Below are 72,089 nucleotides of genomic sequence, written 5' to 3' on the forward strand. Positions count from 1 at the left end.
GGAGTGGTCTCCGGTAACGAGAGATACGACTGGGGGTCCGTCACCTATGGCTTCTTCATTGCCTTTTTGAGGCGAGCCTCCTAACGGGATTTCAGGAGTTTTGAGGGATGCTGGCAGATTTTGACATGGTGGGCGTATAAGTACATCCCAGCTTTGTGACCACGATACACAGGCTTGTCAGTGACAGCATACCCTCAAGCATATGCGTGGGCTCTTTGTAGGATCACCAGGGCTGTCATAGTGCAGCTAGTCACTATCTTTGCGGCCTTAGACTACATTACTCGGGATAAGATTATAATCTAGCCCAATGATAGCACATTGCTAGGGAGGCCAGAGCTCACTATTGCCATGGGCCAGTCGAGGATAGGACGTTGGTTTTTGGGCCCTGATGAGTTGGGAGTTCTTTTTGGTAGAAAGGACCTTCCATCAGGTCATGTTGGTCTATGGACTACCTAAAGATCCGCCTCCTCTTGGCTTGTCATTTGAGACCATTTTCCTAGACAACCCAGCTTATGCAACAGGTTCTTTTGATGCCTATGTGGATACCAGCAGAGATTATGCTACGTGGTTTGCAGAGTCTTCTATATCGCCTATTATTGAAGATGTCCCTCTGAGTGGAGGTGGAGTGTTGGGAGGCATTATCTGTGCTCAAGTGGCCACCGGGGCCAAGTGGAGAGAACGTGCAAAGGCTCTGTGGGCCAACGTGACAGAGTTTAAGGCCACCCTTTTCACTAGGGAGGCACACATGCAGGAGGAGAATGTTCGAGCATTAGCTCAGGAAAGGGGGCTCTGGCAAAGAGATATGGAGGTTTAAGCTACCATGGCAAAGAGAAAGTAAAGTCAATTTTAAAGTGAGCTAGCCACACTTCATAGCCATACCATGCTCTTGGCAAGAGAGTTACGAGCATCTCATATTCCTATTCCGGCAACTCCTCAGATTCCAGGCCGAGGGCCCATCATTCCTCCGTTCAAGTTCGAGTACTTGTTAATTCCTCCAGGCCCGCCGGGCAGTTGGGGTCCTTTTGCTCAAGCTTTAGGGCCTTCCCAAGATCTCAGGTATGCTCTCGACATTTCAGGCGGTGCAGGCACTTCCACCAGCCCTTTTGTAGGCGACGATGATAGTGATGACGATGATGATACAGACCAGTTTATCAGGGGTGATAATTCTCCGTAAGGCTAGCTATTTGTTGTAGCATGATGTAGCCCTTGTGTGGGCATGTATTTTTTCCATGTATCCTGTAGACATTGCCCTAAGATGGGTCAGTTATGAATGTATATTATTCATTGCCTCTTGACAGGCTTGGACATGTATGTATTGTACTGCCCCATAGTGGGCTTTGATGTATTATAATATCTCTTTGTAGGACTTACATGTATAATTCCAGAGAAAGTCACCTTTGAGAGGGTTGTTGATAAGTGACCTTTAGGAAAAGGGCCTTTAAGAGGGTCGCAAATGTGTATGAAAGAAAATGCATCTAATTAGGACATACATGTATAACTCTAGGAAATCGCCTTTAAGAGGGTTGCCGTATCACCATAGAGAATGAGAGGGCCATACACATATCTGAGAAGCAATGCCTTTGTGTAGGACTTATATGTATAGCTCTGGAACTTCCTTTGAGAGGGCTGCTGATGTATGTGGAAGACAATGCCTCTAATTAGGACTTACATACATAACTCTAGATAGATCGCCTTTGAGAAGGCTACTGGTGTGTGAAAAACAATACCTTTGGATAGGACTTACATGTATAGCTCTGGAAAATGCCTTTGAGAAGGCTGCTAATGTATGCACACACTATCGTATTTTCATTGTGGATGGTGGTTTTGAACCAACTTGTGTCACACTCACTTGTTTTTCATCGCAGTTTCACGAGTTTGTCAATAGCTATTGAACAATGATCGTCCCACTAGAGGGAGAGAAAGTGGAGAGATCGTGTGAGATAAACTACCCCAGTTTAGGGTTTCATGCAATCCTTATCATGAAAGACACATCCTTAGTAGGACAAACCCATTCTTGTATATTGAACAAAAGGGAAGAGAACCGCACAAAATAAACTGCCCCAGTTTAGGGTTTTGTAGGGTTCTGAGCCTACAGACTAGCTGAAAGTGGCCTCGACTTTGTAGACCATACCATGATGCTGATAATGAATACAAACACTCTGAATAAGATCTCCTTGGACACGCCATGAGGTGGTGTGCACTGGTCACTCCTGTTATTACTCGAGCGGGCTAAAAATCCAAGGATAGGCCTCTTGAGGCAACATCGTGAAAAATGACTCTCTCTATCCTCCAAATAGACTACAAAAGCTACCACATGGCTGAGATTAGGCCCTAGCATTTTTTTGTCGTAAATTTTGACTACTAGGCTGGAACCAACCCATGAACCGGGTGAACCGGGCTTTGAAAATGAGGTTCAAGACATCTGGAGGTGCTAAATGAGATGCACAAAGATAAACTGCCCTAGTGTAGGATTTGTATGGTCTTAGATGTGCAAGAGAGAGTGTTTCGCAATCCGATTCACTGTTGGGCTAACTGTGCACTACGGAGAGTACTAAAACAAGGGAATCTTTGCTCCAAGGTGATCAAAAACATGCCTGTAAAGTTGTAATTACAACTACGTGTTTTGTTAGCTTTAATTTGATGTGGGATTTATTTGTAATTCTATTCAATCTTTTATACCCTGTATTTCATGTGGAATTTATTTGTAAAGGTTGTGTAAGAGAAAGTGTGTGTATGTGTAAAGACTCAAGGCATGAAGACTAAAGTGTTTTCGTGGTTAGCTTACGAGTAAGCATCCCATGAAGTGAAGCATGTGCCCAGCATATGACTAGAATGCGAAGAGTCGACAGGATGGAGACAGCTGGTTTTCGCGAGTGTCTCATGGGTAAGACCTTCCCGCGAGATACCTGGGAAACATTCTGTTTTGCTAGATTGTCATATCTGATACACACTTTTTGTACCCACACTATATATACCCCCATTACCCACAGAGGTTGAGAAGTGTTTCTAAGAGAAAACCCTAGCCACGAACCTTAAGAGTTAGAGATTGTTATACCCACAATTCTCTACACAATTGCTTGTAGATTTTCCTCAACTTCTACCTCTCCATTTCCATACCATTGAGAGGTTGATAGCCCAAACACTTACCACACCCTTTCAGAGTTTCTAGTGAGGTTTTAGTGCTCAAAAGCTAGGTTCCAGCCCAATTTAAGCTCATTCATTTTTGCTATTTTTTAGGTTCTTCTTCTACCCTTTTCTTCACTCAAAATGCTTAGAAAACACCACTTTTCATCATTTTCTGCATAGATCTTCATCGAATTGTCAACTTTTAGCAAGATTCGTTCATGGATGCTCTTGATGCTCACTCCTACAACACCTTGGTTGAGCTTAAGAGGGAGGCCTACCATGAAAGGAAACTTAAGAGGTGGTGCATCTCTTTTTTTTATGGTGACCAAACACTCATCCAGAAACTTCTTAGAGATGCCACTGCTCTTCTTCACACCACACTAGATTGGTATTTGTTGGAGGTTGTTACCTCTTATTGGGACCCTGCTTGAGATGCATCACCATTGGAGATGTTGACTTTGTGCCTACCTTGGAGGAGTATGATTGTTTCCATCGCCTTTTCAATGGTGATGTAGTTGATCTCATAGTTTGTGACTTCTTGCTTAAGTATTAAATTGCCCTTTCTTTCTAGTTAGGTTCAACTACTTGGCCTAACATGCAGCCCATGGAGGTTTCTTATACCGCTAGGTAGAGGATCAACGGATATCCTAGCGTCGGGGGAACCAAAACAGGAGGGTTCAACAGATATTGCTTGATCTTGTCAAAGGCCTCTTGGCACTCATCTATCCATTCTATCTTTGTGTCTTTCTACAAGAGCTTGAACAACGAATCACATGTGGTAGTCAATTATGCTTTGAATTGAGATATGTAATTGACTTTGCCTAAAAAGTTGCGAATCTGTTTCTTGGTTTGTGGCGTCAGCATATCTCGAATGGCTTGGACTTTTGCTGGGTCCACTTCGATTCCCCTTTGGATGAACATGTAGCCAAGCAATTTCCCTGAACTAGCTCCGAAAATGCACTTTTAGGGTATAGTCTCAACCTATACTTGATAAGGCACTTGAACAACTTTCTTAAATCCAACAAATGATCCCTGGCAGTGTAGGATTTAGCAATCATGTCCTCTACATAGACTTTAATCTCTTTGTGCATCATATCATGGAACAAGGTTACCATGGCTGGCTGATAGGTAGATCTCAAGTTCTTTAAGCCGAAGGGCATTACATCATACACATAGGTTCCCAAATGAATGGTGAATGCTGTCTTGGCTTTCTCCTCCTCGGCCATCTTGATTTGGTTATAGCCTAAGAATCCATCCATGAAGAAGAAGAACCTGTTGGTAGTGGTGTTATCGACCAAGGTATCGATATGTGGCAATGGTCTTGCGGCTGGCCTGGTTTAAATCCTTGTAATCAATGCACATGAGTACTTTCCCATCTTTCTTAAGCATGGGAACAATGTGATGGAAATAAGTATGTGCGCAGTGGAAAATTAACGGATCTACTTCATTCTCAATCTATAACATGCACTATGTAAATTTCAGAATTAGAGTATAAGAGAGCGTACCTTAAAGCGGTGAATTTCAAAATAAAGATCGAAGCACTTAGGAGTACTTTTAATCTTCACTCCAATTCCACTAACGCCCAAGAAGTGTGGACTCTCAATTGGTAACAAAAGGAGAATTAAAATTGAGTGACTTTCACTCACATACACCCACTTACAATGACGTTTTTCCCTCTATTTAAATTCTATACGTTTTTCCTTTTGTATCTAACCAATCATCTAATTGGGCCAGCCTTTTGGGCCTTTCCAATTGGGCTTAAGTGTGTGGCTTGGAGTGGGACCAAAAGGGACCAATACGACACTAGCTCCAATAGGCCTTGGACTTTTCTGTCAACTCTTGACAAGTCCAAAGTTACCATTAGCTATATTTAATACCACTATATAAATATAGTTGTACTCTAGGCCTTATCTATAAATTATATCCCAAAACTTTATTATACATGCAAACCCCTTCATAAAATATTCTTAGTAATACAAAGTCATAAATGTGGACTGTCACTTTGTGGATTACTACATCTTAATCCTTGAGTACCCGGTTTAATCCTTTCAAGTTATTCATCATATGTTTATGAAATCCAATTTCACAAATATATACTTTAGTAATTTCTTACCAAAGTAGTTAAGCTTAACTCTTTGAATAACAAACCCATTAAACTTATCTCAAGAGAATATTTTATATCTCCGTTAAGAGACTATGAAATTCATCTTGAGAATATGTGTTCCATCAACACTAAATGTGGCTACCCAACATATTGAGGTTTTGACCATTACTTTAGATCTCACTCCTGATATAGCAAAGCAATCTACACTTCGTGATCAAGTCCATTATTCTCTCAGGATTAAGAGTTCATGCAAATATAAGTCGTGAGATTTATTATTCATTTGACAGTCCTTAGGAGAATAATAAATCTCACAGCGGTCCTATTCAATATGTCTTAACTCTTAAAACGTATCAACACATCAACTAGAAGTCTCTACTTCCATGATCAAGACAAATCATCGTAGTTGATATATTATAGTCTTCATAGATGAAATGCCCAATTTCATCACCGACTGCGAACTATAGTTTTGAGTTTACAAAGAACTTGTGACTTATATCTTCTGTGACTAAATCACATACTATACATCTCATGGACTATGTGATAATTTTCGAGTATTCATGTTACCAATATTTCAGATAATAATAATAAAACAACTTTATTTAACACAATATTAAATTATACATAATGTCATACACAATGTCACACTTAATATCATACATAGCATCATACAATAGGATTTAAGGGCACTAATCCTAACAATCTCCCACTTGCCCTAAAGACTATTGTGCACTAATCTAACTCTTATTTCCTCCAAATGTGACTCGAAAGTCCTTTGAGGCAAGGCTTTAGTAAATGGATCTGCAAGATTATTTGCACTTTCAATCTTTACTACCACCACATCTCCACGAGCAACAATATCTCAAATGAAATGGTACTTCCTCTCAATGTGCTTTTCTTTCTTATGATTCCTTAGATCTTTAGATTGTGCAACTGATCCACTGTTGTCACAAAACAATATGATTGGAACTTGCTCCATTCTCATTACACCAAGGTCAAAAAGGAGTTTCTTAAGCCATACAGCTTCTTTTGCTGCCTCACAAGCGGCAACATATTTTGCCTCCATGGTGGAGTCTGCAATACAAGACTGCTTAATACTCCGCCAACTTATGGCTCCCCCTCTTAAGGTGAAAACACATCCTAATGTGGATTTTCTGAAATCTAGATCCAATTGAAAGTTTGAATCTGTATAGCCAATAGGTATCAAATCCTCACTTCGGTAAACAAGCATATAATCTCTTGTTCTCCGTAGATACTTGAGAATATGCTTTACAGCTTGCCAATGTTTTGGTCCTGGATTTGATTGATATCAGCTGACCATGCCTACTGAATAGCAGACATCTGGTCTAGTACAAAGCATTGCATACATAAGACTTACCACTGCAGAAGCATAAGGAACTTGTCTCATCAAATCTTCTTCCACTTGAGTCTTAGGCCTTTGGTCATCAAACAGAGGAACTCCATGTCTGAAAGGAAGTAATCATTTCTTGGAGTTTTGCATGCTAAACCGTTCTAGAACCTTATCTATATATCCAGCTTGTGATAAGCCTAACATCTTATTCTTGCGATCTCGCCAAAGCTTGATCCCTAGAATAAAGCTAGCTTCACCTAAGTCCTTCATATCAAACTGGCTTGACAACCAAATCTTTACCGATGAATTACCCCTACATCATTTCCAATGAGTAGAATATCATCAACATAAAGCACTAGGAACATTACTATTTTTTTTCAATGTCTTTTGTACACACATGGTTCATCAAGATTTTGTTCAAAACCAAATGACTTGATTGCTTGATCAAATCTGATGGTCCATGATCTAGATGCTTGCTTAAGTCCATAAATGGACCTTTTCAACTTGCATAGCATATACTCTTAGTTCTTAGCTATGAAAACTTTCGGTTGCATCATATAGATTTCCTCTTCAAGATTGCCATTAAGAAATGTAGTCTTGACATCCATTTGCCAAATCTTATTATCAAAATGAGCAGCAATGGATAAGAGAATTCTGATAGATTTAAGCATTACTACTGGAGAAAAGGTTTCATCATAATCAATGCCTTCTTTTTGTGTATACCCTTTTGCCACTAGCCTTACTTTAAAGGTTTCAACCTTTCCATCTATCCCTCTCTTCCTCTTGTAAACCCATTTGCAACCAACAAGTTTAATGCCGTTAGGCACCTTTACAAGATCCCATACTTGATTGGAATACATGGAATCTAACTCAGATTTCATAGCTTGGACTCAATGATGTGCATCTACATCATTCATTGCCTCTTCATAAGTGTAGGGATCCGATTCAGCCTCTTCTGAGATAGCTTCATAAGTTTCTCCTAAACCTATGAATCTTATAGGAGGCCGAACAATTCTTGCACTATGACGAGGCACCTGTGTACTAGACATGTCATGAGTAGTATCTTGTGGTGTATCTAATACAACCACATCATCCCTAGTTCCATCCATTGGTTGTTTATTTACAGGTTCATTCATTTCAACCAACACAACTTTACTTCTAGGAGTAAAATTATTCATATAGTCATTTTCCAAGAATTTAGCATTTGTACTAATAAATAATTTGTTATCTTTACGACTATAGAATAAATAACCCCTAGTTTCTTTTGAATAACCTACAAGCAAACACACTTCTGATTTTGGTTCCAATTTATCAGGCTTCCCTTTTAACACATGTGCAGGACAACCCCAAATGTGAAGATATTTCATACTAGGCTTATGCCCACTCCACAATTCCATGGGTGTTTTGGGAACAGATTTTGATGGAACTAAATTCAAAAAATGTATTGCTGTATTTAGGGCATAACCCCAAAAAGAAATCGCTAAAGTTGAGTAACTCATCATGGACCTAACCATTTCTAAAAGAGTCCTATTCCTTTTTTCTGCTACACCATTCTATTAGGGAGTTCCAAGTGCAGCCAATTGGGATACAATTGCATTTTGAGTCAAGTAATCCTTGAAATCCCTAAGAAGGTATTCACCACCACGATCAGATCGAATGACTTTTATGCGTTTACCTAATTGATTCTCAACTTCAACCTTAAACTCTTTGAACTTTTCAAAGGCTTTGGACTTCCGTTTAATTAGGTACAAATAACCATATCTTGAGTAATCATCAGTAAAAGTGATGAAATACTCATAACCTCTTTTTGCTTGGGTTGACATAGGACCACATACATCAGAATGCACTAATTCTAGCAAATCTTGGGCTCTTCTACCTTTTGCTTTAAAAGCTCGTTTGGTCATTTTACCTTCCAAACAAGATTCACAAATTGGAAATTCATCAAAGTCCATGGGCTTTAAGAGTCCATCTTTGATCAGTCTTTGAATCCTATTTGAATTAATATGACCCAAACGCAAGTTCCAAAGATAAGCATCACTAGTAGAAGGAAACTTTCTCTTTAATGATTTCACATGAGAGTTATTATCTAATTCAAAATTATATAATTCATGCTTATCATCAGTTAAAATATAAATACCACCTACAATATTGCCAGAACAGATAAACAATTTATCTTTCTTTATTACAACATTGTCTTTTAGGATAACACAATATCCATGTTTACCTAAGTAGCAGAAATTAAATTCCTATGAACATTAGGTACATACAAACAGTCTTCTAATATTAGAACTCTAGATTTAAAACATAAATTATAAATACCAACAGCTACAACCGGAATCCTACTCCCATCAGCCAAAGTAAGAAACAATTCCCCTTCTTTAGGTTTTCTGGTCTCCTAAAACCCCTGCAAGGAATTGCAAATATGATTAGTACAACCTGAATCCACACACCAGGAATCCATGGGATTCTGTACCAAACATATTTCAAGAAGGAATGTATTAATCATACCTTTGTTCTTGGCAGCCTTAAATATTAGACAATTCCTCTTCCAATGTCCTTTTTCACCACAATAGAAACACTTTCATTTGATCTTCTTTCATTTATCAGCAACCCCTAAGGCAATTTGTTTACCCTCTTTCTTGATGAAGTCTTTCTTCTTCTTTTTCTTACCCTTGCCTTTCGACTTAGGTTGAGAAGTAGAAGCTTCACCAACATTGACTTCAACATTGGAAGTACCAAGAATACCATCTGCCGCTACCAATTCATTCATTAATTCAGACAAGGTATAAATCTTTTTGTTCATATTATAGTTAAGTTTGAATTCCTTGAATGATTCTGGTAGCGATTAGAGTATCATATCCACTTGGGATTCTCCATCAATATCGGCACCTAAAACTTCCAATGTATTCATATTAGAGATCATTGTTAGACAATGCTCCCTTACTGAACTACCTTCAGCCATTTTGGTATTATAAATTTGCCTCATGGTCTCTTGCCTTGTAAAACGACCTTGCTCACCAAACATCTCCTTCAGACTTAGCATGATGTCTAAAGCTAGTTCTACATCCTGCATTTGATGCTGTAGAACATTTGAGATAGATGCTAGGATGTAGCACTTGGCCATCTCATTAGATTTTTGCCAACGATCATATCGTTGTTTTTCCTTAGGAGGAGCATCTAATGAAGGAAAGCTGGGACATGGTTTAGTAAGCACATATTTGTGCTCTTCAGCAGTAAGAACTATATCCAAATTTCTTTTCCAGTCAACATAGTTGGATCCAGTCAGTTTGTTTTGTCATGTTCAAATATGAAAACAATAAACATGAATATAATAAGTAAACTGGACATTATCAATTTAGCATATAATCGTATAGTATGGAACCTTAATAAAACCATAATATAATATATGCAACGACAACCCATTCTCACAATTAATATTCCTCGGAAGCGAGGTCATACTAATCACTATGATCAGGGGAGAATTATTCTCATTATTAATGCTATTATGGTAACTCTTACCAAACAAAAATAATTTGTCGCTTTCCCTTCAGCCTCTAGTAATAATGACATAGCTCCGAAGAGAAGTTAATATTACACTTAGTCTAGTGTACACCATTGCCTAGAATCAATGTGAATCACCAAGTAATTCCACGGAAGCATGGTCGTTCTCAATGTAAAAACACATTTAATCTATCATTAAGAAGTTTAACCTGTAGTACCATGAATCAAACACCCTCCGAAGGGAGCAAGGCATATACGCCAAGGCGAGGTGCTTGATCACATTACTATAAACCCACAATGGAGGCCATAAGATGCAACCCTTGTATCTCTCTTCCACTAGATGTTTTAAAATAAAGGTTTTTAATTTTGAAACATGCATAATCTAATTACACATAGTCTTGCTCTTTCTATATGTGAATACACTTAGAAAAAATTCTGATTTTCTTTCTTTCGATCGTTCGAATGTGCCCCTCGATCGATCAAAAAAATTAAGAATTCGATCTTGACCTCCTAACTTGATCGATCGATACTTGATTGCCTTTCGATCGATCGATCGAAAAACAGATTCGATTGATTGACTAGCAATCGAAAATCAATCTATTTAAAAAGTCTGATCACTGTTTCACTAGATCGATCGAAAATGATTTTCAATCGATCGAAAATCGCAAAACTCGAATTTCCAAAAATTTTCTAAGGCAGTTTTCTTCATTTTTCATGAATAAACATTCAACATATGAACATTATAGACAGAGATTGACGTCAAAACTGAAAATTAAAACATAGTTTTCATCAAATCATAGTTTCAGCAACATGCAGAAAATTAAAACATAATCTTCTAACAATATGAAACTATCATCTCTAATTCTAAAACTCTCAAAACATGTTAAACATATTGGAAATTGAAGACCACTCTGATACTATTTGATGGAAATAAGTATGTGCGTAGTGGAAACTTAACAGATCTACTTCATTCTCAATCTATAACATGCACTATGTAAATTTCAGAATTAGAGTATAAGATAGCGTACCTTGAAGCGATGAATTTCAAAACAAAGATCGAAGCACTTAGGAATACTTTTAATCTTTACTCCAATTCTACTAACGCCCAAGAAGTGTGGACTCTCAATTGGTTACAAAAGGAGAATTAAAATTGAGTGACTTTCACTTACATACACCCACTTACAATGATGTTTTTCCCTCTATTTAAATTCTGTACGTTTTTCCTTTTGTATCTAACCAATCGTCTAATTGTGCTGGACTTTTGGTTCTTTCCAATTAGGCTTAAGTGTGTGGCTTGGAGTGGGACTAAAAGGGACCAATAAGACACTAGCTTCAATGGGCCTTGGGCTTTTCTGTCAACTCTTGATAAGTCCAAAGTTACCATTAGCTATATTTAATACCACTATATAAATATAGTTACACTCTAGGCCTTATCTATAAATTATATTCCAAAACTTTATTGTACATGCAAACTCCTTCATAAAATATTCTTAGTAATACAAAGTCATAAATGTAGACTGCCACTTTGTAGATTACTACATCTTAATCCTTGAGTACCCGGTTTAATCATTTTAAGTTATCATATATTTATGAAATCCAATTTCATAAATATATACTTTAGTAATTTCTTACCAAAGTGATAACAAACTCATTAAACTTATCTCAAGGAAATATTTTATATCTTCGTTAAGAGACTATGAATTCCATCTTAAGAATATATGTTCCATCAACACTAAATTTGGCTGCGCAATATATTGAGGTTTTGACTGTTACTTTAGATCTCACTCCTGATATATCAAAGCAACCTACACTTCGTGATCAAGTCCATTATTCTCTCAGGATTAAAAGTTCAAGCAAATATAAGTCATGAGATTTATTATTCATTTGACAGTCCTTAGGAGAATAATAAATCTCACAGTGGTTCTATTCAATATGTCTTAACTCTTAAAACATATCAACACATCAAGTAGAAGTCTCCACGTCCATGATCAAGACAAATCATCGTAGTTAATATGTTATAGTCTTCGCAGATGAAATGCCCAATTTCATCACCGACTATGAACTATAGTTCTGAGTTTACAAAGAATTTGTGACTTATATCTTCTGTGACTAAATCACATAAATCACATACTATGCATCTCATGGACTATGTGATAATGTCCGAATATTCATATTACCAATATTTCAGATAATAATAATAAAACAACTTTATTTAACACAATATTAAGTTATACATAATGTCATACACAATGTCACACTTAATATCATACATAGCATCATACAATAGGATTTAAGGGCACTAATCCTAACACAATGTTGGTGACCCAATCTGAGTAGGTTATTGCGGTCAAAACCGGCTCTCAACTGCTTTTCTACTTCATCTTTGATCTTCAAAATGATCTCAGATTTCATTCTTCAATGGGCTTGCTGTACTGGAGGGCATTCAGGTTTAATAGGAATTCTATGCACAACAATCTCAGTATCTAGCCCTGGCATATCTTGGTAGGACCAAGCAAAGATCTCTCTGAATTCTTTAAGTAGGGCTATAGACTCATGCTTCATGTCCTTAGGAAAGTTTACCCCAATCTTAACAGGTTTTTCATTCTTGCTTTCACCGGTGAGGTTAACCACTTCTGTCTCTTCTATGTTGGGCTTAGAACCTTCGTTCTCTCTGTTTAGAGCTTCCAAAATATCATGAGGCAGACTCAAAATTTCCTCTAATCCTTCAATATCATGTTCCAACTCTATTATCTCATTCACATCATCAATATCCTCGTTGTGGCAACAGGACGATGTACCCGCTTAGGAATTAGAATAGATCCTATAAAATAGAACATATACAAGGAAACATAAGACAATTTGCACACACATGTTCATAGGAAAGAAAATAAAGAGATAAATGCAAGGATTTCCTAAATAATACGCTGGATAATTTCATTAATGGATCATGGATAAGGAGAGAACAAAATTCATGCCTAATAATGATAAAAGGGAAACACACAATTTTTTTTTTTTGGAAAAATAAGCTAAGGCAATGCAAACAAGAAAATGCAAGAAATAGGAAATAAACATGCAAAACAAACTAGATATGCTATTCCAACTCTTTCAAGCAATTAGAGGACCCAACCACGCGATAATGGAATACTCCTTACTCAGCCAATGCAACCACAAAGTAGGGCTTGGCAGTCCAATGTCCTATCGTCTCGCCTAGCACAGAGGGCCTAATGGTAGAAGTCAAATCATCCCTAGGGGATATGATGGCATTCACTGAGAATTCTTCTAGAAAAAGACAGAAGAGACAAGCCAGATCTAATTCCTTCTTGCATGATTTCTACGCCACTTTTAATCTGATGACCTCGGTCAGAGTCGAAAAAGTGACCCTGATGTCAAGAATAGATATCCCTTGGCCAATGTACATCGTTTTCTTTCCCCTAGAAGCCTGGAAAAGTTTCTCGTCGAAAGGGTCATAGCCCAGACCGAAATGTCCTTTGTTATCCGAGAGTTCAACCAAAGAAGCCTTCCCATGTCTTCCAGCACCAAGGCCTTGGCCTAACTGATAGCCAAATTTAAGAATCTCCTTGGCAACCATTAGAGTAGTGGAGGGCCATGCTGACTCAAGTTCTGAAGCTCTAGAAATCATGGAGACTAGCTCGAAACTGTGAAAAGTTGCCTCTGGAAAGGTATTGGCACCAATGTAGGGGACTGAAGTCTCCTTGAAGAAAGTCAGGGGTTCAAAGGCCTCCCTAGGAGCATATTATAGAAGGAATCTACCTTGATGACTTGGAAGTTGACCATGAAAAACATAGGGCCAACTCCAATAGCTAACTAGATTTTGCCTTGCACCTCCCAGAGAGTGCCATAAAAAACTCTAATGATCATGGTGGTAGGGCGGATAAGAGAGGTATCCACCTTCAAATGCTCTAAAGTGGACATTGGGCAAACATTCAAGGTTGACCTGTTGTCAATCAGTACTCTAGCGACAATCATATCTTCACACCTTACTATAATGTGCATGGGCAAAGTATGCTTTCTACCTTCTGGTGTAGTTCATCATTCGAAAAGGAAATTTGGTTGGTGGCCAACACTATTGAGACCATACCTTCAAAGGCGGAGTCCGCAGCACTTGTAGGAACACATCTTTCTTTCAAGACTTTCAAAAAAGCCTTCTGGTGGACATCAGAGGATAGCAGCAATGCCAAGATGGAGATCTGAGCTGGCGACTTGTTTAGCTACTGAATCATAATGTACTTTAAGTTTCTGATAACTTTCAAGAACTCCTCGGCTTCTTCGGTTGTGACCCTGTTCCTAACGGGTTTGGCGGTTCCCTTGCCAATCTCTTTCCTTCTCTTTTCTAACTCCTCAAGAGTATAACCGTGACCACTCCTAATGAGCCCAGATATACCTGAAGAGATATTGGAACAGACCTCCTCCTTTTCGATTTAAGCTGAGATCAAGGACACATCGTATTTCCAGGGGACACGATGACTATCTTCATAAGGGAATGGCTTTGGCATGCGAATGATAACACCCTCTTGAGTTTGCAAATTGGGCGCTATAAAGAACGTCTTCAAGTTAATGACCACCAGACTTGGCAGAATGGCTTCAAGGGCCTTTAAGCCGGATACCCCAGAGATTTTTAAGGCAGGCTTTGGTAGAATAAGAGGGTTGAACCCTCAGATAGTAGGAACAATGGCAGTTCCCTCCTGAATCAGTGACGAGGCTGGCCTTGTGATCGTAGGCAATGCAAGAACTAGAGGAGTGAATCCTCCAATGGCAGGCGGGCCTTGCCTTTTCCCTGAATCTGATGACCCCAAATCCGCAGGCATTTCCACAATCTCCTCAATGACTACTGAAGAGGAAGGTGTTGAAGCAACCTGGCCAAGGTGTTTCAGTAAATATTCATCCCAATCCTTCCTTGACCCAACTGATATATCATTGTAGCTGGTTCCTAACTGGACGATTGGAGGACACAAGCTGGCGGCCATACAATCACCTCTTCGCACAATTTTCCTTTCAATCCAGATGATACCGCGTTCGGCTAGACTCTGCACTTATGCTCAGAGCACTTTACAGTCAAATAGGGTGTGACTGTCTTTACCGTCATAGAATGAGCAAATTCCCCAATCAAATCCCAAGGTTCCTATACCTTTAAGATCAAGGTGGCTCTCTTGGACTAAGACTCAAAGTATAGCTTTCCATGGGAATGACGGTGAGGAGAAATCCAGAAGCCTTTCTTCCACTATGATGATGGCATTCACATTCCCTTCCTGATAGGGAGGCAAAGGGTTGGTGATGTTGTTTGGAGCAGCTGCATTATCGAACTCTATCAACTTGTTGTCAATGAGATCTTGGACACAGTCCTTCAAATGGTAACTTTCTTCAAGGGTATGCCCCTCGGCCTAAAATGGTGTTCATACTTAGAGGGCCTTCTCTGGGCTTGTAAAACATCGGGGTCACTAGCTTCCTTTCCAGCAGGTAAGCATAGAGATTTGCCAAAGGCATGGGCAACGAAGTGTACTTCCGGTTTTCCTTCTTAAAGGTACGAGGTGGGTTTGGCCTCCCTCTCTAATTAAAGGCTCGGTTAGTTGCTTGAGTAAACTAACCCTGTTGCTGATAAGGTCTAGTAGTTAGGGTAGCATAAGTAGAAGCAACACTCCTAGGCCTTTCTAATGCATTGTCAACCATATGCACATCGGCTTCCTTAGTCTTGCGGCCGATCATTCTCTTGACTTGTTGTTCAACCATAGAACTCAAAGACTCGGCATCCATGATCTTTTTACTCCTAATACCCTCATCAATGTGCTCTCCAATAGGGATGAGGCTAGCAAAATAAGTGACTTGGGTGCTGATCATCTTCTCATGGTAGGGAGGCTTGAGGTTGTCGATGAACCACTTGATCATCTCATTTTCCATAATGGGGGGTTGCACTTGTGTGGCTAGCTCACGCTATCTTTAGGCATACTCACAGAAGGATTCCCCACTCCTCTTTTCTGTCCTTTGAAGAACTGTGCAATTGGGAGCTATCTCGGTGTTGAACCTATAGTATTCTAGGAAAGAGTTGGCCATTTCCCTCCAGCTAGAGGTCTTTTGCAATCTTGCATACCATGTGGCCATAGGGCTGATCAAGCTATCAGGGAAAATCTAGCAAAGCAGAAGGTGATTATCCCTATAGGGAGCCATCTTCCTACAAAACATGCGCAAGTGCACGCAAGGGTCTCTTGTACCATCATACTTGACGAACTCTGGTACCTTGAACTTAAGAGGCATAATGACCTGAGGGAAGTTGGTCAAACTATCTAGATCAACACTTTCATGGGTGCTAGAGCCCTCTATGATACAAAGCTTCTCAGCTAGAGTTTTCACTTGGCTCTTGACTTGGCCATACCCAGATTCGAGGCTCTTGTCCTTAGAAGGATCTGTTTCCTAGTCATTGCCCTGGGGTGGTACATTGTGACCCTGATCTTGTACTAGTGGAGGTTGATTTTCATTCTTGATTTGGGGGCCTCCTTGACTATGGCCAGAGGAGCTCAGTCCTCCTCCTACAACTAGTTGTTGCACCATGTGCATCAATTCTAACACTTTCTTTTTCAGAAGAGCAACTTCCTAAACAGTTTCCTCATGGGGAGATGTACCACTAGTAGACATTTCTCTTGCACGAAACCTAGTGACAATGGGATCACGGCGTGGTGGTAGCTTAGCCTGTTTCTTTTTAGCAATCTTTTGATCCTAAGAAAGAATGTGAAGTGGAAGAAATGGGGTGCATTTGACAATGTTGAAACACAACACCAAAATCAAGTTAGTTTGTGTCTTTTCTATTTAACATGCACCTACTATTTCAGAAAATTTTGGCTTTGCACACTTGGTCGGGTATTTATCATGGTGAGTTTCTACTATGATGCAAGATTAATGCACAATATTGGCAAATAACTGAAACTTTCATGATATGCTCAACAATGCGGGAAGGACCATGCTTGTACAAAATTTTCTTTTACAACGTTGGGTTTATCGGCTCCAATGAGGGCCTTTTACAACATAAGAAATGCAACTACGAGAAAGAACTCGGCTTCTGATAATGTGGACATCTCGGGGAAGCTCTCAGACACTTGGATCTCCTGGTAACTTGGACAGCATGGATCTCTTGGTAACTTGGACAGCATGGATCTCTTGGACCTTTGGATCTCTTAGGGGGAGCCCTTGGATTCTTGACATCTAGGACCTTTTGGCAACTTTGATATCTTGGCGATTTGGATCCTTTAGCAATTTGGACAGCATGGATCTCTAGGACCCTCTTGGCCACTTTGACATCTTGTGATATCTTTGATGATTTAAGCTTCTAGGAAATCTTTTTGGATCTTTTCTAGGAGAACTCTTGAACTCTTGATGCTTTGGAATCCTTGACAGTTTTTTTGGCGGCATTTCCTCCTGAACGAAGTTTCGGTTACTTGCCATAAGTTTTATCTTTGCATAATTAGGTGACAGAACCAATTAGTGTATGCATAAGTGCCCTTGTAGGGTTGTAAACCCTTAGGGATAGGGTATAATCTAGCACGTACAAGCAACGAGGTTGCTTTTCCTAGGGGTTTAATCATGGATGCTGTGCAAGCAAGATAGAAAGAACCTGGAGTAGTGCACAATTTCTTTGGCACAAAAAAGGCGCACTTGTTACAAGACACTTTCCCTTGACCTCTAGCCCTATAAGGGTATCCTTTCCTAGACTTGGATGTTCACTCTTTGGGTTTCACCTAGTTCTGATGGGCTCTGGGCTTGATCTAGTCCTCACGGGTTTGACATAACTAGGCTAACTGTATGCAAAGGCTTAACTGGTAGGTTGTTCCTGTCCTAGGGTACTCAATCGCCATACCCCTCCGTTCTTAAAAGTTGTGGGGCAGGAAGGATCGAGAGGGCCTTTTCAGCTACCCCTGTCCACCCATGGACCCAAAAGTGCCTACAACATTAGTCCTGAATCTAACTATGGGTAACACTACCGATGTTTGTGTCTAGGCATCTGCAGATGGGGTGATGAAATCCCCAAAGAGATGTGACAACGCCAGTAGTGTAGAGCCTAGGTTCGGCTCAAAAAGGGTGTATATGTCATGCAATCCTTAATGAAAGGGAAAGATTTTTCCAAACACAATAGTTATATATATATATATATATATGAAAGCAGATAAAGGTGTAACCGAAATTAAATTTTACTACCCTATGTTTGCATGTGAAGGAAAGTCGTAAAGCATGTGAGGAAGGATGTAAAGCATGTGAGGAAAGTGGTAAAAGCCCCGTGTGAATTATCTCGAAGCCTCCCTTTTGGAAAAGGATTCTTTTTTGGAAAAAAAACTTTTGCTCTTTTGAAAATAGTCTATTAGGATATAATAGAAGCCTTTTTCAAAAGGAAAGCCTTGGAGGCCAATGCCAATTTCTTTGTTTTTGAAAGCCACCGTCCAAAGATTATGGTTTTATCAAAAGCTCTAACAGCTAAAATCTCATCAATCACCAATTAAGTCACCAATCTATCGAAGCCTGGCCTTGATCAGAATGGGGTAGAAAAACCATCACCATCGTCGCGGGCCTTCATTCGACCACCCACCGTGGCGACAAATCCCGAGTGAGTGGGGCCCTGTTGGAGGGCTCGTCTCAAAATATGGTATGCAATGTGTGCTTCGCTCAAAGCTTAAGGTGCTCTCTCACTCAGTGGAGGAAGGTAGGTCTACCTTTGGCGTTATGGCAGGAATCCGGGCCAAATTTTAAGTGATTACCAAAGGTGAGTGGAGTCACCACCAGTCATTGGGTTTTTCTAAGGTGTGATTGGTCACCTATTTCTAGTTGATTTTATTACTGATCCTAGGTTAAGAAAAATGGCATTTTTCCTAATCTAATGTGGATGGCAAAAAATCTTGATTCTTAGGTCCGAAAGTTTGGTTACGTGTGGGGAAGGCGTTAGGCACCCCATAACGCTTGTCCAAGGACAATCCTTTGTTTTGATAAAACCTTAATTTTTGAAAATTGTCTATAAAAACATGATTTTGGCATTGGCTATCGGGGCTTTTCAAGCATGGGGGCTTTGAGGTTTGGCTTTTGAATAGGTGTGATCCTAATCTATGCTTTCCAAAGGCGTTCGAGCAAAGTGCCAGATTTCTACGGTGAAAATCTGGTGACAAGTCACCTTACTTTCACAGCAAAAATTAGGCATTGCTTACCTTAGGTGGCACGGACTGGACAATCACACCAGAAGGGGGGGGGCGGGGGGCGAGCAAGTATATATATACATACATCATGCACAATGCAAGCACATAGAGTAGGAAAATAAATGCCTACATCCCTAGAGCATGGCCCAAAATATAGGTGCACGAAAGTAAACAGGGGTCGCCATACTTTAGAGATAAGGACGAATGGTACACGGGATCATATACCTAATACAAACCATCTAGGGGAGAAAAGGAGGAGTAAGGAAGGGGTTTAAAAAGAGTACATAACAAACGGGGAGAAGCTAAACTACTAAACCTACTGACTACAATCGCTTAGCTTAACCACATGCTCATGTCCGTATCCCTTTTGCTTGTGCCTGGGAAACCGTGCCCTAGCTCCATGCATTCTTGCTCCATGTGTGTACATGCAAAGGCAAAAACAAGAAACTAGAAGACAAGCAATAAAAGGGAAAAAAGCAAAGAGTATATGAAAAGGCATAAAACAGATGAGCGTGATAGACATGGCAAGCATAGCAGGAAAGCAAGCAAACAAGCGAAAAAGCAAACAACCAAGAAAAAGAACAAAAGGTGGTGTCCACGAGGGACAAATGTAGGTTTGGATCGAATGTTCATAACTTCATTGTGTTGAAGCATGGACAACACACTAGCAAGCAAGACTCATGCATGGACATGTAAGCAAGTGTGTAAATATGCATATAAAGCCAACGAGTGGCACAAACAAGCATGACAAGCATATCATCGCACAGAGCAGAAAAGGAGAAAGGTATGCACGAAGCAACCAGCATCATGGCGATGCCTCCCAAGTGGTTACACCTAAACAAGGCCTCATGGGCATCGGGGGTAACCACACAACCACAAACTCACTACAGGTGTCAAGCATGGCAAAGCCTAGAACAAGAGAGGCTAACACAAGCATAAAGCATAGAAGCAAGCAAGCATAGACATGCAAATGGGTTGATCCAAACAATTTGATATAGGCCAAGGTGTATGGACGATGACAAAGACCATAGGGTCTAGATAGGGTCCGAACCAATAGGCCAAAAAAAAAGAAAGAAAGATAAAGTGACAAAAAGGCACAATAGCACATGGCATGACAAACATAGCCTCGATCTAGGCACGCGAACATGGCATAGAGCACACAAGCACATGGAAAATAACATGAAACAAGTAGAGAGCATAGATCCAAACACATAAGCATGTGGAAGCATAGATATAGGCATATAGGTATAGAAACATGCATGTAAACATATAGAAACTTAGCGCATAGACATGAAAGGACATGAATCCAAGCATACAAGTATGTGAAGACTCGGATATAGGCATAGGAGCATAGAACATGCATACAAACCTGTAGATCTAGGAAAGACATAACCATAGACATGATATCAAGCATGTGATCTTGTAACCCTAACATCAACATAGAGCAAAAAGAGGAACAAAACATAGAAAAACATGGCATAAAACCGTAAGCATCTAGATCTAAACATATGAACAGGTGGGAACATAGACCTAAGCACGAAACATGGCATAAGACATAACAACAAAGAGATTTAAGGTAGAAACACAAATAAAGCAAGAAACATGCTAAAGAAAGCAATAAATCATGTTATTCAAGCAAAAAGAGCAAGATAAATGTTAGGAAAAGATTTAGAAGGTTAGAGGTGTGGATGATAACTGAAAAAGCTACATCCACACCCATAAACCCAAAATCCAAAGTGTAGAACCAAGGAAAGGAAGATTGGGTTTAAGAACAATACCTTGTGTTATTGGTGAAGAGAGAAGAATCAAAAGGCTTTGATGTTTTTTTTAGTGTTTTGTGTGTGTTTTTTAGTTCTTGGAAGAGAGAAAAACATGAAGAGAAAGTAGGTAGAGAGCAGAAAATTAGAAAAAGTCTCTTCCCCTTCAATCTGAGGGGTGCTTGGGGCTATTTATAGCCCCGGCACGTGTTTCGAGGCAGTAGCGCCTGAGATGGGGCTAATCCTGACACCCCTAGAAAAATCATGACTCCTTGTTTCGAAAAAGGTACGAAACTTGAAAATCCAACAGTCAGATCAAAAGTTATGACTCTCGGAAACTAGTGGTGCATCGATTAGTGCGTCATCCTGGTTTTTATGATATCTCGGCCGTTCTAACTCTGATTTCGACTCATGAATAGTATTTGGAATGAGAATTTGATAATCTTCACAATGGAATTGGTTTCAACCCATTATGACAGTCGAATCAAAATTAGGGTTTTTTGGCCCACTTAAGATCGACTTCGAGTCAAACTTGGTCTAAGTTGTTAAAATTCTCTGAGAAGCTCGAGTTTGATGTGAAACTATGAAAAATGTCGTTTCGTGAGAGTTTCCACCATGTTTGACCTTCGGTCCAACCTAGGGTTGACCAATGGCATTTTGGTTATTTTAGCTAAAAAGGCACTTTGAGTGCTTCGGTGCCCGAACAGGTTGTGCCACGTCATTCTGGGTGTTCTCATGGCCCCATGGAGGGAAAATGATATTTTTGGATTTTTCGGGATCCAACACGCAAATCAAGGCAGACAAAATATGGTATCAACAAAGAGTATGAAGGACCAAATTATCCTGATGACATATTTGGTGCACCATGTGCTCAGAACAATGAAGTGTCCAATATGAGAGAGCTTTAAAGAGAAACTAAAAAGGTAAATAAGGGAGAGCATTTGAAGGAGTAAGTTACAGATAAGGGGAAGAAACTAGAAGCTGCTGCCAGTGATCAAGCTCTTGATGATAATGACTGGGCTGAAAAAGCTCTTGATGATGATGACACTAGAAGCATTAATAATTCTGAGGATGAGGATGAAATGGTGAGATGTCCATAGTTCAATGAAAAGACTGGCATGAGTAACCCTTAATTATGCAAGGGTATGAAGTTTCCAAATGGGAAGGTCTTTAGGGCTACCTTGAGGGAATATGTAGTAAAAAAGCCTGTGGACATTAAGTTTAAGCTTAATGAAAAGACCAAAGTTTTTGTCCACTGCAAGTATGAATGTGGTTGGAAGGTATATGCATCACAGATTTCAGGGGAGTCAACCTTCCAGATAAAGATCATGATTCCAACTTGTACATGTTTCAAGCATAGTTAGGTCACTTCTACATATGTGGCTAGGAAGTACTTGGATGATTTCAACAAAAACCCTAATTGGGCAATTTTTGGTGTGAAGCATCGAGTTATGCAGGATGTGTCTGTGGACTTGAGCATAAATCAAGTGTACAGAGCTAAGAGGAAAGCTAAATAGTTCATACTAGGTGATGAGAGGTTGCAGTATAGGAAGCTTAAGGACTATGCTGAGATGATTAGAGTAACTGATGTGGGGAGTAAGGTGATTCTGCAAACTGAGATTACTGAACCTAACACTCAACCCAAGTTCAAGAGGCTATATGTGAGATACAATGCACAGAAAATTGGATTCTTGGAGGGGGTGCAGGCCACTTGTAGGATTAGATGGTTGCCATTTGAAGGGAAAGTTTGGTGGACAAGTTTGGTGGACATATATTATCAGCAACTACAAGGGATGGGAATGACAATATTTTTCCATGTTGCATTAGGTGTAGTTGAGAAAGAAAACAAGAATTCTTAGGTGTGGTTTTTACAAACATTTGCAGATGAGCCGAATTTGGTATTCATTTCAAATAGGCAGAAGGTAATACAATTCACGTACTTTTTGAGATTTATGTTTGTTTTTATTCATTACATTTCTACTTTATGAAAGTTTTGTTTTTGTCAGATAGGTAGATAGTGTTCATATTTGTTCTTAGGATGTTTATTGATTTTATTTATGATAACCAAGGATTGATACCTGCCATGGAGTTGTTCCTAATAATTGAACATAGATTTTGTGTGAAGCATATTTACAACTTTAAGTTAAACTTCAAGGGTTTAGAATTGAAGACTGCATTATAGAGGTGGGCTATAACAACAATAGTTAGAGAGTTTGAGAAGAGAATGTAAGATTTGAAGGACCTAGACAAGAAAGCATAGGAGTACCTAGCAGACATCCAACCAACCCAATGGACCAAGTCACATTTCACTCCAAGGACCATCTCAGATTGTTAAGTGAACAATCTTAGTGAGTCATTTAATTCTATGGTACTAGAAGCTAGGGATAAGCCTATCATTGCCATGCTAGAATGGATTAGGGTTAGGTTGATGACTAGAATGTACAGTAAGAGGATTGGGATTGAAAAGTTCACTAGTGACATGTCCAATTATAGTGTAGAAGCTTAAGCAGTTGAAACTTGATTATAAGTCATTTTCTACTGTTCCATCAGGTTGCTTTATATATGAGGCTAATAATGAGTATGAGAGGCATGTGGTTAACCTTACAAGAAAGTGTTGTAGTTGTAGAGTTTGGAATTTGACAGGAATCCCATGTAAACATAATGTTACAGCAATTTATAAGAATATGGAGAGGCCTGAGGATTATGTGAATTCATGCTATAGAAAGGATGCCTATGTGGCTGCATACAAGGAGATGATTACCCCACTGCTTGGCCAAGATGAACGGATTGAAACCAACCAACCTGCTCCTGTTGCTCCAATTATGTACAAGCCTCCAAGCAGGCCACCCATAAAAAGGAAGAAAGATGCAGATGAGCCAAACAATCCATACAAAGTTTCTATAAAATGTGGGTTTTGCCATAAGGAGGGGCGTAATTCAAGGGGGGTGTAAGGCTGGAATAACTAGTGAGACACCATGGCAAAGGAGACAATGACTTGAGAGGCAAAGAAAATTTGTAAGTAAAGCAAGAAGGTGTTTACTATAACCATTTTATTACAAATCTATTTTTGATGTAAGGCAATTCTTTTTGTAGGGACAAGAGGGACAAGGAGCAAGCACTAACCAACCAGGTTAGGGTGCTACTTCAGTACCTTAGCTAGCCAGCCAGCTAGTTAGCCAGCTAGCCAGCCAACAAGATAGCCAGTAAGTTAACCACCTAGGCAACCACTAAGGAAGTTTGTAAGGCAACCACTTAGATCTGCAAATAAGGCAACCAACTAGGCAGCCAACCAGCAAGCAAGGCACCCACCTGGACCAGTAAACAAGGCAGCCAACCAAGCAACCAACCAGCAAGCAAAGCCCCACCTAGACCAGTAAATAAAGCAACCAATCAAACAACCAACCAGCAAACAAGTCACCTACATAGACCACTAAACAAGGTAGCCAAGCAAACAAACAATCAATGTGCTTAGTCAATCAGGTAACAAAATAAGTAGCCACCCATCCAGGCAATAAGTGGGGTAGCTAGCCATCCAACAAGAAAGCCAACCACCCATCAAGTAAGGCGGCCACTCAACCAGGCATAGAAGCAGCCAGCTATTCCATCAGGTCAACAGCAAGTGAGCTAACAAGCAAGTGAGCCAGTCAACCAGCCACAAAAGCAGCCACTGAGGCAGCCAACAGGCAAACACTACGCACAGCCAACTTAAACATCTGCTTCAACTTCAAGCAAACCACCACCATCTACAGCAGATTCAAGCAGACCATCACCATCAAGTAAAGCACCCACAGCTTAATGGTTCTCATGCAGCCAACCCATCTCCCATACTTCTAAGGAATCATGGGACATAAGAAAACCTCTATCTTAGGGATATACACAAACACCACCCTTTGTACTTATATAAAACACTAGATTGGGTTATCTTGACATGAAGTTGCTATATATTTTGCAGCCTCTAAGGGGTTTGGTGCCACCAAGGGTACTTGGGAGAAGTCATCTGTTCTCATTTGGAAAAGGTGGATTAAGAGCTTAGACATCTGATGTAATGTTCTCAGTAGGGGACATTATGCAAGGCAAGGATAAGGATAAGGGCAGGGGCAGGGGCAAGGGTAAGTGCAAGATCTTTGGGAAATGAAGATTGGAGAATGTATTTCTAGTTGTATTACTTTTTTGTTATTGTGCATGTCTGATAATGGCATGTCACCACTTTCTACTGTAATTTTTTTTTTTGTGATTGTCTTAGTGGGGACAGAACCACTTATTATTTTTGTACTTAGGCATTGTTTAGCCATTAATATTAGGTGGAGACCACTTGTTTTAAACAATGTTTTGTATATGTTATTATATATGTATGGAATGGTACTCTTACTTTAAAACATACTTCTTTATGCTTCAGAATTTGATGTAAACATAATCTTGTGTGGTGCATAAACAAGAACACATTACATATTAGTTATACATTACACATTACATAAACAAGAACACTTTACATACTCTATTCAAATAAACAACAACATTACATAGTGCCAAATACATGGAATACACTTCTCAACAGTGATATCAACACAACACATTGCCAAAAGTGATATCAATACAACACATTGCCAAAAGTGGTAGTACTCAAAATTACACAGTAATTACAACAACTTGCCTTCAAGGTTGACTAAATGACTTTGTTTCAAATTCTCCCATCCTACCAGAAAACACACCAAAAAAAAAAAAAAAAAAAAGCAAAATAACCCATGACACAATAAGTGTAAATTTGAAATTCTCCCATCCTACCAGAAAACACACCAAAAAAAAAAAAAAAAAAAAAGCAAAATAACCCATGACACAATAAGTGTAAATTTGTACTTCTCTTTAGCTATCCTCTCTCTCACCTTAGCTTTTTCTTCCCTTCGCTTGGCTACTTTTTCCCTTTCCCTTGATTCTTCTTCCATTGCACGAGCCAACATTTCCCCCTCAGTAGCTACTTTTTCCATATCACTAGCCTCATTTTCCTTTTCCTGTGCAGTTCTTGCCTGATTCTTGTACATACTGATTCTTGCAAGGACAATGGGTGTAATTTCAAACTCACGCTTACATGTTTTGCCATCCAACCGCCTAAAGTATTTACAAGTAGGTTCATTATCATACAAAAATAATCAAATCAGGGTTTTTTATAAAGCCAACAAAAAAGAAAACCAACAAAACTAGAAAACCAACAAAACCAGAAAATAAAAATAAAAAAAATCTGAAAACTAACAGTTACTTACCACATCATAATAGCAGCACCCATAAAACCTTCTCCCAAAATTGTTCAAAGCCAGAGCAGTCCGTAGCTAACAACAGTAAGCAAAACATGAATGGTGACTGAAACCCAAGTAATAACTTGAAAAAGACATGTTCAAATTTCACTTTGGCAATTAAATTAAAGAGAGAAAGGGATAATGAGTTTGGGAATTTTTAGGGATTTTGAGGTAGAGAGAATGAGAGAACTTGTTCTTCTTTTTGAGGGTTCTATTTAGGTTCTAATTTTAGCTTATATAGTAAAGGGGATTTTCTAACAAAAATGATAAAGGTGGATAACGAGTGTTTAACGAAGGTCACATCAGGTGGATTAAGTGATAAGTTTTAAACCACGGATAGGTTTTGTTAAAACGAGTCAAACCACAGGTGGATAAAGTGTAATTTTTCCTAATATTATTTTGCAAATTTTGTTGCTACAGATCAACTATGCCATCTTTTATAGTTTAAACACCTCATATCTATCTATAATATAAAAAACCAAAACAGGTTAACCTTGGTTGATCTCATAACATTATGTCATAAGTTTTTGAAACCGCACAATTTTACAAGTCATTATTTTAATATATATTTTTAATTGAAATTAAATTGTATTATATATTTAAACCTTTGAAATAGAATTTTGGCGAATCACATATATATTTTTTAAATAGTAGAAAGAATATATATAATATTATATATAAACATAGTCATAATAAATACTTAATACTAGAATATATATAGTTTTATATACATACACAATTATAATTAAAAGCTAGAATAAAAAAGAGAAAAAATAAAAATCATATTATGTTAAAACTTTTTATGTGCATCGCATAGGTAACCAACTACTTAAATACAATAATCCAACCGAAGTTAGGATTGTGCAGTTGTCACCCTTTCACTAAGAATTTAAGAGTGAAGCACCAAAGAAAAAGTGAAATTTATTGAAGGATTAGGATTCCATTAACGATTTTACAAAGAATCATTCACTGCAATTTTTATCTCTTCCAATGATCACCAACCCCGAGAATTTTTTTTTTAAAAACAAAAAGAAAAATGATGAAAGAAGAAGCACCATAGAGCCATGTAACAATGGTAAATATTCAAATGATGAGAGTTATAAGAAGTTAGAAATCAAGACGAGTGTTCTTGATTTTTATCTTCTGAAATGTCAATTCCCTTTGAAGAGAGATCTTGACGAAGCAAGTGTGCATTCTTGAAATGTAGACCAATGATGCCAACTTCCACAGCAGCCTCTACATTTCTCAACCTGGAATGGCGTCCATAACATAGTTTTAATAAGAGAAGCATCAAATAATTTCAGTTCATTTAATCCAACGACTCTGGTGTGGTATAAAGCATTAGCAGTACCATCCAACACCATCGCATTTGCCATTGCTCCAAATTAGGAGAGGCAATAAAACAGACTAGCAATATAAATCAGGTCCAAATTAGGAGAGGCAATAAAACAGACTAGCAATATAAATCAGGTTCATGCTTGAGAAAGAGCCAGAATTTGAACTTCAGTTCCCATTTTCTCTACAGCCTTTAATTCAGAAAAACTATAGAAAATTGGGTTTAAAGATGAAGAAATTAGAGTAATTATTTATATTTGGTTTAATTTAATATATCCAGCTGTGGCCATTTGTAATATCCTACCCTGCAACAACGGTGAAACCATTGGGTTCAGATTGGAGGTTTGGACTGGCGCTAAAATGATTTATATTTAAGTGCCCCTTAATGGTTGAGCAGCCAAAAAACACCATTGCAACCAGTATCCCAAACTATGTAATCAATAGCTTTGTAATTCCAAAAGAATTAGTGCCATTTTATTTAATGGACCATACAAATTGATAAATTACAGAACGTTCCAAAAGCTTAAATTATTGGAAAATAGTGAATTTAATCATTCAATTATAATTTTAACACTCCCCCCACATGTGGTGCCTAAACTATCCCTTAATAATTTAAGCCCAACGCATGAGATTTTCAACATTTTAAATGGGAGGTAGAGTAGAAATAGAGATCAAACTCAAGACCTCGTGTTATGATATTAGGATAAATTATCGTCTCTCCCAAAAACTTAAACCGTTGGAAATTAATGAATTTAATCCCTTAACCATAATTCTAATACAATAAAATGAGACAAGAAGCATCAATTTAGGGCTCATTTCTAGTATACAAAAGATAGCTTTTCCATAAATGAAATTATGATCGCAACTCAAAAAAGTTCAATATTAAATAATAAAAAAGAATATAACCTGTCATCAATGAAGATACAGTTTGCTGGATTAACTTCAAGAAGGTTTAAAACATCCAAATAGAAGTTAAGATCAGGCTTCCTCTTTCCTGAAAAATGTGGTAAAAGGATCATTCTTTGCAGGTTAGGGAAATTTCCATATAGCAGATGTCCTATACTCTTCGAATATTAGCATTTAAACCAGAAAACATTTTAGCAATAATAATAACACCAATAGTAATTAATTAATAAATAAATATTCAAATTAAACGATAAATTTTTTTCCCAATGGCTATGCAGGACTTCATAAGACCATTTATTTAGAGTCCATTTAAATAGTTATTTGAAAACATGAGTTTCGAAAAACCAGTGTTTGAGAAAACGCAGCTTGTGAAAATGTGAATTTGAAAATGCACTGAAATGCTTGGTACAAACTAAAAACTATGAAAAAGTATTGTTTCTGTCAATTGAAGGATTGGCTAACATTAGTATAAAAGTGCCGTTTCAATTGCAAATTACAAAAAAAAGACATTACTATTCCTTAAGCTTTTAATGTGTTTAATGTTAAAAATTGATGATGATCATAACTATTAAGTTAAATAATAATAATAACTCTCCCCACTTTTCATTTTAGATATATTTTAATAGTAAAATATAAAATAAAAAAATAAAAAATTCGATTGTCACTATGGAAGAGGGGATTTGAACCCCGACTCTCATCCTAAAGGAGAACATGCAATACCATTGAGTTGCAAGGTTTTTGGAAATAGTAAAATAAAAAAGGAAATGCCAAACATATGGCTTTCTGTGTTTTCATCTGAAAATGTGTTCCAGGAACAAAAATGCAGGTTCAAATGGGCTCCTTCTCAACAAAATGGAACCATAAGAAAGTAAGAAGTAAAATATGAAAGAAGGCTTTTATTTATTTTTAAAAAAATGAAAGAATCATAATTGAAATATGCACAGTTATTGACATCGTAAAGCATTGACCTGATCTGCAGGTTTGGATTACGAAGCAACAGAATTTTGCTTCTGTATTTTTATTTGATTAATTTTCCTTTTGTTTTACTTATTTAAAAAAAAAAAAAAAAATTGATCACTTCATCTCTAGTACATAGATAGTGGGTGGTGAAATTAGGGATAAGACTGTCTACCAATCACTCTCCCAAGCCCAAATAAGGAGCTTTATGCATTGGGTACGACCTTTAGATAGTAGTTGGTGACTTGGTGCTTATTACTTTCTATATTCTTTCTAATCCAAAACAAGTTATAAATCCTAGAAAAACAAATTTTTGTTGGTTAAAAATACAAAAAGGTAATAATATAACGACAATGAGTAGAATGCGTGTGCAACACACATGCATAAGAGAGAGAGAGAGAGAGAGAGAATCTTTTTTTGGATAGGTAATCAGAGATTTTTTTTTTTTTTAATGACATAGGAGAACTTCACTCAGATTAGTTGCATGTCGCAGAGCATACTATACAACAATCTTCACTGTTAATCAAACTCCTACGGGTAATTGACCCCACCCGCCAGAACTAGTTGCCGGGTAATCCAGGAGCTTTTCACCCCTGACGGGCTAAGCAGTTTATCCTCATGCCTAGGAGGCTACATAATCAAAGAAATATTATTGAAGAAAATAGAAAGGAAGAATACAAGTTGTTCATGATGATGAACAACAAGAAAAGGAGAGAGAGAGAGAGAGAGAGAGAGAGAGAGAGAGAGTCATAACCATGTCTAATTAATTAACATACCACTTGAACATGAGCAAAATGTCCAAGATAAATATCTTGAAATTTTTAACTTGTCCTCAATCATTTTGTACCTGCAAAACAAAATTTATTAAATTAAAGATGACCACTTCACTGGATATAAAAGCAATATTAAAAATAAATAAATAAATAAAAACTTATTGTACCAGATTGGATAGTTAGTGAAAGCATGAATTTCATAGCAGTTTTGTTTTAAAGCATGAAGCAATTCTTCAACACCTTCTATGTAGGAATATCCTCTTTTCATACAATTTTTGAGACCTGAAACAACAGATGAATGTGGTCATTTTAAGATCAAGAAGGAAGAGCAAATTAACACTATGCAACATGTTCTAGGAGCATGCATTTTATATTGTCTTTTTTTTTTTTCTTTTTAAGTAAATGCATTTTATATTATCGACATAAATTAAAAATATGATTAGAATATAATATCAGAGCTAAGAGCTAACACCTTATTCCACTTCCAATAATCTGCTCCAACAGCATGTTAATAAGGAAATATGGAGCACATTCTAGAAGTACAAATTTATAAAGGTTAAACTACATTTTTGTCCCTATTATTTGCACCATATTTCAATTTGGTCTCTAATCTCTCAATTTCATGTCAATTTAGTCTCTGCTATTATCTCTTGGATGGAAATTACTAACGTGGCTAATGGCGAAAATAAAAAAAATAAAAAAAAAATTAGTTTCTTGCCACATCAACAGAAACTAATTTTTTATTTTAGCTATTAAGTCACATCAACAATTTTCATCTAAAAGATAACAGCAGGGACTAAATTGACACGACACCAAAAGGTTAGGGACCAAATTAACACAATTAAAAAGTTATGGACCAAATTGAAATATAGTGTGGATAGGAACAAAATATGTAATTTACCCTTTATACAATTAACATCAGGAAAAAAAAAATGCAATTGTTTTTGATGTCCATCATGATAATATACCAAAAGATGACCAACTGCGATCAATAACCTACAGGGATTCTCTAAACACGAGAGAATATGATATCCTGGAAGCATCTTTAAAGTAATTTATTTTGTACAAGTCATAAAATAAAGGAAATTTGTGCTGGATATTAATATTAAAAGTGCAATTTAATGGGATAGTTTAGATTAACATATAATTGTTCCTAAACAAAGTGTAACATATTGACATTTCGCATGCACAAAATGTAAACATAAATATATCTTGGACAGTACAAAGAAAACAGAATTTTTTTTTTTTTTTTTTTGATAAGTAACAAAGATTCATTGATATCAAAAAGAGAGAAACACCCAAGTACACAGGGAGTATAGAGGGGTGAACAAATCAAAAGAAAAAGGATGGTTTCTCCACACAGAGAACCAATCAAGTAAGGTTCTAAAAAAACAGAAGCTTGAGATCAAGCATAGAACGCTCTCTGTCTTCAAAACACCTACTATTTCTCTCCTTCCAAATACACCACATTAAACAATGAGGAACAACCATCCATAAATCTCCATTACGATGGCGGCCAAAACGACCTTGCCAGCAAGCCAAAAGCCCAACATCAGAGAATGGCATAACCCAACAAACTCCAAATAACCCAAAAACCATATCCCACAACTCCAAAGCAACCGGGCAATGAAGGAAAAGATGGTCAATAGTTTCACTATTACAATTGCACATGTAACACCAATCCAAAATGCAAACCTTTCTTTTCCTTAAGTTGTCAATTGTCAGACATTTCCCTAAGGCTGCGGTCCATACAAAGAAAGTCACCCTAGAGGGGATCTTCTGCTTCCAAATGCTTTTCCAAGGAAAAAACTGCTTACTATGGCCAACTAGAAGATGGTAGTAAGCACTGACCATGAACCTCTTACTCTTACAAGGCAGCCAACATCTCTTATCCTCCCCGTTCTTCCTTACAGGAGTGCAATAAATGGAATTGATGAAGCTCCTGAAAGCTTCCAATTCATAGTTATGCACCTCTCTACAAAACTGAAAATCCCAATGGAGGACTCCATTGGTGAACCTCATTAGATCCGCCACACTTGCCTCTTTGCTACGATAAATCCTATATAAATCAAGATAGCGGTCTGCAAGAGGAGAAGATCCACACTAACGATCTAGGCAAAACTACACTTTTGATCCATCTCTAATTTCATACAAAATAAACCGAGATAAAGAGTGCCACTCTCTTCTAATATTTTTCCACAAACTAACTCCATAAGGACCAGAGAAAGAGCTAGAACACCAACCACCCCAATCACAACCATACTTCACCTCTATCACTTGACGCCAAAGAGCATCCCTTCCTTCCGGTACTATTATGAAACCTTTCCGATAGCCATGTAGGAGTTCTGACATCATAAGAAAAGAGCCATGTGCATTGGAACCCAATTGTAGAATAAAAACCGTCTCTCCATCTCTAACAGTTCGCGCAAAGTGTCCAGGGGGCTCAATGGAAATAAAGTCTTCCATCATAGATAACATTCTCTTTGCACTCTCTTTGCCCATGAACACAGATTGTAAAGAATCTCTGCCTCTCTCAAAAATACGTAATAAGAAAAAAGTACCCCCTTCTTCAACAGAAAATTCAAAAGATTTTGATTCACTGAAGAAAAAGAGAGAGCCATCCATGACAAAGTAAGAAAAGAAGTGAAAAGATTGAAGAAAGTTTATGGCTTATTCAAGGAAGCCAGGCCTTAGAAATGCATGTCCTCTGGAAATGCATGTCTTGGTAAGTTAATAAAAAGGTCTAAAATGAATTTTACAAAGAAAACAGAATTCTCTATATTCATTGTTAGCTTGTCTCTTCAGAGATTGCCCATGATGAACAGTGTTCTCTGATGTCTGACAGTATAACACAGGCTCAACAACAGGTCAAAAATTTATAGCCCCACATAAGTTAAAACTTGAACCGCATTTTGCATTGGAATCATGCAATGACATTACTGGTAAAAACTGCAAAATATGTAGTATCCTTCTGGGTAAGTTAGTACTATAATGGACATTAAAGAATGAAAAACATAGTGATTTACGCAGCAAAAAGGACAAAAGACTAAGCAAGTGGTAAGCTATGACAAGACTAGTTCTGAATATTAGACAAACACCTGGTTTTTGATGCAGGATAAAACAGATGCAACAACGCAAGTAAAACAGTAGAAAAAGGATAACCTAGGAGTCAACACAAAGGATTAGCAGGAGTTCGCCCAAGGCCATTAGAAATTTTCACGAGATTTTATTCATCAATCAAATTTGTTTTTGATACAAAATAGAATTTCTACTCTAACCTAATCCAAGTGTATATGTGTGTGAAGCTCCCTCTTGGAGACTTGAACCCCGACCCTTACTCCCCACAAGCACTTATACTTGTAGAGCGACTACCGCACCAAGGGTGTGTGGTGGTTCATCAATCAAAATTTAAAACAATAATGATCCCCAAGTTCCTTAAATAGAGTTCCAAACTAATTATCCTAATGAGAAAAGAATATAACCAATTACAATAAACAATAAAAATTGAAACCCCTAAATTAAATATGATTCTAGCCAAAATCAATGTTGGTCCCTAAACTTTAGCCCATGATCATTTTTAGTCCCTAATGTGTCTAATAGAGTGATGACATGTCAGTTTTTAGTTTGTTCATGCCATCTTAGGGACTAAAATCACTCATGAGCTATAGTATAGGGACCAATAATGTATTTTTCCCTAAGATTTATTTAATCAATTGGGCCAGCTGGTAGCGGGCCTTCCGCCTTCAACATCTAGCCATGTGATTTGGGCCTAGATCTGGGGTCCACATCAGAGAACAGAATTTCCAAAAAATCATAGGGTTAATGCACTATAATACCAACATGACGGACACAACAAGATCAAAAATAGGAATAAGAAATTCTCACCAACCTTCCAAATCAAAAGATCTTCCATCTTTAAAGAATTTTCTGGCTAGTTCCACCTAAAAGAAAGTAAGATAACATTTGTTACACAAAAACTGACATGAAGTATTTAGAAAAACAAGGTTGTGCCAAAGATTACATTGATACTATTTAACAAGGTTTTATCCTAAGAAAGGGCTTTGCAGGTTCATAAAGGTACATTATAGCCTAACTGTTTTTGTCATAAGCGGAAACAGTTTGTGTCTAAATATCTGAAGAGAATCAAATGTAAGGTGAGGTGACAAGTTACAGATATCGAAATTGAAGTGGTTAGACAATATTTGAGTGATCACACCGACTCATTTATACTATTTCCTCTACCATGACCAACCAAAGCTTAAATTTGCAATCTTAGACATAGATCTAAATTTTGTGGCTTAGATCTAGGACCTGTTGCTCTGATACCACTTGATGCACTGGGAAGAACTTAGGTCTAGTCTAGAAGAAAGGTTTAAGAAAGAAATTCCACCATCAAATAAGATTAAAGCAAAGAAAATGATAATAGGATTGAAGTTAAAACAATCAAATCTTAATTTCTAGCCAAGCAAACATTCAAATCTGAAATTTATAGTAGATAAGAAAAGCTTGCCTACAATGACTCAAAAAAGGCTATTTATAATAGCCTTTGGGAAGCCTAAAATCCTAAAATCATAATTTTTCTGAGTTTATTGAGGAGCTTAATTTGATAGTTTTACCGTTGGAGGGAGGGAGTTATACTTGGTATAGTGGTTCAAATCAGCCTTCAATGTCTAGGATAGACAAAGCTCTGGTTTCTCATGATTGGGAGGACCACTACTCGGATGTGATCTAGCGGGTTTTACCTCGCCCTATTTCAAACCACTTCCCTATTCTAGTGGAGGCAGGGGGGTTAATGTGGGGGAAGAGTCCTTTTAGGTTTGAGAATATGTAGCTAAAGACGGATGGGTGTACAGATAGGGTTCATTCTTGGTGGAATCAATATTCTTTCTCAAGTACTCCTAGTTATGTGCTTGCCAAGAAGTCGAAGGCTCTGAAAGGAGACACTGTTCAGTGGAACCGTAGCGAGTTTGGAAATGTAAGTCATCATAAGAAAGAATTATTAGAGGCCCTGAATTATTAGATGCTAAGGAAGGAGAGTTTGGCCTCAAATAGAGAACCTTCTTTCATTGGAAGAAATTTCGTGAAAACAAAAATCGAGGATGCTTTGCATTAAGGAATGAGACAACAATACTAAATTCATCCATAAGGTGGCTAATTCCCAAAGAAGGTATAATCATCTCAGTATGTTGGAGATGGATAGGGTTATTTATGAGGAAGAATCAGAGGTGGTAGACCTAGTACTTTTTTATAAAAATCTGTATAAGGAGACATAGGAGTGGAGGCCTTTTGTGGAAGGTTTGGAGTTTGATCAAACTGAGGGGCCGGAGAGGGACTAGCTTGAATGGAGGTTTGAAAAGGAGAAGATTCTTCGAGTTGTCAAAAAGCTAGAAGGAGATAAAGCTCAAGTCATGACGGTTTCTTTATAGCCTTTTACCATCATTGTTGGAGAGTTGTGAAAAGTGATGTTTTAGCTGTGTTTGAAGAGTTTTATCAACATAGTAAGTTTGAAAAATCTCTTACTGCAACTTCTATACTAGGTTGCACCAACACGGCATTTTTGGCAACGTGTTGGTGTCTGACATGAGTAAGACACCAGAACCTATCGATTCACCAGGCTCCGGTGTCCGAGCAGTCTGTTTTTTTTCTTTTCTTTTTTTCGTTTCTCCAACACGGCGCAGACGCAGCGCCGACGCGGCTCTAACGAGTCCGACACGCCAGCAATGAAAAAAAAAATTCACAGATTTTGCCAAATGGACTTACCAATACCATTGATTTTGTGATATACCCTAAAACATTAGAGTCTGAGAAGTCATTAGACTGAAACCCACATCTCATTCTCACTTCTCAACCCACCCTCCCTCTGAGTCTCTGACCTCTACCCACTACTGTTGCCCTCTGTCCCTCGCCAAAGCTAGATCGGGCCAATCGGCGAGCTCCATAGACATCAACGCTTCTCTCTGTCCCTTCCGATCTCTCTCTCTCTCGGCATCTATGAAGCACGGGTGCGTTTCGGGACTCAGGTGCGGGTGCGGGTGCGGGTGCAGGACTCGGCAATTTTTGAAAAAGTAGGGTGCGGGTGCGGCGGGACTCGGCGATTAAAAAATTATTAAAAATATTTTTATTTATATTTTCTATATATTTTTACTATTAAAATATTCATAAAAAACACATTGTTATGCCTTGATTCACAAAACAAAGAAAGAAGAAGACAAGAAACACATTACTATGCCTCTGAGGTCAGAATTTCGGCTGTTACGGCGAGTTTCAGGGCCGATATCGGCCTGTTTCGGCCGTTTCCGCCATATTTCAGCCGTATCGGCAGTATCGGTCGCTGGCCGATATTTACCAATTCTGGCCGAATCGAAGCCGATTCTGGCCGAATCGAGCCTCGTCGGCGCAAATCCGAGAAAAAAAAAAAAAAAAATCAGACAACCGCGAGTCGCCGCATCCCGCGTCAGGCCGCGTCGGACTCGGGGGACTCGGGTGCGGCACCCTTCCAGCCGCGTCCGTGCTTTCTAGCTCGACATGGACAACAAGTTAGGTACGACCTCTCTCTCTCTCTCTCTCTCTCTCTCTCTGTGATATTTGGCCATTTGGGTGAATGGGTTACTTTTAATACTCACTTATAATGTGTTTTGTTTTGTTGTTTTTTTTTTTTTTAAATCCCGTGTGACGATGAGAGTGGGATTAAAAATTATAATGTTGTTAGTTGTTACTACCATATATCATGTTGTTATTGCTATAGTTTCTGTGTCCTGCTATAGTTTTATTTATTTATAAAAGTTAAATACTGTAGGTGATTTTACTAAAATGAATACTAAAAGTGAAAAATCAACTAAGTTAGCTACTCCTCTATGGAAATATGTTACTAAGTTAGAAAAAACAACTGTTGGTGGTGGGAATGTTACTTTCATATGTAACTATTGTGAAAAAATATTTTATGTCTAGACATAAACATATTTTATGTCTAAAAATATTAAAAGATATGCCTAAATATAAAATTTAATTAATTATTTAATTGCCGTGTCCACGCCGTGTCGTGTCCTTATTTTTCAAAAATTGTCGTATTGCCGTGTCCGTGTCGATGCATCATAGCTTTCATAGCCTTAATCCCTAAGAAGAATGGTGCCTCCAATATCCATGAATTCAGACCTGTTAGCTTGGTGGGGAGTATGTATAAAATCTTGGCTAAGGTTCTAGCAAATCGCTTGAAAGAGGTTTTGGATTAGTTGATATCTGAGTCTCAGAATAATTTTGTGGGTGGTAGACAAATACTTGATTAAGTTCTTATTGCTAATGAATGTGTTGATAGTCAGTTGAAGAGCAAGATTTCGGGGGTTATTTGTAAGTTGGATATTAAGAAAGCTTATGATCATGTGAATTGGGAGGCCCTTCTAGATTTGTTGAAGAAAATGGGATTCATGGTGAAGTGGTGTAAGTGGATCCGTACTTGCATATCTACAGTTCAGTTCTCTGTTTTGATTAATGAGTCTCCAGCTGATTTTTTTGGAAGTTCAAGGGGACTGAGACAAGGGGACCCACTATTTCCTATGTTGTTTTTGGTTAAGATGGAGGTTTTCAATAGGATGATGCAAAGAGTTGAAGGTGCTAGTTTACTTTGTGGTTTTAGGGCTGATGGTAGGCAGGGTGGAGGGGAATATGTCTCGCATCTTTTGTTTGCGGTTGATACGATTATGTTTTGTGCTGCCGATGTGGAGCAGATTCTACATGTTTGGATGCTACTTCTTTGTTTCCAGGCTATGACAGGATTAAAAGTTAATGTTTTGGAAGGTGAGATGGTTCCCATTGGGGAAGTTCATAATGTGCATGCCTTGGTAGAGATTTTGGGTTGTAGGATTGGGACTTTGCCTATGACATTTCTTGATATGCCACTGGGGGCTTCCCACAAGTCTCCTACTATTTGGAACCCTACCTTAGAGAAAATTAAGTGTCAGTTGGCGGGGTGGAAGAAGATGTGTTTGTCAAAAGGTGGAAGACTAACGTTGCTTAAAAGTATGTTATCTAGGCTTCCTACTTACTTTTTATCTCTTTTTACTATCCCTACGCATGTGGCCAATAAAATTGAGAAGTTGCAAAGGGAATTCTTGTGGAGGGATTCCAAAACACATTTGGTGGGGTGGGATAAGGTGTGTGCACCTATGGAAAATGGTGGTAAGGAGTAAGGAAATTAACTACTTTTAATAAAGCCTTACTAGGGAAATGGTTATGGCGGTTTGGGGTTGAGGAGACAAGGCTTTGGAGAAGGTTTGTAGCTTTGAAGTTTGGAGAAGAGTGGAGGGGATAGACTTCTAAGCTAGGTAGAGGTGTACATGGGTGTGGTTTATGGAGAAGTATCAGAATGGGTTGGGAGGTTTTTAGCAAAGGTTTTTAGCAAAAATGTTCAGTTTGAGGTAGGGGTGGGGGATAGAGTAAAGTTTTGGCCGGATTGGTGGTGTCGAGATTCACCACTCCAATTGACCTTTCCGGTTGTGTTTGGGATTGCTTTCAATAAAGAAGCCTCTGTGGCCTCTTCTCTTGAACGATTGGGGATGAACAGAGAAGCTGGGATGTTCGTTTCATTCAGAGACCAAATGATTGGGAGGGGTGTTGTGGATGAATTTCTTTGTACTTTGGTTTCTAATTTACCTCTAACTGAGCATGGAGACCATATGAAATGGAAGTTGACGAAGAATAGAGATTTTGATATCTGCTTTTTTTACAATAAGTTACGAGGTCCCTTGCCCATTATTTTTCCTTGGAAAGGTATTTGGAGGGTTAAGGCTCTTCGGCGTGTTTCTTTGTTTGGACCGCAGTTTGGGATAAGATATTTACAGGCAACAATCTGCAGGGTAGAGGGTTTGATTTTGTTAACTGGTGCATTATGTGTCAATGTAATGGTGAGACGGTGGATTATCTGCTACTTCATTGTGGAAAGGCCTATCAGTTGTGGAGTTTAGTTTTTAGATCTTTTGGGATTTCATGGTTCTTGCCAAGATCGGTTGCAAATACTCTTTTTGGTTGGTGGAATTGGTTTGGAAAGGACTCGTTTACATTTGAAATTTAGTTCCGTTGTGCTTAATGTGGTGTATTTGGAGGGATCGAAATTGTAAGACGTTTGAGGACATGGAAAGCTCCGACGACCAGCTGCTTGCTTCTTTTAGTAGCTCCCTTTTTTACTAGTCAGGGCTTGGAGACTCACCTCTAGTGATTCTCTCCCTATGTTCCTTAGTTCTCTCCTCTATAATTAGTATTTTCTTTGTCTTTTTTTTATTTATTATTCTCTTTCTGTAATCTTTGATTTGCCTTATGCCTTTTTGCATGAGGTAGTTTTTTGAATATGCATCTTTATTACTTACCCAAAAAAAAAAAAAATAAATAATTAAATCGTAACCATCCAACTTCATTAAAAGTCACATGAACTTTTAAAATACTAAAGACATAACAATAAATAAATAAAAACATAGAAAATTAAAAGACTAGACTTATGACAACTATGAGCGAGACAAACTGACGTAGGACAAAGGGAAACAAGGTTTAATAGGCAAAATCTGATTTAGAACTGTTTGGGCAGATCTGGTAGCACTTGGGCTTTGAGGCTTTAAGGGTTTAGGGTTAGGTTTTGATGGGAAAAATGCTGGAAAATAAGAGGGATAATAGGGTTTCCAAAGGCGATGAAACGAAGGAGAAAACCAGGGTTGGGTTGTTATGAATAGTGCTGTGAACAGTATTATGAACAGTAAAATAAAAATAAAAGATTAATTCTAGGCATCACACCTAGACTTCCTAAGCATCATATCTAGGGTTCTTTGGCATCACACCTCGAAGAAGGTTGTATCACACAAACCACAAAAGAAAGCTTCATAGTTTTTAAATTTTGAAAACATTATAGAAAGCATTACAACTCTTTAAATAGAAGTCTAATTAGGTGAACTAGGATTTCTTAAAACCCTAATAATACTTGGACTTGGACTCCTTAGGCTTTTACTACTAAGCCTAACTAAATAACCAAACTTAAAATAAAACTGAAGTAAGACCCAATGGACTACAAGCACAGCCAATTCCAGAATATTAAGAAATTATAGAATTTCCCTTGATACATAAAATCAAATAAAATATAATAAATCCTTCTCACTGCCTCCTACATCACAAACTAGTGGACCTTTTTTACTGGGCTTAGATGCTACTGCATCATACGAGCTCCTGAATAATCACAAAACCAGCAAAGAGTTGCAGCCAGTTTTATTATCCAACAAGAAAACACTTAACACCAAATCGTTGGAAATACGCATTTGACAAATTCCCACCACAAGCACTTGTAGAAAAAATTTTTTTGATAGGCTAATAATTTTTTTTTTTTTTGATAAGTAAAAATTTTATTGATCTCAAAAAATGGAACACCCTAGTACACAGGGAGTGTACAAGGGATCAAACAATCAAGAACAAAAATTACAAAAATCTAAGAAATCAAGAAAGGATGAAAAGGATTGGTTCCGCAATGCAGCCAACCAATCCATTAAAGTGCTAAAGAAAAATAGCTTCAAGTCTGATGTGGATCTCTCCTTATCTTCAAAGCACCGACTATTTCTCTCCCTCCAAAGGCACCACAATAAGCAATGGGGAACCATAAGCCATATAGACCCATTTCGATGACGGCCAAAACTGTCTTGCCAACATGCTAGAAGCCCCACTACAGATTGCAGCATAACCCAGCTCACTCCAAACAACCCGAACATCATAGCCCACATATCCATTGCAACCGGACAATGAAGAAAAAGATGATCAACCGATTCCCCATTACACTTGCACATGTAGCACCAGTCTAATATCCAAACCTTCCTTCTTCGTAAATTGTCAATCGTTAAGCATTTCCCTAAAGCAGCAGTCCAAACAAAGAAAGCTACTCGAGAAGGTATCTTCTGCTTCCAAATGCTTTTCCAAGGAAAACAATAGTCATTAGAGCCCATTAAGAGATTGTAATAATCCCTAACCGTGAAGCCCTTCTCTCTAATAGATTTCCAGCACATCTTATCCTCACCAAGCAATGACTATGGTCTTGAAAATGTAATGTTTTAATTTTTTTTTTTTTTTTTTTTTTTTTGATAAGTAAAAATTTTATTGATCTCAAAAAATGGAACACCCTAGTACACAGGGAATGTACAAGGGATCAAACAATCAAGAACAAAAATTACAAGAATCTAAGAAATCAAGAAATGATGAAAAGGATTGGTTCCACAATGCAGCCAACCAATCCATTAAAGTGCTAAAGAAAAATAGCTTCAAGTCTGATGTGGATCTCTCCTTATCTTCAAAGCACCGACTATTTTTCTCCCTCCAAAGGCACCACAATAAGCAATGGGGAACCATAAGCCATATAGACCCATTTCGATGACAGCCAAAACTGCCTTGCCAACATGCTAGAAGCCCCACTACAGATTGCGGCATAACCCAGCTCACTCCAAACAACCCGAACACCATAGCCCACATATCCATTGCAACCAGACAATGAAGAAAAAGATGATCAACCGATTCCCCATTACACTTGCACATGTAGCACCAGTCTAATATCCAAACCTTCCTTCTTTGTAAATTGTCAATCGTTAAGCATTTCCCTAAAGCAACAGTCCAAACAAAGAAAGCTACTCGAGAAGGGATCTTCTGCTTCCAAATGCTTTTCCAAGGAAAACAATAGTCATTAGAGCCCATTAAGAGATTGTAATAATCCCTAACCGTGAAGCCCTTCTCTCTAATAGATTTCCAGCACATCTTATCCTCACCAAGCCCTCTAACCGACGCACCATATATGGTATCCATGAAACTATCTAGTGCCTCAAGTTCCCGAGCATGTACACTCCTAAAGAAACTTACATCCCAAAACAGGATTCCGTTATCAAACTTCATAACCTCAGCCACACTAACCACTTGATCTCAGCAAAATCTAAACAATTCAGGATAGCTGACTACAAGAGATGTTTCTCCACACCAACGGTCTTGCCAAAATTTCACCCTAGACCCATCCCCAATATCATATAGAATGTGGCGAGAGAAAGTAGGCCATCCCCGACTAATATTTTTCCACAAGCCAACACCATATGGACCATTAGTAGGCCTAGTACACCAAATACCCCATTCACAACCATATTTCACGGCTATCACTTGCCTCCAAAGGGCAGCCCTCTCCATCTCAAATCTCCATAACCACTTCCTAAGCAAAGCTTCATTAAAAAGTCTTACCTTTCTTATCCTCAAACCACCCGAAGCAATGGGAGTGCAAACAGTAGCCCATTTAACCAAATGGAATTTTGGTTCATCACCAATGCCACCTCATAAGAAATCCCTCTGAAGTTTCTCAATTCTGTTAGCCACAGAAACAGGAATAGGAAATAAAGATAGAAAATAAGTGGGTAAATTAGATAAAGTGCTTTTAATTAAAGTGACTCTACCTCCCTTGGATAAGTATAAACGTTTCCATCCTGCTAATCTCCGTTCTATCTTCTCCAGAATTGGGTTCCAAATTGCCTTATCCTTGCATTTAGCTCCCAAAGGAAGGCCTAAATATTTCATTGGAAGGTTACCTTGTTTACAACCAAGGACATTCAACAATAAGTCGAGATTGTGCACCATACCAACAGGAACCAGCTCTGACTTACCCAAATTTATCTTCAAACCAGAAACCGCCTCAAACCAAATGAGAATCATACGGAGAAACAAAACTTGATCCAAATCAGCATCACAAAAAATTAGAGTGTCGTCCGCAAAGAGCAGATGTTACACCTCCAAAGATCTTCCCTCTAAATGACCTACACCATAGCCTGACATGTGACCATCATGGACAGCTTTATCCAACATTCTCCCAAGGGCTTCCATCACCAAGACAAACAACAAGGGGGACAATGGGTCACCTTGTCTTAACCCCCTGGAGCTCTCAAAAAACCCACAAGGGGTGCCATTTATCAAGATAGAGAAATGAACTGTAGATATACAAAAGAAAATCCACTGCCTCCATTTAGCAGAGAACCCACTCCGTTCTAGTAACTGCATAAGAAAACCCCAGTTGACATGATCAAAAGCCTTCTCAACATCTAATTTGCAAAGTAACCCTGGCAAACCAATTTTCACTCTACTATCAAGACATTCGTTAGCAATAAACACAGGGTCAAGAATCTGCCTGTTCCTCACAAAAGCATTTTGAGAAGGAGAAATTATATCTTACATGACCGTTCGAAGTCTGGTGGCTAAGACCTTAGAAATGATTTTATAAACCCCCCCAACAAGACTAATGGGGCGAAAATCTTTGACTTCAATTGCTAGATATTTTTTAGGGATGAGAGTGATGAACGTTGCATTCAAGCTCTTCTCAAACTGACCTTTAGCAAAAAAATGGTGAAATACAGCCATAAGGTCAGTTTTGAGAATACCCCAACATGCTTGGAAGAAGGCCATTGGAAACCCATCAGGTCCAGGTGCTTTGTCGCCGTTAAAATTCTGTATCACATCAAAAATTTCTGCCTCCTCAAATGGTCTATCTATCCAATCAGCATTATCACCGGATATCCTAGGAAATACCAAGACTTCTGGAAAAGGTCAAACAACTTGCTGCTCCGAGTATAAATTCATAAAGAATTGAGTAACACAATCAGCAATCATACCTTGATCAGAAGACAAGGTTCCATCAACCATAAGGCTCTCAATACCGTTATTTCTTCTATTGGAATTAGCCATTCTATAAAAAAAAATTGTACTTGCATCCCCCTCCCTCAAGTGTAGCATCCTAGACTTCTGCCTCCAACTAATCTCTTCTAAGAGAGTAAGCTTTTCAATCTCGGTACGGAGATTAACTTGTTCTAACTTCTCCTCAGCTGTTAAAGGTTGAGTCTCCTCTCTAACATCCAAGTCATTCAATTTGTTCCATAACTGCTGTTTCTTTAAAGTGACATTGCCAAACTCTGTTTCGTTCCATTTTTTTAGGTCCAACTTCAAGGCTGCCAACTTCTTAGCTAGTATAAAACTCGGGTTGCCTTTGAACAAATAGGATGCCCACCAGGTTTTCACTTTATCAACAAAATTCTCCGCCTTCAACCACATATTTTCAAAACGAAAAGGAGTTCTACCTCTCCGATGATTCCCCCCCTCCAACAAAATTGGGTAGTGGTCTGAAAGTACCTTAGACAACCTTCTCTGTGCAAATAGAGTGAAATGATCCGCCAAAAGCGGAGAGAAAAGAAACCGGTCTATTCTAGAGGCAGAAGAATTGTTGGACCAAGTATAAAGGCCTCCTTCCATTGGTATATCCATCAGTCCATGAAGAGAGATAAAATCCGAAAATTCATACATAGCCCGAGTACTAGTTGTAGCCCCTAATCTTTCCGATGGGAAGCGAATTATATTAAAGTCACCTCCTAGGCACCATGGCACATCCCACTAATTAATCAGCCCTGTCAGTTCCTCCCACATCTTCCTACGCCTCTTGTTCGAATTTGGCCCATATAAACCAGTAAAAGCCCATTCAAATTGATCACCTACGTTTTTAAATTTGCATGAAACAGAAAAGCACCCTACTGCTTCTTCCACCTTTTCCACTGCCCTCCGATCCCACATCAATACAATACCTCCAGAAGCACCTTCTGAACCCAAGTACAACCAGTCGACATATGGACAGCTCCAGATACTTCTGACTATTCCTCTAGTAATCCATTCAAGTTTGGTCTCCTGCAAACAGACAATGTCAGGTCTCCATGCACGCAACAAATTACGAATCTGAAGTCTCTTCCCAACCTCATTCAATCCTCTGACATTCCAGGAAATCATCTTCAGATTCATTTAGGAATAGAAAGAGCCCGTTCCCTATTAATACCACTGCGCCTAGTTGAAGTAGAACCATAATTAATCGAGCTGAATAGACCCTTCAGCTCTCTAATACCTTTCACCCCAGAACTCTTCAAATCACGTGCTTTTTTTTCCAAAACAGCCCTACGATTTTCCAAACCTTTTAGGGACGTGCCCAGGAAGTTATCAAACCCTTTAAATCTGCTTTGGAACCACTCAGAGTAAGCTTCTCCCCTCACTGGATTCTCCACACCCAACACTTCCTGCCCTTCCATTGCCAAGGGTAGAGAAAAGGCCAGCGGTTCCACACTTAGAGGCGACAAACCCCCTACATTAGGTAGCACAGAAGACTCTGAACAAGTGTATAAGACCCAATCCTCCACAAGTACATCATTCTCATCAACTTGGGCTGATGACACCTCCACAACATCTGGACACTTCAAGGGGACCAAGGCCAATTGGGTTTGCTCTTCCAATACCTCTGTGACTTCACCTGGGGGCAGAGAAATCTGAATCGGAACTGCCACTCTTCTTCCATCTCGAAGTTCAAGCACCCACTGTTCTGAATTCCCCCACTTCTTGCTAACGTTGCCAGTATTCTCCTGAAGTATCAAACGGATGTCTTGGTGCAATTTCTCTTCACCATCGGAGGTTTTTGCTGACTCATCAGACTCATCGGGTTCATCGGAGCTGAGAAACGCTGTATCGGACTCACCGGAGCTGAGAATCTCATTATCGGGCTCATCGGCGCCGATAAGGTCACTATCGGCACTGTCGGAGACTTTCATCGACTGGGCTAGCCTCAACAAGCTTTGGGAATCAGCTGGAGGTAGTTCGGAGTTAGAATCCACATCGCCTCTGCGAGAATCGCTGACTGAGCTCTTCGAAGCAGAAATCAAGTGACCTGGCTGGGTCTTGCCATTTTGAAGTGTTCGCTTTGGTTTGGGTCGCCAGACTGTGATGGGCTTGGGATTAAGTTTGGGCTTTGCATTGAAGGGAGCTGTGGGTTTAAACTGGCTTTTATCTTCGGGCTTAAAGTTTTTGTCTTTGGGTTTTTCTTTGCGGCCCAATTCCTTGACTTTGGACCAGATTACCTCCCACTCACCATCTGGCCCACGCTCCAATCTCAGGCCAACATCCAACGTTAAAGGTGAATCATTGACACCGCTGTTGCTCTCTATAATCTCAACCGACAATTTAGCCTTAGAAATTGCTTGTTTCTTCCCAGCATTCAAATCGCGTATATCATGGCTTTTATTGCTCAAATTTGATTCGGTTGAAATTTGAAACTCTGGCATTAATTGCTTTCCTTTTCTGCTACCACTACCCTCTCTCCGATCACCCTCCGCCGCTGCCTGCAGAAAAGTTTTGTGATTCTCCACTATCGGTCTCAAGACAGAGTGAAAAGGTTGTTTGGTGGCAAGTGATCCAGGTGCAATTGCTTTCCTCAGATGAAATCCAAAACCTCGCCACCCACTTCTAGCTTTCCCTTCTGGCACCACGAGAAATCCTTTCCGACGGCCATGGATGAGTTCCGAGATCATTAAAAAACTGTCGTGTGAATTGGAACCCAATTGCAAAATAAAAACTTTCTCATCATCCCTAAAGGTTCGTGCACAGTTACCAGGAGTTTTATTAGACATTAGATCCTTCACAATAGCTAGCAAACACTTAGCGCTTTCTCTGCCCATGAAAACTGATCGGAGAGAATCCCGACTTCGCTCAAAAATGCGTAACATGAAATATGTACCTCCCTCCTCGACTGAGAATTCGAAAGTCTTAGATTCTACGAAAAAGAAAATTGAACCCCCCATAACAACAGAGGACAACCACAAGTTCTGTGACTAATTCGAGGTAGCCAGGCCTCTCATTAACAGTTACAGACACAAAATCCAATAACCTGTAACTAAAAGCTTAAGCTATTAGGCGGAGAGGCCCAGTTGTTTTGTTATTTTCATTCTTTCATGATTTGAGGTTGTTCTAAGCATGACATAAGCCATTTGGTTGAAATGAATAAATCAAAGATTGTATTTCAAAAAATTAGCCTTTGTACTTTCAAAATCTGGGTTTCTTCTAACTAACTCTAATCCCTTGGGTGAATTCCTTTGGGTGGCGATTCAGTTTTTGTATCTCTTTGGGCGGTGATATTTTGTATCCCATTGAGTGGTGCATCAATTCAGTTCTGTATCCTTAGCTAAATTATTTTGTGTGGTGATATCTTTATCTCTTTGGATTTGCTTTGGTGGTGAGTTTATCTGTCCCTTTTTAATACTTAAATGTTTTCTTATTCCATGTAACCAAAAAATATATACATCCAGCCATCCCTCATTCATCATATTGGATGAGTTTGATTTACCTCATTCTTTTCCGGTATCAACTTACCCGGGTAAGTGTGGTAGAGGGAGAAAATGTAATCCAAGTTGTGATGGGCTATTAATGCTTAAGCACATATTTAGTTTGGGTGTATTAGAGAAAGATGATCATCAGTGGTGGTAACTATGTTGAAAAAAATCTTTTCTTCCTTCTCTTCTTTCCACCACATGTACTTTTTCCTTATTATATCTTTTCTTTCCACTCTCTCACTCATTTGTTTAATTTGAATCAACAGAAATAGTAGTAGCAGACCATAAAGAAGATTTACTCTGTCCTTCATCAAAATACAATTTTGGTCCCAGAACAATTTCATCCTTGAACCATTGAGTGTTTCAATTTAGTCTTTAAAGGTTCAAAATCACCTCAATGTTACCCTTACCCTATGAAACATCAGTAAGCATAAAACAATGCCAAATGTTTTTCTCACACACATAATTTTCTTAACGCTAATATGGTATGTTAAGCCATATGCTAATCTCACAAAACCAAAGCATATGGACCCGTGACATCCATGTTAAGGACCACTATGTTTTTTAATTTTTTGATAGGTAACGTAAGAACTTTTATTAAAAAAATAGTCAACCCAAGTCAATAGAAATGTATTATAGAGGCATAAAATCAAGAGCCCAAAATACAATGATCAAAAAGAACAGGAAGGGAAAAACAAGAAAATTTTGGCAACACTAGACTCCATTCAAGGAGAGTAAGAAAGAAAAAAGAATTAATCCTGAGAATAAACTGTTCACAGCCCTTAGAACTTCTAGCATTCCGTTCCAACCAAATACACCACATCAAACAGTAAGGCACAAACCTCCAGATAGCTATCTATATAACTTATTTTAAAAAAGTATTAAAGTCACATCTCTACTAGGTTGCATGGGTACCCACACCTAATATGGGAACCAAAATCATATTTTAACCTTTCTTTTTTACCTTTTCTATAGCTTTTATTAAATACATTAGGATCCAAGGATGTGCTAACTGCATCTACTATGCTCTAAAAGGACTAGTCATAAACGGAGTAGTCAACATCAACCAAATACTTACTCCCTCCATCCCATTTTGTTTAAAAAGTCATGCTTGCAAGACCAGCAAAATGAGACAAAGAGACTACCTGCCATGGAACTTACCAAACGTCCATGTAGCACTTTCACATTCCAAATTTGCATAACCCTTATTATACCCAGTCATCCTTTGCCATGATGGTCATCACAATCTACCAAATCTCCACATTCTCAACAGGGTAATCCATATCATACTACATCCCCATGCCACATGGCAATACCAAATTGATTATGATCCAATTTGTTCGAGACTTCAGAAATGTAGCATATGTCAAAAAGATTAGGCAAACTAGGGATTTTGATGCCTGCTTATATAGGCCAGATCAGCTTAGCACGCATATGATATGGAACTTAGCACACAACCACAAAACATCCACTCCAACCTTCGCAACTTGTAAACATGCTTATAACCACAATTGATTTGGGCTTTGCATTGAAGGGAGCTGTGGGTTTAAATTGGCTTTTATCTTCGGGCTTAAAGTTTTTGTCTTTGGGTTTTTCTTTGCGGCCCAATTCCTTGACTTTGGACCAGATTACCTCCCACTCACCATCTGGCCCACGCTCCAATCTCAGGCCAACATCCAACGTTAAAGGTGAATCGTTGACACCGTTGTTGCTCTCTGTAATCTCAACCAACAATTTAGCCTTAGAATTTGCTTGTTTCTTCCCAGCATTCAAATCGCGTATATCATGGCTTTTATTGCTCAAATTTGATTCGGTTGAAATTTGAAACTCTGGCATTAATTGCTTTCCTTTTCTGCTACCACTACCCTCTCTCCGATCACCCTCCGCCGCTGCCTGCAGAAAAGTTTTGTGATTCTCCACTATCGGTCTCAGGACAGAGTGAAAAGGCTGTTTGGTGGCAAGTGATCCAGGTGCAATTGCTTTCCTTAGATGAAATCCAAAACCTCGCCACCCACTTCTAGCTTTCCCTTCTGGCACCACGAGAAATCCTTTCCGACGGCCATGGATGAGTTTCGAGATCATTAAAAAACTGCCGTGTGAATTGGAACCCAATTGCAAAATAAAAACTTTCTCATCATCCCTAAAGGTTCGTGCACAGTTACCAGGAGTTTTATTAGACATTAGATCCTCCACAATAGCTAGCAAACACTTAGAGCTTTCTCTGCCCATGAAAACTGATCGGAGAGAATCCCGACTTCGCTCAAAAATGCGTAACATAAAATACGTACCTCCCTCCTCAACTGAGAATTCGAAAGTCTTAGATTCTACGGAAAAGAAAATTGAACCCCCCATAACAACAGAGGACAACCACAAGTTCTGTGACTAATTCGAGGTAGCCTTGTAGAAAAATTCCCTAATTGTTTTTGGTGTTGGTTTGGTAACAAAGCCAAATCTTATAACAAGATCTATAATGAAATTTTCTCCACTCATCGCTTGCTGAAATTTCTTAATCAAGATGGTGATCACCAATGTGGAACTAAATTTAAGATTCTAGGGTTTTTCTCAAGATTTTAAGGAAGAAGAAAACTTTGCTACAATTCAATGAGAGAGTGTGCCTAATAGAAGCAAAGTTGGAAGAACTTCACATTATGAACTAAACTTTGCATAATCTGTCAGTAGCTATCAATTACTTATATATTATATGTTGAACCCATGTTTATCCTTGCTTTCATCATTGCACCCAATACCCCTTCAAAATCTGATGAGTGTGGCCCTGCCAATTTTCAGCCAAAGCAACCTCAATTGGATGTGGTTCAATGCATCAAGTTGTTACAATAAAGAGAGAAATTCAGGCTTATTATAATTCACCACATGTGATTTCAAGAACAACCAAAACAATGCATTACAAGGACAATGGAGACCACAAAGGAGCAAGGTGAGAATAAGGCTGATCATGGAAAAGTTAAGCCCAAAAAAGATATTGATGTTATTGCCATGGATCAATTCAAGAAGGATTTTAAGCTGACAAGTCTTCCAAGCATTGATTTTATCATTCCACTAGAATTTAATACTATGGCGGGAAAGAACAATTCATTATCCTTAAAACAGTTTTGTATTCAAAGTCTTCAAGGATTTTTTTATTATTAGTAGATACTGATGTTATTGCCATGGATCAATTCAAGAAGGATTTTAAGCTGACAAGTCTTCCAAGCATTGATTTTATCATTCCACTAGAATTTAATACTATGGCGGGAAAGAAAAATTCATTATCCTTAAAACAGTTTTGTATTCAAAGTCTTCAAGGATTTTTTTTATTATTAGTAAGTTATTATTAGTAAGTTAAGGGTAGGTATTTTGGTAGTTTAGTTAAGTCTAGAATTTTCAAGGAGCCTAAGTTAGTCTTTTATTAGGTATTACTTTATTAGTTTTAGTTTACTAGCCAAACTAGGAGTCCAAATATTACTAGTACAAGAATTAATCTAACATATATTTGTGCTCAATTTACTTAAAGAATAGATAGAATTTATTTATAAAAATACTGAGTGTTTGTGTTGTATTGTATTGTATTGTATTGTATCTGTTTCTTGTTTAAAGTGTTCACCATCGTGAACATGATGTTCAATTCTTATTACCTATCAAAACAAATATTGAGTGTTTGAGTAGTGAGGCATGTTGGCCTTCATGCATTCTTTTCTCCCTTTCTCTTATGACTTTTCTTCATCTCTTTCCTGTGCTGTTGTTCCTATATACTATTCATAAAGACCCTAAACACCATATATTTCTCTTTTTTCCTTTTTCCTTACAACCTCAAACCAAAGCTTTCCTCTTACCTATCAAACTCCAAAAATTTAGCCGTTTAAAATTTAAAAACAAAAAAACAAAAAAACAAAAAAAAAAAAAAAAACAAAATGACTTTAAGGTCAACTGGCACTTTGGATTTTATCTCTCTTCATCGGCTAATAGATATACCTATGGAAGGAAGCCTTTATACTTGGTCCAACAATTCCTCTGCCTCTAGAATAGACCGGTTTCTTTTTTCTCCGCTTTTGGTGGATCATTTCACTCTATTTGCACAAAGAAGGCTATCTAAGGTACTTTCAGACCGCTACCCAATTCTATTGGAGGGGGGGAGTCAACGGAGAGGTAGAACTCCTTTTCGTTTTGAAAATATGTGGTTTAAGGCGGAGAATTTTGTTGATAAAGTGAAAATCTGGTGGGCATCCTATTTGTTCCAAGGCAATCCGAGTTTTATACTAGCTAAGAAGTTGGTAGCCTTGAAGTTGGACCTAAGAAAATGGAACGAAGCGGAGTTTGGCAATGTCACTTTAAAGAAACAGCAGTTATGGAATAAATTGAATGACTTGGATGTTAGAGAGGAGACTCAACTTTTAACAGCTGAAGAGAAGTTAGAACAAGTTAATTTTTGTACCGAGATTGAAAAGCTTACTCTTTTAGAAGAGATTAGTTGGAGGCAGAAGTCTAGGATGCTACACTTGAGGGAGGGTGACGCAAGTACAAAAATTTTTCATAGAATGACTAATTCCAATAGAAGAAATAACGATATTGAGAGCCTCATGGTTGATGGAACCTTGTCTTCTGATCAAGGTATGATTGCTGACTGTATTACTCAATTCTTTATGAATTTATAGTCGGAGCAGCAAGTTATTCGACCTTTTCCAGAAGTCTTGGTATTTCCTAGGATATCCGGTGATAATGCTGATTGGTTAGATAGACCCTTTGAGAAGGCAGAAATTTTTAATGTCATACAGAATTTTAATGGTGACAAAGCGCCTGGACCTAATGGGTTTCCAATGGCCTTCTTCCAAGCATGTTGGGGTATTCTCAAAACTGATCTTATGGCTGTATTTCACCATTTTTTTTTTTTTTTTTTTTTTGCTAAAGTTTAGTTTGAGGAAAGCTTGAATGCAACGTTCATCACTCTCATCCCTAAAAGAAAATCCAGCTATTGAAGTCAAGGATTTTCGCCCCGTTAGTCTTGTTGGGGTGGTTTATAAACTCAATGCTAAGGTCTTAGCCACCAACTCCGCACGGTTATGGAAGATATAATTTCTCCTTCTCAAAATGCTTTTGTGAGGAACAGGCAGATTCTTGACCCAGAGCTTATTGCTAACGAATGCCTCGACAATAGAGTGAAAACTGCTTTGCCAGGGATACTGTGCAAATTAGATGTTGAGAAAGCTTTTGATCATGTCAACTGGGGTTTTCTTATGCAATTACTAGAACAAAATAGGTTCTCTGCTAAATGGAGGCAATGGATTTTCTTTTTTATATCTACAGTTCGCTTCTCTATCTTGATAAATGGCACTCCTTGTGGGTTTTTTGAGAACTCTAGGGGGTTGAGACAAGGTGACCCATTGTCCCCTTTGTTGTTTCTCTTGGTGATGGAAGCCCTTGGGAGAATGTTGGATAAGGCTGTCCATGATGGTCACATGTTAGGCTTTGATGTAGGTCGTTTAGAGGGAAGATCTTTGGAGGTGTCACATCTGCTCTTTGCAAACGACACTTTAATTTTTTGTGATGCTGATTTGGATCAAGTTTTGTTTCTCCGTATGATTCTCATTTGGTTTGAGACGGTTTATGGTCTGAAGATAAATTTGGGCAAGTTAGAGCTGGTTCCTATTGGTATGGTGCATTATCTTGACTTATTGTTGAATGTCCTTGGTTGTAAACAAGGTACCCTTCCAATGAAATATTTAGGCCTTCTTTTGGGAGCTAAATGCAAGGATAAGACAATTTGGAACCCAATTCTGGAGAAGATAGAACGGAGATTAGCATGATAGAAACGTTTGCACTTATCCAAGGAAGGTAGAGTCACTTTAATTAAAAGTACTCTATCTAATTTACCCACTTATTTTCTATCTTTATTTCCTATTCCTGCTTCTGTGGCTAACCGAATTGAGAAACTTCAGAGGGATTTTTTATGGGGTGGCATTGGTGATGAACCAAAATTCCATTTGGTTAAATGGGCTACTGTTTGCACTCTCATTGTTTCGGGTGGTTTGGGGATAAAAAAGGTAAAACTTTTTAATGAAGCTCTGCTTGGGAAGTGGCTATAGAGATTTGGGATGGAGAGGGCTGCCCTTTAGAGGCAAGTGATAGCCGTGAAATATGGTTGTAAATGTGGAAAAATATTAGTCGGGGATGGCCTACTTTCTCTCGCCACATTCTATATGATATTGGGGATGGGTTTAGGGTGAAATTTTGGCAAGACCGTTGGTGTGGTGAAACATCTCTTGCAGTCAGCTATCCTAAATTGTTTAGATTTTGCCGAGATCAAAAGGTTAGTGTGGTTGAGGTTATGAAGTTTGATAATGGAATCTTGTTTTGGGATGTAAGTTTCTTTAGGTGTGCATGCTCGGGAACTAGAGGCACTGGCCAGATACATGGATACCATATATGGTGCGTCGGTTAGAGGGCTTGGTGAGGATAAGATGTGCTGGAAATCTGTTAGAGAGAAGGGCTTCACGGTTAGGGATTATTACAATCTCTTAGTGGGCTCTAATGACTTACTTTCCTTGGAAAAACATTTAGAAGCAAAAGATTCCTTCTTGAGTAGCTTTCTTTGTTTGGACTGTTGCTTTAGGAAAATGCTTAACGACTGACAATTTATGAAGAAGGAGGGTTTGGATATTAGACTGGTGCTACATGTGCAAGTGTAATGGGGAATCAGTTGATCATCTTTTTGTTCATTGTCCGGTTGCAATGGATATGTGGGCTATGATGTTCGGGTTGTTTGGAGTAAGCTGGGTTATGCCGCAATCTGTAGTGGGGCAAGGCAGTTTTGGCTGTCATCGAAATGGGTATATATGGTTTATGGTTCCCCATTGCTTATTGTGGTGCCTTTGGAGGGAGAGAAATAGTCGGTGCTTTGAAGATAAGGAGAGATCCATATCAAACTTGAAGCTATTTTTCTTTAGAACTTTAATGGATTGGTTGGCTGCATTGTGGAACCAATCCTTTTCATCCTTTCTTGATTTCTTAGATTCTTGTAATTTTTGTTCTTGATTGTTTGATCCCTTGTACAATCCCTGTGTACTAGGGTGTTCCATTTTTTTGAGATCAATAAACTTTTACTTATCAAAAAAAAAAACCTAGCCAATTTTGAGCCCTAGTCCTTGCTTCTACAACTCTAAACCCTAAATCAGCAAAACTTCTAAACCTTAACCCACCCAGGCAAACGTTGACCAATTCCCCAAATTTTCCTAGATCATACTATCCCCATAAATTGCTATATATCATAACTTTTTAATGATATACAGCAGACCCTAACTTTAATTAAACAAAAACAAACAAAAGTAAACATTAAAAAGTTAAAAGTAAAAAATAAAATAAAAAAAAATCAAAGAGATTCCAAGAATCCAAAGAAACAAAATAAATTCATTCATTTCTTTTTAATACTTTGTTGAAGCACTCAAGGCCTAATCACACACTCAAATTTATGCTAGCCGTCATTTTAATGTTTGAAATTGATGAGATAGTGCAAAGTAATTTATGCTACGAATGGATATTTTAGGCAGTAAAGATTTTAAAAACGTACTTTTCAATACCAGTCATTAGTTCCAACCATACCTCATCAATCATCCCCTTCTCAAACTCAATCCATGCAGTTGGGTGCTTGCATTCTAATAATTTCTTCATCGGCATCCTGAGCATAAAATCTGAATTTGATTATCTTGGTATAAAATAAATTACAGAATATTAAGAATCAAGCAAAGTCTGAATTATCAGAGAAATTAAAAGAGTCTTTCTAACTTCAGTTAGAATGTGAAAGCAATTATATGTCAAACCTTGATTATTAAAATTCATCTTATAAGCCCATGAATACTATTAACATCTTAACTCATTAAATGGGTCATAGCAGAACATGTGACAGAGACATCCACTGAGTTTTAAATAACTAAGAGATAAATGATAACAAAAATCAAATCTTCCAAAACTATCTAGAAATGTAACTTATAGAATAAGAGTCTAAGAGATACTGTAACGCCTTTAGAGAGAAAGAAATACATGCACTTTTAAAGGGTTTGAGTCACTGGTTGTAAGGATAAGCTTTTGTTTTCAAGATCTCTATATGATAGGACAGGAAGGAGCCTTCCAGCTCACTCTCTTTTCTTAACTCATTGGAGTTTTTAGATCTTTTGAATTATAGGTGTTAATTTTAATTTTCAGGTGTTTCTTTTATATACATCCCTTGTATTAAGGTTGCACCCCTTACTGCACTTTAATGAATGAATTTCTTATCAATAAAGCATTTAATCTTAGGTGGAGTTCAACCAAATATTAATCAGAAAGAATACTGTTGCACTACTTTAATACTCATACAGGAAAAACTGTAAGTGCAAGCAGGAAAGTAAAAATAGCACTTTTTCGGTATTCCAACTAGCAAAAGTAGCATCAAGATATCTGCTCTAAGCCTCTAACATTTTCTTGCCAGATCATAATTAGCATCAAGATATCTGCCCTATCAAATTCTTGCCAGATAAATATCTTGGACCTACGCCAAGGTACTCAAATATCACAGAAAAGAATATGATACATTTTTTTTTTTAATGGCAGAAAACAAATATGATACAATCAAATGTTGCAGAACCAGATATGATACAATGAGGCATGCAATCGAAAGAAAAAAGACACATGAAACTGGTTACTACTATTAATTCTCAAGGTAAACTCCTTCATTCCAAATTAAAGATCAACCTTCCTCTTATAAGTCAAAACATCCCTGTCTCATATAAATTCACAATTATACTTGCATTAATACAGGTGCTGAAGGGCTTGTAAGAACCGGCTTTTCCTTTACATCAAGCAATCTTGTTTGGAAAAGAGTCACCGACTTGATGCAACAAATGCAAAGAGTCTGATGTTAAGAAAAATAATGTCCTGGCAAGCAGGAAGCATAGTAAGTGGAAATTTACAACATAATCTATTTTTCATTAAAGTCAAAACAACCAAAAGTTAATGCAATATCTACCATGATACCCAAATGTGCAGTGAAGAATTAGAAACAAAGCATCTAACTTACATAACTTAAACTTCAAAAAATTTAACTGTTAGCGGCATCCACAACAATTTTTGTTGTTAATTTGCTTCAACATTTTCATTTCACAATAATAGAAGAAGTATCATTAGTTTAAAGGAAAGAATGTGAATCCTGTGTTCTATGAAGCCAACTGGGGTGGCTTTTAGGACGCCTATAAGAGCTGCCAAAGTTGCTAGTGTCTACGAAAAGGGCCCTTTTACTAGTTTGTGCTCAAGGTGCCAATTATATCAAGGCAAAAAATTAGTGCCAAATCCATTAACTGCTCTTCATTTCGCTTCTCTTCTTCTCTTGTTCTATTATTCTCTTTAGAGAACCTTTTGGTAATATCAATCAGCCACCAGCCTCACAATGTTGGTTTTGAACAACCATATGTGTCAACATCATTGCAAGACAATGAGCATCACAAAATGTGGAAAATCACTAAAGTCCAGTTCCATATCCCTTATGACACAAATCTAAATTGTGAATAGTATCGTAAGACTCAGTTTTAAATAAAAATTTGCTGAAATCCGTACTTGCCTGTCTGTAAATAATGCACAGGACCCATAGAAAAAATGCAGACGCACATATATATATATATATATAGCCTTTTCATCGCAATCCAAACCTAGCCTCACCATATAGCATATATTACATTATATAATATTACTATTGGTGTCATTCATTTGGAGGAATTCTAATCCTATATCCTGGCAAAAGAAAAAGGACCCTTTTGATCAGAAACAAAGACCATCCAGTTGAGTAAGTCATTCAGATTTCTCAACCCCACAAAACAATGAAAATTATACAAAACACAGAAGAGCAAGAAAAATATGAGTACCCGAAGAAGGCAGGGACATCATGGTAAAAAGGGTCGCGAACAATGGTGTCCATGATGTCAAAAAGCAATATGGGGAGCTTTCTATTGGTATCTTGGGCTGCTGCTGAGACAGTGAAAGAGGCATTGGTATTGGTTTTGAGATTTAGTAAGGACATTTTCATTGGTTTTGGGTATGGATATGAATATGATGAGAGTGAAGTTCGTTTTAGAGGAAACCACATGGTTGTTGGATGTGGTACTTTCATTGTGAGAGCCATTATCATGAAATGGATCATATGGGTTTGGGTTTGTTCGTTGTTATCTATAATTCTATATATAAAGTCCAAGCCACCGGCCTTGTTCGTGGGTTGGTTGTTGTTTAACAATTATTTTTTTTCCCCTGCAAATTAATACTAGTTGGTATTTTTTTTTTTTAATAGAAAAATACTCATTGGTGCTTAGTATTGGGTTACCCGAGTAGCATTAGGGAAAAAAAAAAACAACAAAATATATCAAGTATTTATTATTCACTAGTTTGTAATCCCGTGCATATACATGAATACGCTTAGGACACGTTTAATACACTGTAATGATTATTATATGAGAATAGGAATAAGTATTACAAGTAATACATTAAGTTGGAATGTAATAAGTATTATTATTCATTAGTTTATTGACTATTTAGGAATAGAATCCTGAATATACATCCGCAATTTAGTAGAGTATAAAAACAATGTGTAAATAAATCATTTTAAAGTCAAATTTCCTAAAATACACTTATTTTAGAGTATTCAAAATAGAGCTAATAATTAACAACAATGAAAATTTATTTTCTTTCCTTTTGAAGATGTGGCAACTAATGGTTTTTTAGGAAATTTTTTTAAAAAGTTATTACATAAGGTGAAGGAATAGATATTCAGTACTTTTTATAAGGAATAGTTATTTCTCATTTTGAAGAATAGCTATTCATAAAGAATAACTATTCATTGTAATGAAAACATAACTAAACAATTGAATAGTTATGTCATAGAAATATCTATTACATTACAGTGTCTATTATAATTTAGGCGAAAAGCCACTTTTAGTCCCTACATTTTCAGGAGATTCTCATTTTAGTCCCTATATTTTATTTTTACCGCTTTTAGTCTCTATCCTAAAAAATGCTTCTTGTTTTGGTCTCTGCTGTTACATCAGAAATAGAGAAAGTTGACGTGGTAAACGGCAAAAATAAATAATACTAAATTAATATCCACGTGGCCTAAATTAATAATAAAAAAATGCCACGTCAGCATTTAAATTTTAAAAAAAAATTAATTTATTAATTTTAACTAAATAAAAAAAATTAAAAACAGAATTAAAAACTAAAAATCATATGAATTGAGGTCTAAGTGTGTCTTGAATAAGAACAACAAGAATACAAATCTAGATTTAAGAACACAAACCCAGAAATTCAAAAAAAAAAAAACCAGTAAATCAAAACCCAGCCAAATCAACGACAAAACATCTAAATCATTTAACATCAACAACAAAAGTGGATCTCGGTGAGATCTAGTCGGCGCCAAATAAATTGTCCAGATCTGAAAGAGAGAAGCCCGGACCTCTGCGACTTCGGCATCAAGTTCCTCGCCGCTCAAATCCCCCATCATCTACGAAACGATATCTTCGAGTATCTGCCTCACGGCGGCCAGATCGTCGTGCTGCGCCGCCAAGTGGAGCTCGGTGTCGTTGTGCCGGCCAGTCACCTGCTTCACGTACTTCTTCTTCCCGGCTTGGTCGATCCACTTGCCGGAATTGGATAGAACTAACACGGGAGCCGTGGCTGACGCCGATGGACACAGAGACAGTGAAGGCGAAGGCGAAGTCTTGGCGAGAGGGTTTTGAGTCGATGATGGCGTTGGAGTCATTGTCATCATCGTCAGTCCCTTCTCTAAGTCTCTCTCACCTCCTGTTCCTATTCAACAAAAATTAACAACTACAAAGTCAGAATACAGTACCTAACAATTTTCTTGAAATCAAAACGATCGAAGTGATTGAAGAGAGAGAGAGAGAGAGAGAGGTTCGATTTGTGACGTCAAGCTCGATTTGGCGCCAGCTAGATCTTATAGAGGATTCGGGTTTTTTTTTTTTTTGGTTTGTTGAGGATCTGTGGTTTGATGATAGAACAATGGTGTCCATGATGTCAAAAAGCAATATGGGGAGCTTTCTATTGGTATCTTGGGCTGCTGCTGAGACAGTGAAAGAGGCATTGGTATTGGTTTTGAGATTTAGTAAGGACATTTTCATTGGTTTTGGGTATGGATATGAATATGATGAGAGTGAAGTTCGTTTTAGAGGAAACCACATGGTTGTTGGATGTGGTACTTTCATTGTGAGAGCCATTATCATGAAATGGATCATATGGGTTTGGGTTTGTTCGTTGTTATCTATAATTCTATATATAAAGTCCAAGCCACCGGCCTTGTTCGTGGGTTGGTTGTTGTTTAACAATTATTTTTTTTCCCCTGCAAATTAATACTAGTTGGTATTTTTTTTTTTTAATAGAAAAATACTCATTGGTGCTTAGTATTGGGTTACCCGAGTAGCATTAGGGAAAAAAAAAAACAACAAAATATATCAAGTATTTATTATTCACTAGTTTGTAATCCCGTGCATATACATGAATACGCTTAGGACACGTTTAATACACTGTAATGATTATTATATGAGAATAGGAATAAGTATTACAAGTAATACATTAAGTTGGAATGTAATAAGTATTATTATTCATTAGTTTATTGACTATTTAGGAATAGAATCCTGAATATACATCCGCAATTTAGTAGAGTATAAAAACAATGTGTAAATAAATCATTTTAAAGTCAAATTTCCTAAAATACACTTATTTTAGAGTATTCAAAATAGAGCTAATAATTAACAACAATGAAAATTTATTTTCTTTCCTTTTGAAGATGTGGCAACTAATGGTTTTTTAGGAAATTTTTTTAAAAAGTTATTACATAAGGTGAAGGAATAGATATTCAGTACTTTTTATAAGGAATAGTTATTTCTCATTTTGAAGAATAGCTATTCATAAAGAATAACTATTCATTGTAATGAAAACATAACTAAACAATTGAATAGTTATGTCATAGAAATATCTATTACATTACAGTGTCTATTATAATTTAGGCGAAAAGCCACTTTTAGTCCCTACATTTTCAGGAGATTCTCATTTTAGTCCCTATATTTTATTTTTACCGCTTTTAGTCTCTATCCTAAAAAATGCTTCTTGTTTTGGTCTCTGCTGTTACATCAGAAATAGAGAAAGTTGACGTGGTAAACGGCAAAAATAAATAATACTAAATTAATATCCACGTGGCCTAAATTAATAATAAAAAAATGCCACGTCAGCATTTAAATTTTAAAAAAAAATTAATTTATTAATTTTAACTAAATAAAAAAAATTAAAAACAGAATTAAAAACTAAAAATCATATGAATTGAGGTCTAAGTGTGTCTTGAATAAGAACAACAAGAATACAAATCTAGATTTAAGAACACAAACCCAGAAATTCAAAAAAAAAAAAACCAGTAAATCAAAACCCAGCCAAATCAACGACAAAACATCTAAATCATTTAACATCAACAACAAAAGTGGATCTCGGTGAGATCTAGTCGGCGCCAAATAAATTGTCCAGATCTGAAAGAGAGAAGCCCGGACCTCTGCGACTTCGGCATCAAGTTCCTCGCCGCTCAAATCCCCCATCATCTACGAAACGATATCTTCGAGTATCTGCCTCACGGCGGCCAGATCGTCGTGCTGCGCCGCCAAGTGGAGCTCGGTGTCGTTGTGCCGGCCAGTCACCTGCTTCACGTACTTCTTCTTCCCGGCTTGGTCGATCCACTTGCCGGAATTGGATAGAACTAACACGGGAGCCGTGGCTGACGCCGATGGACACAGAGACAGTGAAGGCGAAGGCGAAGTCTTGGCGAGAGGGTTTTGAGTCGATGATGGCGTTGGAGTCATTGTCATCATCGTCAGTCCCTTCTCTAAGTCTCTCTCACCTCCTGTTCCTATTCAACAAAAATTAACAACTACAAAGTCAGAATACAGTACCTAACAATTTTCTTGAAATCAAAACGATCGAAGTGATTGAAGAGAGAGAGAGAGAGAGAGAGGTTCGATTTGTGACGTCAAGCTCGATTTGGCGCCAGCTAGATCTTATAGAGGATTCGGGTTTTTTTTTTTTTTGGTTTGTTGAGGATCTGTGGTTTGATGATGTAGTTTATGGATTTTGGGTTGATGATTGGGTTTTCTATTGGATTTGTTGATGATTTGTGGTCTGATTGGTGCTATGTTGTTTTGTTGTTGATGTTAGATGATTTAGATGTTTTGTCGTTGATTTGGCTAGGTTTTGATTTACTGGTTGTTTTTTTTTTTTTTTGAATTTCTGGGTTTGTGTTCTTAAATCTGGATTTGTGTTCTTGTTGTTTTTATTCAAGACACACTTAGATCTCAAATCATATGATTTTTAGTTTTTAATTCTGTTTTTAATTTTTTTTATTTCGTTAAAATTAATAAATTAATTTTTTTAATTTAAATGCTAACGTGGCATTTTTTATTATTAATTTAGGCCACATGAATATTAATTTAGTATTATTTATTTCTGCCGTTTATAACGTCTGCTTTCTCCGTTTCTGATGTAACGACAGGGACCAAAACGAGAAGCGTTTTTTAGGATAGGGACTAAAAGCGGTAAAAATAAAATGTAGGGACTAAAATGAGAATTGCCTAAAAATGTATGGACTAAAAGTAGCTTTTCGCCTATAATATACCAAATATGCCCTTAAAGATATACAATAAGATACATAATATAATTCCTATATATAATTTAAATACTATTGATAGTCATTTTTATATTTTATTAACTCTTTAAAAATTTTTGTAAGGATACTATTAGGTATAAAATGTAAATTGTCCATGTTTTTTTTTAATTATTGTGAAGCATTTTTTTTTTTTTTTTTACAATTCATATATTTTAGACTCTTTAGCTTTTGTACTTAATAACTCATTTAGATAAATAATTATGATACGGTCCCACCTTTGATTCTAAAATTAAGAAATAAAAATTTTTGAAAATAAATAATTTAAGACACATGCTGCAAAATTAGAACTCTAATTTAGAATTTTAATTTGAGTTTCTCTCAGTTTCACCTATTATTATTATTATTATTATTATTATTATAAACTTGAATTGTTTTTAATTCTACAAAAAAAAAAAGGCTCATAAATATAAAATCATTCAAAAATTATGTTTTTTATGGTTTACATATGTTGGACTTCTCGTTCTTTACACTAAATTAACTCATTTAATACAAAAATTAAAAAATTTAGATTAGATAGGACGCATGTCACGAAATTAAACTCTAATTAAAATCTAATTAAAAACTTAGATTAGATGAGACACGTAGCGTAAAATTAGACTCTAATTGAGTTTCAATTTGAAATCTAATTGGGTTTTCTCTCAACTTTACCTATTATCATATATATATATATATATAGATTAGTTGTTGTGTGTTATTTTTGCAAGCTGTCTCCTAATGTAATTTTGTAGGTTAGAGCATCCATATTGATGGAGCTATAAATTTAGCAATATGGCTCCACAAAAAGCCATTTTATCTATTTTACCTTCTCACTTTACAAAACACCCAACACTAGTAGTTTTGTTTTAGCTTTCAAGCACTCACGGTGGCACCACCACCACCAGTGTGAAATTCCTCTGGGAAGAAAGAACCAAATCAGCCACAACACAAACACAAACACAAACACAAACCCAACAACCCCAAACCCAGCAACCCCAAATCAACCACCAAGCCTGCACATCATTGGCATCGATTTCTGGGTGTTTCTCTTCCATGTAAGCAGCGTAGTAGCGGTTCTCATCAATGAAAACGGTTCGGCCATTGTGGTTGAGTGCTTTCCATAAAAGGGTCTCTTGGGTCAGCCCCAAATACAAGAAAATTGCATGGGGACAAACATTTTCAAAGCACATCAAAGATTTGCTTGAGCGCTATGTAGGCCATGTACCTCATTGGTTGTGCACCGTAAACTCAAATTGATATTGAAAAAATTTTAACTCGAATCTAAATTTAGTTAACAATTTTTTCTCAATCATGAATTAATCTTCTTAAGACCATAACCAAAAAATGACTTTAAAAATCGAAAAGATTTGAATGGAAGATAACAAGCAGGGCTTCTTTACTCGGAACCTGGGGCGATTGAGAGATTTCTCTATCTCAGTCTTGAATTCTGATGACCAAGGGGCTTGAAACCTAGACGATTGAAAGGCTTCTTTATCTCAATCATGAATTGCGATGACCAGGGGCTTCTCTACCTCGATCTGAATGGAAGGTAACCAAAGGGCTTCTCTACCTCAAAACCTAAGACAATTGAAAGGCTTCTCTATCTCAATCATGAATTGTGACGACTAAGGGCTTTTCTACCTCGATCTGAGTGGAAGGTAACCAAGGGGTTTCTCTACCTCAGAACCTAGGGTTTTGCCTGCAAAAGATCAAAATTTGGAATTAGACTTTAAATGATGAGTGCTTTGTTGTTCCATTGTTTTGAGATGTGTGATCTCCCTCTTTCTCTCTCTCTTTTTTTTTTTTTTTTTTGAATTTTCCCCTTTTAGAAAGAAAACCTTGATTGATTTTTGTAGTCCTTTGAAAAAGTTTTTTTTTCTTTTTGAAATTTAAACTCAAAATTTGAAATTGTGAATTTGAAACTTTCTTTTTGAAAAATGATACACTTTGTTCTTGATCATCTTTGAAAATTTATTTTTCTTCCTTCAAAATTGGATTTTTCTTGAAATTGATGTCATCTGTCTTGAAAATGTTTGAAAAGTTTTTTTTTAATTCATTTTTTAATTCATCCCTTTTTATTTTTCTCTCTTAAAAAAAACGAAGATTTTCTCAATTTTTTTTTAGACATGACTCAGCAACTCAGATTAATGGAAGAAAAGGGGCGCGGGGGGGGGGGGGGGGGGNGCTATGTAGGCCATGTGGAATGTGTTATTGGATGTTGAAGCGTAGTGGAGGAGGGTGTCAATAAGGGTTATTGGAATATTCTCTAGTGTAGATAAGGGTTTGAATATAACATTGTATCAGAGCTAGGCAAGCTTTGTGGGTCTATTGGTGGCTGGGATCGGCAAGGTGGAGGAAGACTAGAGAAGTGAAGAAAGAGAGAGAGAATTTGAGTGAAAAAGAAAAGAATTTGAGTGAAAAATTTGAGAAGAAAGAGAGAAAGTTTTGAGAAAAGAAAAGAGCAAGAAAATGAAAGAGTAGAGAAAATAAGAGAGTCGAATGAACAGAGATGGAAGAAAAGGAAGAGAAAAAATAAAGAAAAGAATAAAGAAAAGAAATCAATAAAATAATTAAAGTAGTGTGAATGTAGAATAAAAAATGTTTTTTTTTTTTTTTTTTACCTTTAAGCTACACTGCAGAGCTGTAGAAAAGAAGCCAAAAAATTTGGCTATAGCTCCACTAATGGAACCTCATTTTTGCATTTAGTAGTGCTAAAAATAGCAATATAGCTTTTTAGCACCACTAATGCTAGTGCTCTTATAGAGGGGTGATAACTAGTAAAATTAAATATATATATATACACACACAACAAGTTTTCTAGTTTGGAATTGTCGTGAGCTTGGTGTGAGAGACCGAAAATTGGGTGCTCTCAAAAAACAAAATTGGGTGCTTTTAAAGGCACCTCTTTTTGGTTATGTGGTGTGGAGTCGCCACTTATTTTTTTATACAAAAAAATAAGAAAAAATATAAATACAAATTACATGTTCAAAATATTTCATATTCATTGATTTAATAAAGAAAAGTACAACTTTGGTAAATTGATCTTACAAGGCTTTGGGTTCTAGTTACAATCTATGCAAAAGAATACAAAACTTTGGCCCTAGTTACAATCTACCAAAATTAAAAGACAAAACACTAATCTACCTATCCAAAAATCCTAAGCTTGGGGGCTAAGTTACAGAATAGGAATGTGTTAGGCACCCATTCCGCCCAAACAGAGTCTAATCTTCTAAACTCTAATGACCAATATACCCTTTTTTTATGATGTCGAGTGATATGTTATAATGCACATGACAAACACTTGACACAAATTAATTTAAATAAATTTGTTTTATGAATGATGAAATTAAAAAAAAAAAGAATATTCAGATCTTTTTGAAAAAAAAAAAAAAGACTTGGTTTGTAAAAAATCAAATATGTTTTTATGAAGAGTTAAAAAAAAATACTTGGTTTAAAAAGAAAAAAAAAAATCAAATTTGTTTTGTGAAGGGTTAAAAAAAAAAAAGACTTTATCAAGAAAAATCAGATCTATTGTTTGTGGAAAAAAAAAAAAAAGAAGAGATTTTGAAAAGAATCAGATCTGTTTTGTGTAAAGTAAAAAATAAATAAATAAAAATAAAATTTTGGGTTTATGAAAAACCAGATCTGTTATTGAAAACAAATAAAAAGGACTTTTAAAGGAAGATTCCATTCATGAGAAAAATTTATTATGCATGCATCACATATAAAAAACTTTAACCTAACTTTCAATCCCTTCACTTTAATTTCAAAATCTGCAATTTTATAACAAAGAAAACCTTTTCAAGAAAATCAGATATGTATTTAATGAAAATACATATCAGTTTTGAGATTAGAATAAAATTAGATTTGAAAATAAGATCAATTTTGAGATTAGAAAAAAAAAAAAAGACCTGAAAATACAGATAAGTTTTTTTAGGGAAAAAAATCAGATTTGTATTTAATGAAAATACAAATCAGTTTTGTTTTTTATATAAAAAAAAAAAAAAATCAAATCTGAAAATAAAATCAGTTGAGTTTTTATATAAAAAAAGCTTTGGTAGTCATTAGTAGATTTTGAAATTTAGGAAAAAGAATTACAATAAACAATCATCTAAGGAACATGCAAAGAAAATTCTAGTAAAGTATTTAAGCATGGCAATTATATATTAAGAACAAGACATCATAAAACATACTAAATATATTCATGCATCATACTAATTAATGGAAAAGAAAAGAAAAGAAAAAAACAAAATAGCTTTTGCATGAGCGTGCTCTTCTAATGAATGAATATTTTTGAAATCAAAGAAGTTTGTTCACCTCTTTGAGGTCTAAAATACCTTACTTACAAAAAAGAAGTTCCTAAAGCAAAAGCCTCTAGAATGTCTTTAATGTAAGGGGAATTGAAAAGTTAGAAGATAAGAGCCCTTAATTCTGATTTTTTTCCTCTATTTATAGATGTCTGGGATGCTAAATGAGATCAGATACGAATTGGAATGCGTCCTTGTCTCTAAAAAGTCGAAAATGATAGGCTTTATCTTAATCAAGAAGTCTTCGGGCCGGCCAAAAATTTGGGCCAATCGCACTTCTATGTGCCAATTAGCAATCCAAGAGTGCCGCATGGCCTTCTTGGTTGCCAGGCCCGTGTTTGAGTTTTGGTCCAATTTGGACTCCTTTTTTAGGATTTTTGAGCCGGGAATCATACCTAGACACATTTTTAATCAATATTCTAATAATTTTTTTTTCATGATATTCAGGTCTTTAAAGTGATAATTATCTTGTAGATAAATATTCCAAAAAAACCTTGATTATCCACAACTTCTTTATTATTTGATTATCCACTTTATTCCCATGCAAGCAGGCCAATTTTTGATACTAACTAACAACCAATCATAAATTATTTAATTAATTTTAATTATCTAACTAATCAAAATTAATTTAAATTAATCATGTGTGATCGACTTCACCCAAACAATATGCATGCAGACCGTGCAAACTTGATCATGTGATATCTTTCAATCCAACGGTCCGATTTGGAAATTGCACATACCGTCGCAATCGTTAGAACCTCAAGATCATTTTTGTAATATGCAATGAATGAATTAATCCATGTAATGCAAAACTAAATTTTGGGTATATGAATGGTCACTCTAGTAATCTTTCAAGATTAAATTATGGTGCAAAATCAATGTCTATAAGAATGCCCTTCATTGACAAAGTTTGCAAAGCGAATGTCAATGTAAAACAAAGACAATGATTTTAGCAGCCATGATTTAATCAGGTTGACTTTCAAAGATTACCTAGCTTTAGAATCTAAAATCCTGGAACATAGAACTAGTGTTTTGCTGTTTTGAAAGGAAAAAAAAAATGAGAATTATAAAACTACTACTTGATAATAGATAAATTTGAAATGAATCTTGAAATACTGGGGTGACTGAGAGGCTTTTTTTATCTCAGTCAAAATCTATGGTGGATTGAGAGGCTTTCTATCTCAATCTGCATGTGGGGGGAACAAAGGGCTTCTGTACCTCGATCTTTGAATGGAAGGCGACCAAGGGGCTTCTTTACCTCGAAATTGGGGTGATTGAAGGCTTCTCATCTTAATCTTGAATTTGATGACCAAAGGGCTTCTCTACCTCAAACTTGGGACGATTGAGAGGTTTCTCTATCTCAATCTTGAATTGTGATGACCAAGGGACTTCTCTACCTTGATCTGAATGTAAGGTAACACAAGCGAGCTTCTCTACCTTAGAACCTAGGGTGATTGAGAGGTTTTCTATCTCAATCTTGAATTGTGATGACAAAGGGGCTTCTCTACCTTGATTGAGTGGAAGGTAACCAAGGGGCTTCTTTACCTAAAACCTGGTGATTGAGAGGCTCTTTTAACTCGATCTGAATGGAAGGTAACCAAGGGGCTTCTCTACTCGGAACCTAGGCGATTGAGAGCGCTCTCTATCTCAATCTTAAATTGTGACGACCAAGGGCTTCTCTACCTTGATTTGAATGGAAGGTAACCAAGGGCTTCTTTACTCGGAACCTGGGGCGATTGAGAGATTTCTCTATCTCAGTCTTAATATCTGATGACCAAGGGCTTCTCTACCTTTCCTAACCTTTACATGAAACTTCATATTTATCATGAATTGGATGACCAAAGGGCTTCTCTACGTCATGGAGGTCAACCCATCTTGGGGGGGGGGGACTTTTGGCCCTCCCTCTCTCTATCTTCATCATTTTTTTTTTACTCTTCCCTCCCCACTTTTCTCTTTTCCTCCACTATCACTATTCACTCACTCCCTCTCTCTTTGTCTTCATCATTTTGTGGACATCTCGATGATTGGCCAACTTTGTTTTGTAGTACCTCAAGAGTCGAGGTAGCCTTTAGATGTTGAAAAGTATATGGGAGATGTTGTCTCCAGATATTAAGAACATTATTAATGAAGCTGGCTTCTAGAATTTTTTCCAAGCTTTATTCAATCATGATACCTATGAGTACAAGGATCTCCAGATACTCCTTGCTTTGTCAGAGCGGTTTTGGGATACTACTTGCACTTTCCATTTTCCAGGCATTAGTGAGATGATGTTGGCACCTTATGACTTCTCAGCCATTACTGGCTTAAAATTGGCGGTGATAGAATCAAAGTCAATGATTTCCTCACTTCAAAAGAGATTAAGAGTCTTCTGGGTGTGATGCCTTCAAAAATGAAGAGCAAAAATGTCTCCTTGATATGGCTGTATACCAATATTGAGAACTGTAAAACTGTAGCAACCGACACTTGCATATTCATGCTTCTCTTTATTGGAACTCTCTTATGTCCAGACTTGTGTAGTACTATTTGTTTGCGTTATTTGTGGAGTCTAAGGGATATTGGCCTAATTAAAAATTATGATTTGGGTGGCATGGCTTACGCCACCCTCTTGCATTTCATGACTCAACTTTCTCGGTGTAGCCTTTCAAGCTTAGGATGTGCATCATTTGCTTGGCAGGTGAGGTCTTGAATTTTTGGCTATGTGTGAATTTTTGGAAAGTCATTTTGGTTGTTATGTCGTGATGATGTATGTTGAATTTTTTTTTTTATAGGTCTGGATGTACGAGTATTTTAGGGTTGGTCCTTAAGTTTTAGCAGATTTAGTGATATGTATCCTAGGTTTCTCCATTGGCTACCCATGTATCGTTTGTCAACGACTTCCAAGCATTCTTTACAAGTTTGGTGTATGGTGATTAATAACTTGACTACCGATGATGTGATTTTTTTTTTTGGTAAGGGTTTTGTGTTTGATTGTGGTTTAGCTTCCTTTCATTCTAGGTTCTTTGTGATTGTTAGATGTCTTTGGATCCTTGGCTTGGATGTGAGGAGCGTGCTGAGTGTGAATGGACCCAAAAGCTAAGTAGCCGTCAAGTATTGTTTGAGTGTGACCATGGGAGGTATTGGTATCTTGGTGATCGAGTGTTGACTCAAGTTTAACATGTGTACCCTCCTGCGACGATTCCAGTTCAGCCTTGTCCCTTTGTTTGGTTGGTAGATCTTCTTGCTAATGAAGAAATTGATTATGCTCGAGTCGGCCATGTTGTTTCGGGGGCACTAGGAGACTATCATGAATTTATCCAAACTCAATTGCAGGGTTGTCTAGCGGCATTCCTGTTACCTTAGTAACTTTCTTTCCTCCTAAAGCCAATTTGCATCTCATCTTGCATCTCTTTATCTTCTTTGTTTCAACCTTTGTGAAAATATTTGCATGTTGCACTTTTAGGCTTCATCCTCTGAAGAGGAGGAAGAGGAAGAGGAAGAAGAGAATCCCCCTCCTAGCCATGCTAGCGGCTCTTCTAGTTCCTTCATAGAGACATATCCTCATTTTCCTACATGACAATATAAAGTGATGAATATTGATGGGTCATACAATTCTATGGCTTTAGATAGACCAGAGCACACCCTAAATGTCCCTTGAGGTGACCCAGTGCGTTCCTGAATCTTTTAGTCTCTTGTCTTCATTTTCCTTTCGGCTCATTGAGTTGTTCATGAACTAGTGAATTTATGTTTCAGGTCGGAGTTAATCTCGTGGAGGAAAGCATACAGATGGTTGGAAGTTTACAGCTTGTGGCTCGCACTCAATCTTCTCAATATGTGCTCAATGAAATGAGCTGGGTAAAAGATGATTCTTCCTTAGTGATCTATGCTTGAATCTCCACCATAATGGATCTAACACTTGTCTCTGTTGATTTCTCAGAATAGCCGAATAGCAATGGCTGATGCCAACACAAGATCCTTGGAGGAGAGAATCAGAAGTTTGGAACTTCAGAACCAGCAACATGAATCTCGGTTTTATGCAAGTCAAGAAGGAGACATTGAGGGTGGCTCCTCTAAGGGTGGGTCTAGGAGATCTTCTCGCAAGCTCACCTAGATTCTGAATGATGCTTAACCTGTATTTTAATTTTCCTGCCAAAAAAAAAAAAAAAACTCCTTAAATTGTTTGCATTAATTTTGACTTTTAGCACTTTACCTTTGGATTGCTTCTGATCTTATTGAAACTTTAGATGAGACAAGTTTAGAATTTACCTGATGAAGTCTTGTAGTAAATAATTTGAACTTGTCTACCCACTTCTGATGGGATTTGCACTTACTTGAATGAAGCACGATCGAATGCCCCTAGTTTAGAAATGGATGCATGATTTTTGGAAATCTTGATTTTTTTTTTTTTTTTTTGGAAAAGATGATGATGATGATCTTCTTCTTCTTCTTCTTCTTCTTCTTTCTTCTTCTTCTTTTTTTTTTTTGGAAAATGAATGAGGCATGGCCGAATGCCCCTAGTCTGAAAACTTGTGCATGATGACCTTTTATTTTTGAAAAGAATTTTTCTTTTTCTTTTCTTTGAAAAGAGATGATTGATTTTTATTTGTTCTAGAAAAAGGGGGTAAGGCATAGCCAAATGCCCCTAGTTTAAGAGATGACTGACAACATGCAGAAGAATTTTGGCTTAACTCTTTGCTTCGTGGGAAAACATTTGCTTTACTCTGGAAGGCCCAGTTTTGTGGATGCTCGAGCCATAGGCATTGTGAGTCAAATTCAAGATGGTGATAACCTTGCTTCTTTGATCTTAGCAAAAACTCTATTAGGATTGGCTGGCAGTGTGTACCAAGGCCTTTGTATCTTTGGTCAAGGCCCTATACCATGAAGAGATACGACTAGTACTACCCCTATCCATAAAAGGGGTCCCTGCATGCGTAGGCATGTTGAGGCATGCATCCATAATGAACCTGTGAACATGGATGCATACACATGAAGAGTGGATGCGTATGCAAGAAAACTACCTGCACACGCATGAACACTAGTAGAATGATTCCTTCGACAGTTTCAGCATGCTATGAATCAAACCCATCCTAAACATGTTCCTACCCCTCCCAAGACATTAGGATTTCATCTATACATATCCCACAACAAAACCCAAGCATTTACAAGTCCAAAAATAGATTAAAAATAGAAGATTAAAAGCAAAACTTGATGTTGGGTTAAAAATTGAATTAAACCCTTGCAATTAATTAATTAATTAATTACCCAAGTTAATTAATTAGATCAAATTTCATGCAATGGAAAATAAATTTGACACAGGTGATTTGTTTATGAATGGGAAAAACCACCGAGGCAAAACTCCACCGGGTGATTTTAAGGTCATCACTCCCAATAATCCACTATTATCAATCACAAGTGGTTACAAGTATAAGGAATTTTACCAAACCCTTTGGCCTATCCTGAAATACAAACCTACAATTGAACCCTTACCTCAATACCCAATTTGACTTATATTGTAACGACAATCTTTTTGTTCAATGGACGAATCCTAGTACGTGACTAACCAATGATGCATGAATCCTAGTACGTGACTAACTTTAGCAACATGAAGAAGCTGTTGGCTGCAAAGTTCTTCAGTTCATCAACAATAAAGATTAGGAAGATCC

The 72,089-nt window shown here is 37.3% G+C and overlaps 1 protein-coding gene across 1 annotated transcript; it reads right to left on the bottom strand.

Annotated features, from left to right (window-relative positions):
* Positions 1-27,202: 27,202 nt before the first annotated feature.
* Positions 27,203-57,627, bottom strand: LOC111999968 (flavin mononucleotide hydrolase 1, chloroplatic). Its single transcript, XM_065767631.1, has 7 exons — positions 57,324-57,627; positions 55,033-55,108; positions 34,167-34,218; positions 30,445-30,559; positions 30,281-30,351; positions 28,548-28,635; positions 27,203-27,556 (listed from the first exon to the last, which is right to left on the bottom strand). Exons 1-7 carry the CDS (start codon positions 57,596-57,598, stop codon positions 27,421-27,423), a joined length of 813 nt encoding a protein of 270 aa, XP_065623703.1. The 5' UTR covers positions 57,599-57,627; the 3' UTR covers positions 27,203-27,420.
* Positions 57,628-72,089: the final 14,462 nt, after the last annotated feature.

The sequence above is a fragment of the Quercus suber genome, unplaced genomic scaffold (genome assembly GCF_002906115.3).
Source record: "Quercus suber isolate HL8 unplaced genomic scaffold, Cork oak 2.0 scaffold_831, whole genome shotgun sequence".
Lineage (NCBI taxonomy): Eukaryota > Viridiplantae > Streptophyta > Magnoliopsida > Fagales > Fagaceae > Quercus > Quercus suber.

What these genes read in the sequence shown, in the direction of transcription:
- LOC111999968 (XM_065767631.1), bottom strand. Translation starts at nt 57,598, where the DNA reads ATGATCCATTTCATGATAATGGCTCTCACAATGAAAGTACCACATCCA. An exon ending in AAGATCTTTTGATTTGGAAG is followed by an intron (nt 30,560 to 34,166) that starts GTTGGTGAGAAT and finishes CTGTTGTTTCAG; the next exon opens with GTCTCAAAAATTGTATGAAA. An exon ending in ATTTTGCTCATGTTCAAGTG is followed by an intron (nt 28,636 to 30,280) that starts GTATGTTAATTA and finishes CACATTTTTCAG; the next exon opens with GAAAGAGGAAGCCTGATCTT.